Source organism: Nothobranchius furzeri, chromosome 5 (assembly GCF_043380555.1).
Source record: "Nothobranchius furzeri strain GRZ-AD chromosome 5, NfurGRZ-RIMD1, whole genome shotgun sequence".
Taxonomy (NCBI): domain Eukaryota; kingdom Metazoa; phylum Chordata; class Actinopteri; order Cyprinodontiformes; family Nothobranchiidae; genus Nothobranchius; species Nothobranchius furzeri.
This window is the reverse complement of record NC_091745.1, coordinates 9,271,054-9,343,142: the sequence shown is the minus strand read 5'-3', so window position 1 is coordinate 9,343,142 and position 72,089 is coordinate 9,271,054. Positions and strand designations below refer to the sequence as shown.

Sequence of the window (72,089 nt, the reverse complement as noted above, 5' to 3'; positions counted from 1 at the left end):
TTCCAACCTGGTGTCCCAAAGCAAAGGGAACCCCAAGGTGCTGTTTAACACCATCAGCAGCATTGTCTCTCCTGCCTCTCCTACAGCCTCCATCCACTCTGTTGCAGACTGTGAGAACTTTCTGTCTTTCTTTGTGGACAAAGTCAATAAGGTTGGATCTAGCGTCTCTCCTTCAGCCTTATCGCTGCCTCTCCCGACTCCAACCAAGCCCATCATCCTAGATAGCTTTGCTCCTGTTTCTTTGCCTGAGTTAACTAAAGTAGTTAACTCTATGAAGACCTCTGCATGCCCCCTCGACATCTTACCCTCATCTTTTTTAAAAGTGCTTTTCAGTCAACCGGTCCCAGTGTGCTCTCTATAATTAATGCTTCTCTGGTTTCTGGTCAGGTCCCTGCTTACTTTAAGAACGCTGTAATCCACCTGCTTCTTAAAAAACCAAGTGTCGACCCCTCTCTCCATAGCAGCTTCAGACCCATCTCTAAACTTCTGTTCATCTCCTAGATCTTGGAAAAGGTTGTGGCTAAACAACTCACAGCTGCTCTTGATGAATATAACATCTATGATAGCTTCCAGTCTGGTTTTTGTAGAGCTCATTCTACTGAAACAGCTCTTCTTATGGTCTCTAATGACCTTCTGACTCACAGTGATGCAGGGGACTGTTCTGTTCAGGTCCTGCTGGACCTGACTGCAGCCTTTGACACTGTTGACCATCACCTGCTACTGGAGAGGCTGAGAGACTGGGTAGGCTTATCAGTTACTGCTCTGGAGTGGTTTCTCCTCTCATCTTTCTGAGCGCTCCTTTTCTGTGGCTGTCTCCAAGTTTAGGTCCTCCACCACCTCTCTTACCCATGGTGTCCCACAAGGTTCTGTGCTGGGGCCTCTGCTCTTCCTCCTCTATCTGCATCCTCTTCAGCACATCCTGAGCTCCGTCAAAGGAATCTCCTACCATCTTTATGCAGATGACATCCAACTGTACATCTCCTTTAAGCCCCATGAGATGTCTGAGCTTCAGCTGTTGCACACCTACTTAGACTCTTATCAAAACCTGGATGGCTGGGAGCTTTCTACAGCTGAATGAAGGTAAGACTGATATCCTCATCTGTACCTCATCTGTACCCCAGACAAGCTGGTTCCCAAAGTCAGAATCTCTCTTGGTCAGTTTGCTTCTCACACCAAACCTTCCGTCAGGAATCTTGGCTCGACCTCTGACCCAGCTCTCACCCTGGATTCTCATGTCGTTCTCTTGTTCGCTCATCCTTCTTCCATCTCAGGAACATTGCTAAGCTGAGTCACATTCTGTCCCGCTCATAACTTGAGACAGTTATCCACACCTTCATCTCCTCACGCTTAGACTACTGTAACTCTCTTTTCACGTGTCTGAGCAAAACCTCCCTGAACCGTCCACAAGTGGTTCAGAATGCCTGTGCTCGGCGTCTGTTCAAGCCCCCCAAACACACCCACATCACCCCGCTTCTCCTCCAGCTTCATTGGCTGCCAGTCAACTTCAGGGTTTATTTCAAGACCCTGGTTCTGGTCTATAGGGCCTTACATGGACAAGCATCATCTTACATTGGTGATCTTCTTAGTCCCTACACCCCCAGCAGGTCCCTGAGGTCCAGTGATCAAAGCCTACTGGTTGTGCAGCGCACCAGGCTAAATACCAAAGGTGACAGATCATTTGCTGCTGTTGCCCCCAGACTCTGGAACTCTCTCCCCCTGAGCCTGAGATCAGGGGACTCTTTTAAAAAGCAGCTGAAAACTCACCTGTTCAAGCTGGCTTTTGTATGACCTACTTCTCCACTCTCTCTTTATTCTGCTCTCCCCACCTATTCCATCTTCCTCAGGATCCACTGATTTCCCTGTTTCCTATTCACTCTCTCTTTCTTTACATGTTTTTAATCACAATTGTCTATTTTTTTGCTCATTTTAAACATTTCTAACCATTTTCTAATTTCTTTTTTTTTATATTTTTTCAATTTTTTGTTTTTGTGAAGCGCCTCGTGATTTTTATCTTGAGAAGCGCTATAGAAATGATATTTCTTCTTCTTCTTCTTCTTCTTCTTCTTCTTCTTCTTCTTCTTCTTCTTCTTCTTCTAATTTCAGGGCTTTGAATAAGTCCTCATGTAAGTAAACGAAGAACTGCTTTGACTTGAAAGGCCCAACTGTAAACCTAAATGTGTGTGGTGTAACGATTATCCATGCTATAGCTGCAGAGACATGTTCTCCAAAGCCACAAATGTCAGCATCATGATTGGAGGAAATAAATCGTCAATCTGATGTGATTATTCTCCACATCCCATCAGTGTAGATTATAAAATCAGATAATAACTTTAAAAAGTGAAAAGCTGAACATCATCAGTGCTATTGAGTCTCAACAGACCACATGAATAATTTTGGTTTTAATCACGATAATCAAAAATTGAACTTGTTTTTGTGTAGCACTTTGAAATGTTTTGCTGTTAGCTAGAGCTACACAAACAAACTGAAATCATCCAAATTAAGTAGAATGTTTTTTAAACATTTGTTCTCATTGTTTAAAAAGACCTAAATGAAAAAGTTCTATAACAAGTACTAGCAACAGAGGTTATAAACATTCATCTTATCAGTGATAATGGTTTCTATGGCTGAAAACAATCAGTAAAACCTCACTGCTATAAAAGCACGTTTTATTAAATCCAAACAAAGCCCAATAAGCAGCAATAACGTTTGTGTTTACATTTATGAGGAAACTTCACAGCAACAGAAAGTCAAAGCGGGACACGAGTGTCATTTATACTAATCTTGTTTAAAAAAAACTAGGTATGCTCGATATTGGCTTTTTTTACCAATGTCCGATGTATCGATATTGTCTGCATGCTTATAAATTTGATAAATGTTTGTGCAAAATGACAACTCCTTCAATTTAAGTTAGTGACAGGAAAAGTGCCATGTTAATTTTGTCTCCAACAGCATCTGAATCTCATTCCCCTGAGCGTGACAATAAGATGTGTGTTTTAATGTATTTTTATTTTTATTTATTATGCAGCTATGGTGATAAAACACTTATAAAGATCTTAAGATCACAGTTAAAAACTAAGGGTGCAACGAGGTCATGTGACCCGGACCAAGATGGACGCCTAGTGTATAGCTCTGCTCCAGACCACTACTTTTTTTACCGACCCGCTGCATTAATTGTACGAATTTTTCCTCAAACTCGCTCGCCAGAGATGCCGAAAACACAGCGTGACAAGGAATTCCCTATTTTTTCGCCTGCAACCAAGAAGAAACCTGCTCAACAAGCCGCCCATGCTTCTGCTGAAGCCGAGCCCGCTGGCTTGTCGGAGCTAACGCATGCTAGCCAAGACACCGTGAACCAGATCCTCGCTGAACTATGGTCTGTGGCCTCCAAAGTGAATTGCATGGACGAATCTATCTGCGCTCGCTTAACAGTTATGGATGGCACCTTAACTGAGATAAGGGCTTCCATTACCTCGGTGGAGGAGTCTGTGTCGTCTTTGTCCAGCCGGGTGTCCCTCACGGAGACTTGCCTGGGGGAGGCGGAGGGGAGGATCTCCACCACCGAAGATGACTTGGAGTCCCACAGACCTTGCCTGCTTGCACGGGAAAAATGTGTTGACCGCCTTCAGCTTAAACTGGATGACCTGGAAAATCGCAGCTACCGCAACAACCTGAAGATCGTGGGGCTGCCTGAGGGAGCGGAGGGCGACACCTTGCTGGCGGACTTCCTCCGCTCCGCCTTGCCGGCCCTGGTGGGTCTTCCTTCCGACTTCCCTGCGCTGGAGATTGAACGTGCTCACCGAGCCCCGGCTCCCATACCGGAGAGGGGCAAACCACCAAGGAGCGTCCTGGTGTGCTTCCTGAAATTCCCTCAGAGGGAGGCTGTTCTGCTCAGCCTGTTCAAGAGTCTTCATCTCCTGTCCAGCCTGTTCAAGAGTCTTCATCTCCGGTCCAGCCTGTTCAAGAGTCTTCGTCTCCGGTCCAGCCTGTTCAAGAGTCTTCGTCTCCAGTCCAGCCTGTTCAAGAGTCTTTGTCTCCAGTCCAGCCTGTTCAAGAGTCTTTGTCTCCAGTCCAGCCTGTTCAAGAGTCTTTGTCTACAGTCCAGCCTGTTCAAGAATTCCCATCTCCCCCAGTCCCAGAGTCTACGTCCCTGTCTCCAGAGTTCCTGTCTCCAGAGTTCCCGTCTCCCCCAGTCCCAGAGTCTATGTCCCTGTCTCCAGAGTTCCCGTCTCCCCCAGTCCCAGAGTCTACATCCCTGTCTCAAGAGTTCCTGTCTCCAGAGTTCCCGTCTCCCCAGTCCCAGAGTCTATGTCTCTGTCTCCAGAGTTCCTGTCTCCAGAGTTCCCGTCTCCCCCAGTCCCATAGTCTCCATCCCTGTCTCCAGAGTCCCAGAGTCTCCATCCCTGTCTCCAGAGTTCCAGTCTCCATCCCTGTCTCCAGAGTTCCCAGAGTCTCCGTCCCTGTCTCCAGAGTTCCCAGAGTCTCCGTCCCTGTCTCCAGAGTTCCCAGAGTCTACTCCCCTGTCTCCAGAGTTCCCAGAGTCTACATCCCGGTCTCCAGAGTTCCCAGAGTCTACATCCCTGTCTCCAGAGTTCCCAGAGTCTACATCCCTGTCTCCAGAGTTCCCAGAGTCTACGTCCCTGTCTCCAGAGTTCCCATCTCCAGAGTTCCTGTCTCCCCCAGTCTCAGAGTCTCTGTCCCCTCTTAGCCCAGTGTCCCCTCTTAGTCGTAGTCCAGTGTCCCCTGTTAGTCATTGTCCAGTGTTCCCTCTGTCCCCACAGTCTCCAGAGTCCCCTCGTAGTCCAGTGTCTCCTCTTTGTCATAGTCCAGAGTTCCCTCTGTCCCCTCAGTCTCCAGAGTCCCCTCTTAGTCATAGTCCAGAGTTCCCTCTGTCCCCTCAGTTTCCAGTGTCCCCTCTTAGTCGTAGCCCAGAGTCCCCTCTTAGTCTTATTCTTAGTCTTAGTCCAGAGTCCCCTCTTAGTCTTAGTCCAGAGTCCCCTCTTAGTCCTCGTCCTCCAGTGTTCTCTATCCCCCGACTTCCACAGTCCCGGCTCCTGGTTCCCCGTCGCCAGCCCCCCAGACTCCTGCAGTCCCGGCTCCTGGTTCCCCGTCGCCGGCCCCCCAGACACCCGCAGTCCCGCCTCCTGGTTCCCTGTTGCCGGCCCCTCAGACTCCCGCAGCCCCGGCTCCTGGTTCCCCGTTGCCAACCCCCCAGTCTCTTCTGGCCCTCCTTCCTGGTCTCCCTCCTCCCGCCCTGCTCTGGCCCTCCCTCCTGGTCCTCCTCCTCCCGCCCTGCTCTGGTTTCCTGTGGGCGTCTTGAATCCGCCCTTGAGGGGGGAGGTTCTGTCATGACTCCCATCCTTCACCCTCATCTGCCTCTTCATTCAGCTCACCTGGTCCCCTCACCAAGCTCCAGCCAAGCCCTGTTTTCCCTAGAAACCTCAGTCAGCATCACAATCAACTCCATTCATCTCACCTGTTCCTGTAATCAGCTTCATCCACTTCACCTGCTCCTGACTCCTCAGCTCATCACTCACCTGCTCCCCCTGCTTTATATTCTCCAGTCAGCCACCAGTTTTCTGCCAGATTATTGAAAACATTTGCCAGTAAATTCTCCAGCCATCCACCCTGCCTGATCTCTGCCTCCAGACCTCGTTCTTCGCCTGACCCCTGCCTTGTATTCTGCCTGCCATTTCGACCTTCGCCTGTCTCCGACTCTGTCTCCAGCCTCGCCCAACTGTGGTAACTTTGCATCCTAATAAAGACTTTTTATTTTACTCTCATTGTGTTTGGCGTCTTCACGGGTCTTCTGAGTTCTGTTCGTGACAGTGGGTGAAAATCCCAGAATTTTTGTTTTACCTTATTAGCAATGTTGATTGTTTTTTTTCTTTAACTTTTTTTCTATATTTTGTTAACATTGTAAGAAGGATTACTTCCATACCTGACTTTTCTGGTTAACACTGTTGTTGAGGATGCAAGATAAATTTAATTAATCCCTTTTTTGTCTGTGCGAATATGGACTTTTGCCAAATACATTTATTCAGAAAACTGTAGAGAGAAATTTAAATTATTATTTGCACCAGAAAACAGCTGCACCTTTATTGTCTCAGTTTAATAGGCTCTGCCGTAACAAATGAAAGAGAAATGCTTTGTCACAAAACTGGTTTTCAAATGGATTCGCTGCGCTGAGGTGTGCTGTGGGGCAGAACCGTCTCTCTTCTTGCTGTCACACACACACGATGTGATCAGAGGAGGAAACTCCAAGACGGCCCAACAACATGCTGACTTCTCTGTCCTCTTTCTTTTCTCATCAAACATTTCTTGTTTTTATTCATCAAAAACTCTCCAGCTGCTGACTTGTCCTCACAGCGTTTTCACTCACAAACCCTCGGGGGAGTCCATCAGATCCTTTTTCATGTTTCTGCTGGATGTTCGGTATTCATGTGGCATAAAGCTGAAAGCATCACTGCAGCTGAAGCAGGAAAACACAATCTCATTTTAGCTCAAGTTGGTTTTGTTCAGAGGAGTTTGGAGGGCAGGATTTTAATAGTTCCCGGTGTGCTGTGAGATGCAGTTTAATGTGGTGATGAATGTGTCTCTACTATTTATAGTACCCATTAAATACCCTTAAAAAAGTCAAAAGGCTGACGTGATGCTGATGATTAGTGGCAGAACCTGGAGGTGGTTTACTCTTCAGCCTCGATAGGAAATAGGGTTCATGTAGCCTTTCCTATGATGAGAGAAAATCTGTCCGTGTTAATTTTAGAAATGTTTGTAAATAAGATGTTTAATAGTTATTGTTTGTTTTTTGTTCCAACCTAAAAGAAAAAGAGTCACAAACCCATCACACAACAGCCTGTTGGTCTTTGTAACCAGGTGTGTTTTCAGGTGGTTTACAGGTTTGTCAACTGTTGAATTAATTAATCAGATTTGTGCCTAATGCAGCCACACTGATGTACAAGTTTTTTCTGGTAATGGTATATTTGCATTTATAATCTTTGTTTTACATTTCCATGTTTCATTTTTCTGTATAATGATTTAGCTACTTGTGAGTTGAGAGTCAGCTCTTCTAAATCTGAAGCAATGGTTCTCGATCTGAAATTGTTTGGGAGGCTCCCTCTGAATTGGTTGTGAGTCTTTGCCTAAAGAACAGGATTGTAAGTATGTCGGTTTCCTGTCTGCAGATGGAGTGAGAGGTGCGCAAACAGGTCAGGAATACATATTCAGTATTGAGGCTTTTGCATTAATTGATTGTGGTACAGAAGAAGCTGAGCCAAAAGACAAAGCTGTACTGGTCCATATGTTTTCTAACCCTCAGCTACTATCACGAGGTTTCATATATGACTGAAAGAATGAGATCCTATTTATAAGTGACTGGAATGACCATGAACAGAATCAGATAGTGAAAGGGGCTCTCTTATCCACGGGGAGTTTGGAGTCAAGCCACCGCTTCCCTACTGGAGAGGCTGAGAAACTGGATAGGCCTATCAGGATCTGCTCTGGAGTGATTCTCCTCTTATCTTTCTGAGCGTTCCTTTTCTGTGGCCGTCTCCAAGTTTAGGTCCTCCACCACCTCCCTTATCCATGGTGTCCCACAAGGTTCTGTGCTGGGGCCTCTGCTCTTCCTCCTCTATCTGCTTCCTCTTCAGCACATCCTGAGCTCCTTCAAAGGAATCTCCTACCATCTTTATGCATATGACATCCAACTGTACATCTACTTTAAGCACCATGAGATGTCTAACCCCCAAATTCCACTACCTCCGCTCCGGTCCGCCCCCGCCTTCCGCAGCCGCTCGCTTCCGAACTCAATTTACTGGAACCCGCTCTACAACGGCTCCGCTCCGGTGCAGGGACCTGAGGTGGGCAAACAAGCATGCGCGGGATTTTCGAGATCTTGCGATACAGTTCGAGCAATAAACGCAGAAGTTAGATCCAAACACCCGTTGTGTGGGAGAAGCATCGGCATGAACTGTTTAATCTGCTCATCATTTGTGTTGAGAGATCAGCAGTGTTTGGATCAACAAAGTGTGACTACTTTGATAGTGGAAACTGTATTTATGGCTTACTTTTGTGCATTTAAACTTCAGCCGCCATTGATAGTTGTTAAAAGTTGTTAAACCTGTGCATATGGAACAAAAAACGCCTTTTGTTTATCGATTTATTATGAAAAACGGAAATTGTGCTTGCTCCTTTTCCGGTTGGGCGGTTGTGATTTCTGTCCATTTACTGCGGAGGGTCTCCGGCGTCCGGCGAAAATAGGATCAATTCTATTTTTGCCGGACGCCGGAACAGAGGGCGGCGCACGGCGCCGCACTGCCGGAGCACTGCCGCAGTAGTGGAATTGCTCTGATTGACTACAACGGGACCGATTTTGCTCCGGCGTTCGTGTCGGACCGGAGCGGAGCGGAGGTAGTGGAATTTGAGGGTAAGCTGCAGCTGTTATACACCTGCTTAGACTCTATCAAAACCTGGATGGCTGGGAGCTTTCTCCAGCTGAATGAAGATAAGACTGAGATCCTCATCTGTAGCCCAGACAAGCTGGTTCCCAAAGTCAGAGTCTCACTTGATTAGCTTGCTTCTCACACCAAACCTTCCGTCAGGAACCTTGGTGTGACCTTTGACCCAGCTCTCACCCTGGACTCTCATGTCAGACCAAAGGTGACAGATCATTTGCTGCTGTGGCCCCCAGACTCTGGAACTATCTCCCCCTGAGCCTGAGATCAGTGGACTCAGTGGTCTCCTTTAAAAAGCAGCTGAAAACTCACCTGTTCAAGCTGGATTTGGTGTGATCTTCTTCACCACCCTCTCCTTATTCTGCTCTTTCTACCAATTCTTCCTTTCCAGAGATCCACTCATTTCCCTTTTTCCAATACATTTTCTCATTCCCTTTCCTTACATTTTAATCACAATATTTTGCCTATCTCATTTTTATATTTTTAATCCTGTTTTATATATATATATATATATATATATATATATATATTTGAATTTTCAAGTTATAATCAAGTCATCTGTCCAACTTCAATTAAATGACAATGATAATAAATCAATCCCACAAATAAAGCTTCTTAAAGCTTCATTTATTTGTTCAAACAAGCAGGAAGTGCAACTGAAATTGATTATAAACAAAGTGATGCTGCAATCAGCAGTACAAGATCAAACCCAGAACGAAGAATTATTTATGATTTTTGTCGTGCCACTTTTGTGCTAAAGTATCAAATATGCTCATGTCATCATCAAGTCAACAGAAGCAAGTCAATTTAAGTTGCAAGTCACTGGCGTTCAAGTCCGAGTCAAGCTGTAATTTTTATAGATTTTATCAAGTCGAGTCCGAAGTCATTAAAATAATGACTCGAGTCTGACTTGAGTCCAAGTCATGTGACTCGAGTCCACACCTCTGCGGATTTCTGAAAAATCATACATAATTTCTGAAAGGAGAAAACTCCGGAAAAATAATTTAAGCAAAATTAATTTAAACATTAAATCTTATCAGGCTGGCTAGAAAAGTCACTAGTAATCCTGCGTGATCTGTTTTCAATAGTGCGCTGGTTGTTGTAGTCGTAGGCTGCACAAAACGGGCATAGTGGCTCACTCTACATTGACTTTGGAGAGTAAGGAGACCCATCCATTATGGCAGCGACTGTTACATTCACCAGGGTCCAATGGGGTGTCTACGTATTCACCGATCCCATGTATTTTAGACCAGATTTTTATGGATTTATGTTAAGAAGCTGCCAGTATTTTTCAACACTTATCTATTTTCAACAACATTTTGATGGACATTTCCAAAGGTTAAAGGTAAAATCTACACATTGTCTCGTTAAAGGGAAGTGTAAATGTTCCAAGGGCCAGTCAGTATTTTGCCTGTGTGTATTTTCTCAGGACATCGATGCAAATCTTACATTTTTCTAGTGGTGTGAAAAACTATTTGCCCCCTTCCTGATTTCTTTTGCATGTTTGTCACACAAAAAGTTTCTGATCATCAAACACATTTAACCTTTAGTCAAAGATAACACAAGTAAACAAAATGTGCAGTTTTGAAATTATGGTTTTTATTATTTAGGGAGAGAACAAAATCCAAACCTACATTGCCCTGTGTGAAAAAGTAATTGCCCCCTGAACCTAATAACTGGTTGGACCTCCCTTAACAGCAATAACTGCAATCAAGCGTTTGCGATAACTTGCTATGAGTCTTTTACAGCGCTCTGGAGGAATTTTGGACCACTCATCTTTGCAAAATTGTTGTAATTCAGCTTTATTTGAGGGTTTTCTAGCATGAACCGCCTTTTTAAGGTCATGCCATAGCATCTCAATAGGATTCAGGTCAGGACTTTGAGTAGGCCACTCCAGAGTCTTCATTTTGTTGTTCTTCAGCCATTCAGAGGTGGATTTGCTGGTGTGTTTTGGGTCATTGTCCTGCTGCAGCAGCCAAGATGGCTTCAGCTTTAGTTGACGAACAGATGGCCGGACATTCTCCTTCAGGATGTTTTGGTAGACAGAAGAATTCATGGTTCCATTTATCACAGCAAGCCTTCCAGTTCCTGAAGCAGCAAAACAATCCCAGACCATCACACTACCACCACCATATTTTACTGTTGTATGATGTTCTTTGTCTGAAATGCTGTATTACTTCTACGCCAGATGTAACGGGACATTTGCCTTCCAAAATGTTCAGCTTTTGTCTCATCAGTCCACAAGGTATTTTCCCAAGTCTTGGCAATCATTGAGATGTTTCTTAGCAAAATTCAGACGAGGCCTAATGTTCTTTTTGCTTAACAGTGGTTTGCGTCTGGGAAATCTGCCATGCAGGCCATTTTTGCCCAGTCTCTTTCTTATGGTGGAGTCGTGAACACTGACCTTAATTGAGGCAAGTGAGGCCTGCAGTTCTTTAGAAGTTGTCCTGGGGTCTTTTGTGACCTCTCGGATGAGTTGTCTCTGCGCTCTTGGGGTAATTTTGGTCGGCCGCCCACTCCTGGGAAGGTTCACCATTGTTCCATGTTGTTGCCATTTGTGGATGATGGCTCTCACTGTGGTTCGCTGGAGTCCCAAAGCTTTAGAAATGGCTTTATAACCTTTACCAGACTGATAGATCTCAATTACTTTTGTTCTCATTTGTTCTTGAATTTCTTTGGATCTTGGCATGATGTCTAGCTTTTGAGGTGCTTTTGGTCTACTTCCCTTTGTCAGGCAGCTCATATTTAAGTGATTTCTTGATTGAAACAGGTGTGGCAGTAATCAGGCTTGGAGGTGGCTACAGAAATTGAACTCAGGTGTGAAACACCACAGTTGGGTTATTTTTTAACAGGGGGAAGGGGGGGGCAATTACTTTTTCATACAGGGCAATGTAGGTTTGGATTTTGTTCTCTCCCTAAATAATAAAAACCATCATTTCAAAACTGCATTTTGTGTTTACTTGTGTTATCTTTGACTAATGGTTAAATCAGAAACATTTTGTGTGACAAACATGCAAAAGAATAAGAAATCAGGAAGTGGGCAAATAGTTTTTCACACCACTGTAATTAGCTGGATGTAATTATCTAAAGAAGCAACCGGATGTAGTGGTCCTAACGTCAGTGCTTCCTGCCACCTTCAGGAGTGTCACCACTGAGACCAGACCAGTGGGGCTACTGTGTGTTGCTTTTCCTGGAATAATATTGACTTGTTTTCTGTCACCAGGGGCATTTCTTCTTTAAATCATTTATTTCTGTTTGTGCCACAGACCCAGTTTCTGTGCCAATTTCGGCCTTGTTTTCTGTCTAACTGGATATTCTTTCGTATCCAACTAAAAATCTTCTACCAAGCAGAAAGATGAAGGTGTCTGCATCATGCTGCTGGTTACACTTTCAGTTTATCTGATGCTGAAGTTAGAAAAGAAGAAAACAACACAATTTATCCCTTTCTTGATATGAAGCGACGGGCCTGTTATAGATGTGGGCAAACTGAATCCCGTGAGTCACGCAGTCATGTTCTGGTAGACAGCTTTGTTGTCCGCATTAGTTTGCAGCCGTGGAGGAAATCAGCAAACCACATCCATGCATGAGTTGCTGCATGAAACGCTTCGCAGGAGGATGTTTTTAAGGCAAAAATAGAAACAAAACTGCAAGACAAATGAATACAGGAGAAATTGGTTTGTTGAGCAGCTTTTATTCCGAGTAAAACTCTGATCCATTGAACCTGATCTGCATTTTTTTTTCTATTGCAATGAAATTGCACACAGAGGTCTGACTTGCATTTAATTTATGGGTCTGTACAGAACTCTAGATTAATGTAGTGCTGTCCAAAAACCAGGAGAGTCAAATTCCTTCTTGTTTCCAGATGAAACACCACACAATTCCCAAAGTAGCAAGTGCAACATGATAAATCAAGAGCAGTCTGACTGACGAGGGTTTGCTGTAGGGTGTGTTTGACTTATCCACCCAGGTGAGGTGTTACAGGATGAGGGTTTCACAGCTGGCCACAATCACTTCCAAACTATTCCTTTGCATTTCCCACCTCCAGCTCCATCCTTTTGATTTTTGTTTTTCATTATTTGGACTGATGGAAATGGTGCGGTCCCCTCATATGGATGCAGGCATAAGGAAGAGGTCTGGTTTGTGTGCTCATGTGTTAAATGCTGCTGTGCTGAATGGTTTCCTCATGTGCCCTACACATGATACAAAGCTGTTATCCATGGCCTGCAGCCAGCTCTCACACAGACTTCTCACCCTGCAGAGACTTGTAAGAAAACACTGATAATATCACACAGACGAGTGCACAACTAGACCCCTGTTTCTTGATTTGTCTGCAGCAGTATGTGTGCATGATGCATGTAAATGCCAAAAGCACTTGTATGTTTATCTGTCAGGTGTTTTAACACAAAAGAGTCGAGTTCAACCACTCTGAGCTCCTCACACATTGGCTCCACCCTTGACCGACTGGAGAAACAGCAGTCTAAAAGTACCCTGCATCACAATGTCAGCTCACGTCGCTTGCAGATGTTGATTGGTCGACGAAGCCGCTGTCCAAAACATTTTCACAGATGTGTTTTATTGTTTCAGCTTTTTGATTCCACTCCCGACATATCACTGCGTACTGAGGAACTGTCAGGAGAGAGAGTGACATGTTACTGTTTTAAAGGGAAGGTTTCACATAAATTGTGTTTTCCTCCAGGATTGAAATCTTTCCACCTCATCCTTGTTGTCACTTATGTTATAATCTTTGAAAACTGTTTCAAAGAGAAAAAAAAGCAACTATAATCATTCTTACAAACTCTTACTTGCAGGGAAAATCAATCAAGTTAAGATATTTTCAAAACTATTTTAGGAAGTTGCAGTAATTGTTTGGATGAAACGATGGAGTTCAGAGTATTTTCTGATGAATGCTGTCTCAGTAAACGAGAACGTGGTGTGAATTCTCAGCTCGATGTGTAGATTATTTTCATTTCTGTGATACCAGACTGACTGACTGCGTTTATTTGTTTCTTTTTTGTTATGTTTATATTTTTTTTTTGTAAAATGTGTGTACTTCCATCAAAACAGGGTTTAAATGAACTCAGCAAACTTGTTTTGCCTATGTTGGGTATGAGCAGAACTAAAACTTTTCATATTTTTAAATCATTTTCTTGATCCACTATGTGCTAAAATTGCCCTTTACGGGGTCAATGAAGGCCACCCAGCCCCTATCGCCCCCGTGGCCAGAATGTCCCACTTGCAACTTCCGACTGGCGGGCCGCTCTGTTGGACTTTAAATAATGAAGGTGACATACCATGCGCTGCAGTCTGGTTCCAGCACGTTTCAAGTTTTAGATCATGAGCATGGCTGATTTGTTTAACCTAGTGGTGAATCGCTCCTGCAGACACTAAGGAAGGCTGAGGAGACATTTCAGCTGTTAGATTTTGGTGCACAGCGAGGAGATAAGTTTTGACTGAGATCCTCATCTGTGCCCCAGACAAGCTGGTCCCCAAAGTCAGAGACTCTGTTGGTCAGCTTGCTTCTCACACCAAACCCTCTGTCAGGAACCTTGGTGTGACCTTTGACCCAGCTCTCACCCTGGATTGTCATGTCAGTTCTCCTGTTTGCTCTTCCATCTCCACACCTTCATCTCCTCATGCTTAGACTACTGTAACTCTCTTTTCACGTGTCTGAGCAGAACCTTCCTGAACGTCTACAGGTGGTTCAGAATGCCTGTGCTCAGCTTCTGACCAAGACCTCCAAACACACCCACATCACCCCGCTTCTCCTTCAGCTTCACTGGCTGCCAGTCAACTTCAGGGTTCATTTCAAGATCCTGGTTCTGGTTTTTAGGGCCAAATGGACAAGCACCATCATACACTGCTGATGTTCTCAGTCCCTACACCTTCAGCAGGTCCCTGAGGTCCAGGCTAAAGACCAAAGGTGACAGATCATCTGCTGCTGTGGCCCCCAGACTCTGGAACTCTCTCCTCCTGAGCCTGAGATCAGTGGACTCAGAGGTCTCCTTTAAAAGCAGCTGAAACTCACCTGTTCAGGATGGCTTTGGTGTGACTTTCATCACCACCCTCTCCTTGTTCTGCTCTTTTTACCTATTCCTCCTTTCCTGGGATTCACTATACATTTTCTCTCTCCCTTTCCTTAAAATTTTAGTCACAGTTTTTTTTTCTCATTTTAAACATATTATTTAATCTTTTTTATTTTTTTGTATTTTCAATTTTTTGTTTTTGTGAAGCGCCTCGTGATTTTGATCTTGAGAGGTGCTATAGAAAAGACTGTTTTCTTTCGTACTTTCTTTCTTTCTTCTGTGGTTGTGCTGCTGGATATTTGCAGGACCGGGAATACTGTATGTCATCATGTATGCCGATCTCGAGCATCACAAACATGATCAACGGATGACCAGGTGAGTATGCTGGCCATGCAAGATCTGGGGTGTTCTCAGCTTAATTGTGTGCATATCCTTGCAATAAGGGCTGTGCTTTATCCTGCTGCAACATGAGCTGATGGTCGTGGATGATGGCACAATGCTGAACCTCAGGATGTCGTCCAGGTTTCTCTGCATTCAAAATACAACCAATAGAATGCACCTGTGTTTGTTGACCATAAGATACACCTTCCCATATTATAACCCTACCTCCACCATGGTACAGGCCATGCGATCCATGATATTGATGTCAGCAAACCCCTCACCGACACAACAATGTATTCATCCATCTTTCAGAGTGCCAGAGGCCAACACATGTGAACATTTGGCCACTCCAGTCAAAGTGGAAGGGGAAGAAGTGCCCTTAGAGAAATATAGTTTTTTTTTTTACCTGAGATTGTGCCAGATAAATTACCAGAATGCACCTGAGAAAAGTCCTGGTACAGTGAGAAGTAAAACTCAGAAGTACATACCAGTGTGTACCGGCCCACTAACAGCTCTGGCCCACCCAGGTTGGTTTCGATGATGAACTGCAGCCCGATCGACACCTTTGTGCGGATGACGAGCATGCAGATGAGTTTACCTGACATGGTTTCTGACACTTTTTGACATGCTGTTTAGAAATCTTGAAGTAATTAAAGTACTTTAGTTGTTATCTTGTTTTCAGCCACTCCACCTGTCTTGCGTTTTAACTGAAATTTTCATCTTATTTACAGTTTTGGTAATCTCATTTCATGCCAGCTTTGCTTTTGCTCTGTTGAGACATTTTCCTTTCTTGGGAGGACTTTTACCTCTGGAGCCTCTTTACCTGTTTGATTTTCTTCTCCACTTGTCCTATGTGCTTCTGTGTTTCTCAGGCCTGATTATCATAACACAGCATCCTTTAATAACTTCAGCTTATTGATGCATGTGATGCATCATCAGAATGTGCTCAAAAAACAATGGCAGAAAACATCAATTTTGCTGTGGGTGCAATATGTGTTTTAAACAAAGTTTGAGTTTATTTAAATTACTATGGAATGTTTCTATATATGTATTGATAAATAGAAGTTTAGATATTCTTTTTTTAGCTGAAGGAGACTGTTTCTTTATGAACTTTATCCGTAACATGGACATATTTGCATTGTAATGCACTCTTTTAAAATGCCTCTTTCCTTTTATCCTCCCATGGCTTCCATCTGCCACTCACACTCAGAATTAGTCTTGACAGAAGTAAAGCTGTGTTTTGCTTTGTGCCTCTTCCTGCTGATCTTGGTTTGGTTTGCAGAACTGAAGGTCTGTAGAAATCATCCAAGTGGAGGTAAACAAAAACAACAACCTGTGATGAGTTTTTGGTGATTCCACCACGTGGATGTTGGTCAAGCCCCATTTTTTACATTCTTCCTATAAAACTCAGTCGAATTTATGAACAAGGATAAATCTGACACGGGGAAAATCTTCTGGTTCCCAAGATGGTTGAGAGGCGATAAGACTGCAGAGAACCACACTATTAGTCCTGTGAGCAGACATGTGGTTCTGCTTTTAACTGTGGTTTGGCTGCCAGACCATGTTCATTCTTTCTGGTTTTGAAATGTATTTTTTATTTGTTTGGCAAAGTTTTTCACGTAAGCGTTTGGATGTTTTTGGTGAAAATGGGGTGGAAATCCTGCATTTTTTTAGGCCTTTTTTTAGGACAAGTCTGTATACATTAACAATTAAATACTTGAGATTTTGAGGATTGTGTTTGACTTTGGCTTTACCATTTTAGTGGTTTTATTCCACCAAATCAAGAGGGATCCATAAATCCCTAAATAAACTGCTTACTTTTATCCAAATTATGGACATCATTTAGATTCAATTAGCATCCAGATTTTATTTAAATTGACTTTAAGTGTGTTTGTGTTACACCCCTGAAACAGGGGAGAAAGAATCACCAAAGTGATATGTGAGCTGCTGCTCTCATGCAGTCATTTAATGCAAATCAAAAATGAACATACATGTTTTACATTCCAGATTGTCTCACGTCATACTGTGGGAAGGAGCCAATTATTAAACAAAATAGTCAGAATTTACTGAATAAAGTTCTTCAGCACGAGTGGTACCAATGGCATTGCTAGCACTTGCCGTTAGCTAATAGCTATCACCATGTGGTTGGCTGAAACACCCGAATGTGGTCTAACTACGCACAAAACTGACATTAAATAATCTACAAGTCAAAAACACCTACGGTTCATCTATCCAACCGACTTAGAAAGCCTACAGGTTATATAAAGTTCAAGTTTTTATCACATTACCTGAAACGGGAGAAAGTGATTTGTGAGCTGCTTCTCTCATGCAGTCGTTTAATGCAATGAGGAGCGAGCACGCCATTCCCCCCCCTAGTGGAAGGCTAAGTCACTACCAATCGAACTCATATAAGGCTTGTTAGTCGATCGCCGATACACAATTCACTCTTTTTAACTAATTAATCTAACATGAAATATTAGCTTTTAAACAGTGTTAAGCTTTGGTACAGTAAAATGTGCATTTCTTACCGCGCTATTGTACAAATGAAATCAATCCTATAACAAACAACGAACAGTCACTGATAGGGTTGCCAACCATCCCTTGAAAAACGTAATCGTCCCGTATTTAGAAACAAAAGTACACTTCCTGTATTGAGCTCAAAAGGGACGCACTTTGTCCCATAATATAGTGAGGATCAAAATTAGTCTGTAGTCTATTATTGGAATTAACGCGTTGTTCGAAAGCCAGCCCTTTGCCTGCTCTGTGACCAATGAGCTGACCGCACGCTTACACACGAATATGACAGTACAGATTGCCACTTATTTCATTGGTCGAGGAATGGTCGCTTGGGGAGAAGATACCGGAAGAAAACAGACGACAGCAAACAGCATGGCCAACAGGGAAACAAACGTCGATACTGCTGTACAAGTCTCGGATGACAGTACCCCTCTGAGAAAGAAGAAAATAAGGCTTCAAAAATACAGGGAGGAATGGGAAAGGGAAATTCCTGGCTGGAAAAAGTGCGCGATAACACCTATAAAGCGCACTGCACTGTGTGCCAGTGCAGTTTTTCAATGGGCCATGGTGGACTGACTGACCACAAGCTAGTAGTAGCCACATGAAAAACATAAAGGACGTAAAAGCACGGGGAACCCTTCATCAGTTTGTCATCCACAAAGCCATGGCAGAAGCAGATATGGTACGTAAACATTGTTTTTTTTAACCCTCTGGTTAAGGTGAAGGTATTTATATGAGGAAAAAAACACTGTGTTGGGGCTTGTTTATTATTATTTTTATTATTTTTGTTGTCTGTTTCTGTTTTTCGTTTGTTTTTCTTTTTTGTTTATTTTTCAACTTGGGTGTTTAGTTTTGATGTAGCCTAGTCTTGGTTTATGTGTTGTTTGGATAACTTACTGGTAAAACTAAAAGAAAATTAAAATGAATTAAAGCTGCAAGCAGCGTCGTTCGGCCCTCGCAGCTCCGCGCCGCTCCGGCCTAGCCGGCAGCCCGGGGCACCAGGGCACATCTGCGGAACAGAAACGTCGGCCACCCCGACACCAGACACCGCAAACGATCACCTCATCCGCACCTCACCCTGACTCAGCATCACCTCTTATCCCACCATTATATTACACGTCCCACAACTAGGGCATACTCTACCTTTACGACTCTGGTGGTGTGATGACACAGACCAACTGTAATGCTTTTCTGACCACGTTTTTTGAAGTTATTGTAGGTTAAACTTATCTATGGGCGCTGGAAAGCTTTCAGATCATGACAAACATGGGCATTTCACCATAAAACAATAGACTTCCTGTAGTAGGGGGCGGGACTTAGGGGATGTCAGCTGTCCACATTGTCATTGTCTTCAGATGTGGTCAGTGATCACACAGACAAAGTTTGATATAGATCTGATCGTGTACATGGGAGTTATTAGGTCAAGTAATGTTATGGCGACAGGTTAAAGTTTGAGGCTTAGCCACGCCCACACCTTTCTACTTATTTAAAATCCGACGGTTGAATTTTTTCCTCTATGTCTTAAGAGTGTATAGCAGAAGCTTGAAGGTGATTGGTGAAAAGGGCGATGGAGCATCACTCTCCAAACAACGTGTGCGAAAACCACTAAATCGAGTACTTGGACCAAAATGGCCGACTTCCTGTGCGACTTTGCACGTGGCTCCAAGAGACTTTTTTGTAGGGCCTGAGACACCACATTAGTGTACCAAATTTTGTAATCCTCAGTAAAAGCATGGCTTGGGGTTGACAGTTTTAATGGTCCTAGGGGGCGCTATTTCAGAAAGTAGGCCACGCCCACAAACTTAAGCTGATCATTTCTATTGGGGGTGAGACTAGGATCACTCACAACAAATTTCGAGGTGATATCACGATAAATGAAGAAACGAGAGGCAAACGTATTTCCATGGCGTGATGGCGAATTTCGCCATGCTCCCAAAGCCCCGCCTTTTTTCAAAACCTTACAGTACTGGAGACCAAGTGACCTCAACTTGTCTGCTGCTATTTACCAGAGATTCCTGGTGATTGGGTAAAAGGAGTCCAATAGGGAGCTGTGAAAAAAAGAGTGGCGTGGCGAAAGGTCAAAGTTTGAGGCTTAGCCACGCCCACACCTTTATACTTATTTAAAATCCGGCGGTTGAATTTTTTACCCTATGTCTTAAGAGTATATAGCACAAGTTTGAAGGAGATTGGTGAAAAGGGCGACGGAGCATCACTCTCCAAACAACGTGTGCGAAAACCACTAAATCGCGTACTTGGACCAAAATGGCCGACTTCCTGTGCAACTTTGCACGTGGCTCCAAGAGACTTTTTTGTATGTCGTGAGACACCACATTAGTGTACCAAATTTCGTAATCCTCAGTAAAAGCATGGCTTGGGGCTGAGAGTTTTAATGGTCCTAGGGGGCGCTATTTCAGAAAGTAGGCCACGCCCACAAACTTAAGCTGGCTATTTCTATTGGGGGTGAGACTAGGATCACTCACAACAAATTTCGAGGTGATATCACGATAAATGAAGAAATGAGAGGCAAACGTATTTCCATGGCGTGATGGCGAATTTCGCCATGCTCCCAAAGCCCCGCCTTTTTTCAAAACCTTACAGTACTGGAGACCAAGTGACCTCAACTTGTCTGCTGCTATTTACCAGAGATTCCTGGTGATTGGGTAAAAGGAGTCCAATAGGGAGCTGTGAAAAAAAGAGTGGCGTGGCGAAAGGTCAAAGTTTGAGGCTTAGCCACGCCCACACCTTTATACTTATTTAAAATCCGACGGTTGAATTTTTTCCCCTATGTCTTAAGAGTATATAGCACAAGTTTGAAGGAGATTGGTGAAAAGGGCGACGGAGCATCACTCTCTAAACAACGTGTGCGAAAACCACTAAATCGCGTACTTGGACCAAAATGGCCGACTTCCTGTGCGACTTTGCACTTGGCTCCAAGAGACTTTATTGTAGGTCCTGAGACACCACATTAGTGTACCAAATTTCGTAATCCTCAGTCAAAGCATGGCTTGGGGCTGACAGTTTTAATGGTCCTAGGGGGCACTATTTCAGAAAATAGGCCACGCCCACCGGATGTTCACATCAGATCTTTTGGGGGGGCGGACTAGGATCACTCACAAGAAGTTTCGTGGCGATATCTTTAGAAATGACGAAATGGGAGGCAAACGTAAGAACACGGCAGTACGCCTGACTTCGCCGCGCCGCCACAGCCCCGCCCTCTGCCGAAAACTCCCATAAAGTGACGCAAACCAACCCCCACTTGTCTTGAGTTACCAGCTACAAATTTGTGGTGATTGAGTGAAATGGGGCCATTTGGGACCTTTCACAGTAAAACTTGTCCTTTTTTGTCCTGAGGGGGCGGGGCTTGTGTGATGTCATCATCCGACCATTCAATTTACTTTGTGGGTGGATGACGAATGACCACAGAAAGTTTGGCAACTCTATTCCATTCAGTTAAAGCAGTTTAAATTTTTTTGGCGAGTAGTCAAACTTCGAGGCCTGGCCCCACCCCTTCAACATATACGAAAACTCAGAATTTTTGTCTTATTCTGTTCGCCCATCCCTTCTGAGCAATTTTACACCATTTTTGAGACGATCGTGCAATCCATTCAGAAACGGACCCTAAAAACGGCAAAAACGGCTAAAAATCGCCATTTCAACCCAAAATGGCCGACTTCCTGTTTGATATTGACCATGCTTGCAAGAGACATTTCTGTGCGGACTGTTGAGTACAACAAGTGTACCAAATTTCATAACTGTACGATAAACTAAGCTTTATGGAGAGGGGTTTTTTTCACTTTGTAGGGGGCGCTGTTCAGCCATTTTATTTGCGATTTTTTTGGGACCTTTAAAATATAAAATTTTTCACCAGGCCTGACAAGTGTGCAAAATATTGTGAGTTTTGGGGTATGTTAAGGTCCCCAAAAAGCCGTTCAAAGGGGCACCGGAATAATAAATAATAATAAACAGAGCAAAAACAAGAGGCCTTCGCAGCGCTTTCGCTGCTCGGGCCTAATGAGAGGTAAAACTGAGGGGGTAGGCTAAGTGTATACTTCTGCCTACTCCTTTTCAAACAACAAAAAAGTTTAATATGGGCATGTCCAATGAATATCTGTGGCATTTGGCCAGAAGTGTAGCTATACAGCTATATATATATATATATATATATATATATATATATATATATATATATATATATATATATATATATATATATATATATATATATATATATAATTTACAGGTGACTGCTGCAAAGATAGCCCATATCTACCACACTGTAAAGCATGGTTTAAGCTATAACTCCGCTGACTGTGCACTCAAACTGACTGTACGAACGCTGAATGACTCCAGTATTGCCAAGAAGATGTCCTCTGGGAGGACAAAAGCTGAAGCAGTTGTCACAGATGTCCTGTCTCCAAAGGCAATAGAAGAGGTGATCAAACAATTGAAAAGTTGTGCAACTCCACTCCCATTCTCTCTTCATACTGATGCTTCAAATAAGGGAAATCAGAAAATGTTTCCCTTGGCCTTGCAGTTTTTCACACCAGAGACTGGAGTTGTCAACAGGATATTGGATTTTATTGAAAATCCAGATGAGTCCAGATGGATGTTGTAGGGCTGTCATGGTTGACACATCTCTGCAACATTGCGTGGTCATCGGGGGCAGTTCCTGTGGAGTGGCAGACCGGGGTGATGGTCCCCATCTTTAAGAAGGGTGACCGGAGGGTGTGTTCCAACTATAGGGGGATCACACTCCTCAGCCTCCCTGGAAAGGTCTACTCCAAGGTACTGGAGAGGAGGGTCCGATCGATAGTTGAATCTCAGATTGAGGAGGAGCAATGGGGTTTTCATCCTGGTCGTGGAACTGTGGACCAGCTCTATACCCTTGCAAGGGTGATGGAGGGGGCATGGGAGTTTGCCCAACCAATCCACATGTGTTTTGTGGATTTGGAGAAGGCTTATGACCGTGTCCCCAGGGACACGCTGTGGGGGATGCTCCAGGAGTATGGGGTGGGTGGCTTTCTGTTAAGGGCCATTCAGTCCCTTTACCAGAGGAGCGTGAGTTTGGTCCGCATAGCCAGTAGTAAGTCGGACCTGTTCCCGGTGAGAGTTGGACTCCGCCAGGGCTGTCCTTTGTCACCGGTTCTGTTCATATCCGTTATGGACAGAATTTCTAGGCGCAGCCGTGGCGTGGAGAGTGTCGAGTTTGGTGGCAGGAGAATCTTGTCTCTGCTTTTTGCGGATGATGTGGTCCTCCTAGCTTCATCCAGCTCTGACCTTCAGCTCTTGCTGGGTAGGTTCGTGGCCGAGTGTGAAGCGGCTGGGATGAGGATCAGCACCTCCAAATCTGAAACCATGATTCTCGACCGGAAAAGGGTGGCTTGCCAACTCCGTGTCGGGAGAGAGGTCCTACCTCAAGTGGAGGAGTTTAACTATCTCTGGGTCTTGTTCACGAGTGAGGGTAGGAGGGATCGGGAGATCGACAGGTGGATTGGTTCAGCGCCTGCAGTGATGTGGACGCTGAGCCGATCTGTCGTGGTGAAGAGGGAGCTGAGCCAGAAAGCCAGGCTCTCGATTTACCGGTCGATCTACATCCCAATCCTCACCTATGGTCATGAGCTTTGGGTAATGACCGAAAAAACGAGATTGCAAATACAAGCGGCCGAAATGAGTTTCCTCTGTAGGGTGGCCGGGCTTAGCCTTAGAGATAGGGTGAGGAGCTCGGGCATTCGGGAGGGACTCGGAGTAGAACCACTGCTCCTCCGGATCAAAAGGAGTCAGTTGAGGTGGTTTGGGCATCTGGTCAGGATGCCTCCTGGACGCTTCCATAGGGAGGTGTTTTTTCGGGCATGTCCTGCCGGCAGGAGGCCTCCGGGCCGACCCAGGACACGCCGGAGAGGTTACATCTCCAGTCTGGTCCGGGAATGCCTTGGGGTCCTGCCAGAGGAGCTGGTGGAGTTGGCTGGGGAGAGGACGGTCTGGAGCTCCCTAGTTGGGATGCTGCCCCCGCTACCCGGACCCGGATAAGTGGAGGAAGAAGACGACGGCGACAGATGAGTCTGCAGAGGGAATAGTAAAATTAATACAACGCACTCTTGAAAATGTGGGGCTATCCCTAGATCAGGTTTCTGCATTCAGAGCTGACAATGCAAATGTCAATTATGGCATCCACAACTCAGCCTTCACAAAATTGAAAGAGACCAACAAGGAGATCCTTCATGTCAACTGCCAGGCACATATTGCCCATAACACTGTGAAAAAAGCCCTGGACACGCTCTCAGTTAATGTGGAAAATATTGTCCTTAAGATATACAGCTTCTTTTGCACCTCTGCCAAAAGGAGAGAGTCCCTGAAGGAGTTCTGTGAATTTTGTGGTGTTGAATTCCACAGGTTGAATTCCGCGTGCTCTCAGGTCTGAAGATAAGCTCCTCCTAGCTGTTCCGAATGCTCGTTTAAAAAGCCGTGGAGAAAGGGCTTTCTCTGTCTGTGCACCGAAGCTGTGGAACGCATTACCACTGCTAGTGAGGCAAGCACCAACAGCTAGCATTTTTAAATCACGCCTGAAAACTCACTACTTCAACCTAGCTTATACAACATAATTATGGACCTCACTGACATCTGCACTGTTTAAAAATGGACTCCACAATTATCGACTTCCGTATTATTGAGGTTCCTTGTAAAATGTTTTTTCCTATTTTTATTCACCCTGTTTCTTATTGATTTTTAGCTGTTATTTTTGGGAATTTTGTTGTATTTCCTTTTTATCTTTTATCTGTGTTCGACATGTTTGTATAACGCCGGTTTAATTAACCAACATTTTTAGTGTACAGCGCCTTGTTTGGTTGTAATGCCTTGTGAATGCGCTTTATAAATAAAATTGGATTGGATTGGATTGGATATCCTGCACCATGTTGTGACAAGATGGCTGTCACTCAACCCTGCAATCACCCGCCTTCTGCAGAAGTGGGACCCGCTGAAGTTGTATCTCATCAGCATTGGTCAGGAATGTCCAAGGTGCCTGAAGGAATTGCTGAAGTTGACAGAAGATGCTGCTGGAGTTGAGGGAGAGGCAGACATTGTGGAGGTCTACCTCTTCTTCTGTAATAATATCATGTGTCTGTTTGAAGAAGTGGTGAAAAAACTGGAGAAGAATGTTACCACATCTGTTGACCTCTGTTCCATCATGGACTGTTTCCTGAAAAGACTTATTCAGAGAAGAGATGATGGCTTCTACGGGTACCTAACAAGACAGAAACTCCAGCATCTCTCGCCATCTGATACTGAAGTTGCCAGGCAGGAGTTTACAGCCTTCCTAGACACTGCCATCTGCTATGTCAGGAAGTGGGTTGACTTCTCAGAAGAAAACTGGCTCTTCCACCTGCAGCCCTCTATCATCTGGGAAGATCTCGTTTGATGTCATGGAGAAAATCATTGAGCGGCTTCACCTGGTTGGCAGGTAAGAAGGAAACACTTTCTAGAGAAATGATACACCATGTTTTAAAATTAATGATGGTTACAAATAACTAAATAGAATTGATAAGATAACATGTACAACTAAAACTATTATCACTAACTTTCTTTGGAGTATACATATCAGTATATATATATATGTGTGTGTGTGTGTGTGTGTGTGTGTGTGTGTGTGTGTGTGTGTGTGTGTGTGTGTGTGTGTGTGTGTGTGTGTAAGCATGCAATCTTTTATACACTATTTTACAAATTCAAACAGTTCATATACTTAATATAAGGATGGATAAATACATAATAAAGTAGACTATTGTATTGTATAAATGCTATACAATGCAATAAATATACAATAAATGTTTTCCATTTATTTACCACTGTAAATGTTCTATGTGGTGCTTATAACCCAGGTTTACTTCTTATCTCCATTAGCAGGTTAAACATCTCTATGGATGAGCTATATGAGTGTGTCACTGCAACCAGCCTTCTGGAGCACCTTACCAAAGGACATCAGGAGAACGAAAAGTGGGAGTCCAAGGGAACAGCAGAGAAGTGGATGGAAATTCTTCAGGCAGCTGACCTCCCCAACATCCAGCCTGTTGTATCCTTTGGACTCAGCATCCCATCTTCCACTGGGTTTGCAGAGAGGATTTCTCTCTCATGAAGAATAAGTGGACTGATGTGCGGAAGAAATGTTCTACTGAAGTAATTAGATGTGAGCTCATTGTCACTCTAAATTGTGACATGTCTTGCTCAGAGTTTTACTCTGCAGTACTGAAAGACAAACAACTCCTAAATGCAGCAAGATAGCAAAAGTAATGCAAATGGAGAAAATAGTCTGTTTTCACATAATGTAGCACTGAGCTTTTGAGTTCATGAGTTTGAACACTTTTTTTTACTTCAACTGTAGGCTACAGTCAAGGCCTTAAGGCACAAATATGTTTACAGCTTCTCCGCAGACTTTCTGTTTGCACTTTTCTAATTGCACTAAATGTGCACTGTTACAGAGTTGTTCTTTCTGTTGCTTTCTATTAATTTATACAATTTTAAGCTAAGCAGAACAGAGCTGTTTTAAAGAGAGAGTTATTTATATTCTAAAAAGTAAAGCATAACAGGGTTCCGTTTACGAAAGAGACCTGCTTTATTGCATTATTTTATCATTTTGCACAAAAAGTTGAGCATAACAATTTTCTGTTTAAGAAAAATACCTTTGTTACTTACATAATTTTGTCATTTCACACCATAAATAAATGGCTAAATGATCATTTGTTTCCCATGTTTTCATATCACAAAAAAATATGCATCTTCTTAAACCAACTTCAAGTCTAATAGTAAAAAAAAATCCTTTCACACACAAAAAAGAGCAAAAAAAATCACCACGCTGGGAAGGGTGAAAGCAATCGGGGTGGCCGGCCCTGCCCGCGAGGTGTCCCTTATTTATTTTTCAGGGCGTTGGCAGCCCTAGTCACTGGGTCCTCCTTGGAGCTGCATATAGGGGCATCAAAGCAGTCTTTTAGCCTATCACATTTGCGAGTCATTTTTGGCTGACTCGAACTGACTAAATAGTTAATGTGAACTGCTTTAAATGTCAACCATGAAAGCAGACAGCAGTCACATTTCAGCTGGCCTCTCTCGTATTGATCTCCTTCTGTTTTAAACACAGTTAGGCCTTTCCATTTGTTAAAATGTTAAATAATAAAACAAAAAAATTAAATATATGACATTAAATGATTCATGCAAACTTGTGATTTTACAGGTGTAGCATTCTATTTGTTTGTCTAGGAAGAAAAATGCTTCAGCTGATAAATCTTGGTTTATGCTTGATGCATTCACTTTCCGCTTGGTGATGCGGCTCGCGGATGGAACGCGCTTCACAACTTGCAGCGTTTATGGTTCGTGTGGCTTGTCTCTGCGGCGAGCCAATATTCTCCCAAACTGTAGGGGGCAGCATGAAGCTCTACAGCATGCATCCAACACTATTAAAGATGAAGTGGAACCACGCTAGAAACACACAAGCACGCAGGGAGATGGTGCCGCCACAGGGATTGGAAGTCTTGATGAAATCTCCGGCGAAACGCTTTAAAACTGGTGAGGAGAAGAGAGACAGTTCGAAATGGTATGAAGCAGAGAAGCGTGTGCGTAGGTGGAATGATTCTTGGCGGTTTGAAGAAGACGGGAGGCGCAGAGAATGGCCGTGTTCAAGTTGAGCAGCGGCTCGCCTGGAAAACAGACGAGAGCAGACGGAAGCAGCAGGGGGAGTGGCTGAAAGCCGGCGTTTAAGTCGGACAGATTTCCCTACGTGTGTAGCTCCGGGGTGACGTTGGCTGAAGATATCGCGTTAGCGTTCACACTTGTTCAATTTTAATTCTGGTGCCTGTTAGCAGCTGAAACACATCCTCATGTGCTTGTGGATATCATATATTGTATATGAAAACATGACTGTAATAATAAGTAAAGGTTATCAGCTGTAGGTTCAGTGTGCTCATAGGAAACGTGACAAAACACATTTCTCTTTGTGGCCTATATTGTTGTCATCATCAACATAACATGATTTACAGAATACATGTGACCAACTATCATTTCATGTTCTACCACCGGATGTTTGGATCAAAATATGAACCAATCAGATCTTAGATCAGGTGAGAGCCAGGCGTTTCCCGTCATCCCCTAGGTTTAGTAGCCGAGGGAGAGCAACTGCAGCGCCTTGCTCCAAAGTCTGCAGCCGCCTTGATCTCACGAGGTTATCGTTGCCTACGTATGCATGACGTCAGAGCAAGTCGGCGTCAAGTCGGACACAAATCTAACCGGCAAGCACTGCTCGCCGCTCACCGCTGGTCTAATCTGCGCAGAACTGGCTCATCTCGAACACGGCCAATGGCTCGAGTACAGCAAAGCGGAGTTGGTGAAGTACTGCGTTGTATGCCGGAAGTATGCGACGACAAACAGCTTTTAACAGCATCCTTGTCTGTTCCGACAGTGCGAGCTATTTCTCTCCAAGAATTATTAACAACATGTTGATCACGGTGATCTTTGAGAGCTGAATCATACAAATGTCTGTATTTACGAACTCTGCCATACTAGTTCATGCCAGCCCGCCTTGTTTTTCCGTGTTCGACCGTCCGCGTGGTTAGAAAATTTCCTAGGTGCGCGGTGCGGAAAGTTTGGGCCGTGCGGAGGCGCAGTGGAGGGGCGTGGTTGTTAAAATGACGCAATTTTGCCACGCGGAGCCGTGCGAACCTCGCGGACGTGTCAAGCATAAGGCCTCACTGTTCTTGCATACATTCTGCTGAAGAACCATAATGGAACATTTCTGCATTTTACAAAAAATCATTCTTTAGTTAAAGGTGTGGTTCACAGAGAAAAAATGTTTTAATGATTATTTCTGATTATAATCAGTCACTCTGAGTTTTTCATGCAGACTGAAAATGAAAATAGTCTCCTACACCAATCTCCTGCATTAGCTTCCGATAGAAAATAGACGGTGAAACTTGAGGATTTTACAAGCCTGATTGATCTACGTCACACTGTCACTTAACATTCATGGACTCATCCATCTTGACTCAAGTGGGGAAGGATGTTGTTGGTTTAGCATCCAGGAAACAGCAGAGAGCATCTCTGCTAGCAGAAACTATCTATTAGCATTAGCAATTCCACCACATGGCAGAACTCTTGCAGGCTTGTGTTACTTGTGGAGATAAAAAATCAATGTTGCAGAGCAAGCAGAGTCAGTGGTAGAGCTCCGTTTCTGTTAGCCAAGTGAGATGTCCCAATATTAGGAAGCAAGACTCCAGATCATACCGTTTGAAGCTCTCCTCTGATCTGGCAATCTTCTAGATCCTGAAACCGGTGTACCAGGGGTTTTTGTACCCAGAGTCAGACTTACAAGCATTCATTCATAGAGACAACTGCAAATGGATCCCACCTTTAAAGTCAGCACAGTGCAGCATTGTTCAAATCTATAGCACCAAGAATGATCTGCTAATTCCTGTTTAGAAAAAAACGACCAAATAAAATGATATGATGGTATCTCGAAACAGTCCTCTGCGCATGCAGAGCAGGAATGTGGAAGACCTCGTTGATCTCATTACCACACAAATTTGTGATAAGGAAACGTATGATCTGGGAGAATAAACAGAAACACAAAAAAATTCAGATAACTGCGCTAAACTCTGACTTCACTGAGCTGGTGATCTTTAGCAACATAAACGATCTAGACAAATAAGGCCAATAACATGTTTTTTATTGTTTTGTTATTGATGTTCATTTCACTTGCACTCAGTTTCTTTTTTTTTTTTTTTTTACATTTTGCAGCATGGTTTTCTATATTTTTATCAACTCTAAGAAAATCACATTTACACAAAGCTCTTTACATTAGTAGGTAACTACATATGACATTCAGCGTATTTGGGGACCAGGTCCTGATGTAACTCTATCAAGTAATAAAATCACAGATAATCACAGTGAGCCTCCCCATGGACATCACCGTGATGCAGATTACATGTCCGGCTGCCTCTATAATGAACGTACACGGTCAAACGACTGTACATGCAAAATATCTGTACAGTACATCTCAGCTATCAGATAACCTGCGTGAATTTCAGAGTAAAAGTTCTTGTAAGATGTTAATGTTCTCTAAGTGCTACATGATTTTGTAATTACAGTATGTTGGCATACATTATGAGTTCGCCGGCAACCTGTTTGTGATGCAAGTCTCGGTTTTGGTGCAATGTTTTTACAGTTTGCTTGAGTCTCCAAGGCTCATCCGTAGTTGTGACTTCAGTTCAATAAAAGCCTTCATTAGCTCTAAAATAAAAACAAATAAATCACAAATGAAAAAGTTCTAACAAAGTAAAAGAGGAGGGGGAACAGAGTCAAATTTGTAAACTCAAAGACACTGAACACTGTACACAGGCACTTGAACTGTGGTACACTCTTTGAGTGCAATCATATATCTACTAAGTGCTACAAAATAACATCACTTAGAAAAAACACTTGTAGTACTATTCGTAGTATGAACAAACTGGAAACGTAAGGATGAAAACATTTTAAAATAACAGACGTTGGGCAAATATAAACCAATCTTCAAACGTGTCTTGCATATTTTCAGTGTAGACCCAGGCTGTGCATTCTGACACAGACACTCTCACTTCACAAGCTGTTGGAGAAAGAGAATACGTCATCCCGGGGAGCACGGTTGGAGGGCTGGTTGGCCCTCAGGGGAGGATGGTAATGAGGCGTTTGTGGGTTGTTGGGGGTTAATTTTTTCACCTTTACACCGACTCTCTGGTTACCCGTACTGTAGCAAAGTCTGCTTTAATCTCTGAGCCACAGCTAGGATCAGGATGAATCATCCCAGCTAGAAGAGTGAATCACACACTCGTCTTTGTGTGTGTATGTGTGTGCGTGCATGTGTGCGTGGTCACATGTTCACCACAAGGCCGCAGACTACTGCAGGACTCGTTTCTATGTCCATTCATTATGTCTCGGTGATTCATGAACCACGCGTGAGGAGACCAGAGAGCTTAATTGTCTGAAGGTGTTTGTGACCATGTGATCGATCCACAGTACCACACAGCACGTGATGACTCATTTTTTTCTTTGTTTTCCTCTCCCTCTCTGACATTTCCTATCTATCACTAACCCCTACGAGTGCGACTAACAAGCAAAGTTCTCCAAAACTACTGTCGTCTCGCAGCGTCATTATTGCTGAGACGTAGATGACAACTTTTATGACACTTGGTGAGGATAAATATGTGGGGAGGATCCACAGAACTAACACTTGTGTTTTTGAATTTCAATTAAACTAAGAATTAATGCCATTTCAAAGATGATATGAAGTAGATGTATAATCTTTTCTTACACAAAGCCAGTTTAACAGTTTCAGGCTCCACTGGTTTTTACTCTGAACAGACCGGTTTCTGTCATGAGGAAAATCAGATCTCCTCCACATCTTAGTCACTTTCTCCTGCAGTATCAAACCGCGTCTTTAAAATAACACATCCTTTTCATATGGCAACATTATAGAAGTCATGAAGGAGGCATCCTTTCCATACAAGTTGGTTACATAAAATTTTGAAGCATGTTGTCATGTTTTTGTTTGGAAGAGGTCATGAAAGAGCAAGTCAACCCCTACCAGAGTCTAACTCTACTCGCGCTTCATGTTTGAAAAATGCAACACATGCTGTTGCCTGGCAGACCGAGAGGGTGGAGCCGCTAACAAATACACACAGACTCAGGCTCACGACAGCATTGTGACATCATAATGTACCAGTTTACATCATAGCATACTTCTTAGCCAATAGCGGTGGCAGATTTAAATTAAAATACAGTGCAGAGTTTTTACCTGACAACGGCACAACACTGCCAGTTTTAGGCAGAGAATTAACATTTTAACTAAGATGCACTGAAGTGCCAAATTATTGACGACACGTGTCTGCAGCACGATTAGACACTCGTTTATTTAGTTTATCAGCAAAAAAAGTTTATTTGGGGGTGACTTGCTCTTGAAGAAACACGTACTTTGAACTTTATTTAACTTCAGCTCAAGATAATGATTACATTTTTAATTCCTGGTGAAGTTTCTTCATCCTTCTATGTTCAGAATCAATGAGACGGTACTCATTTGCTTCCTTGATGACATTTCTTTTCTCATCATAGCAGCTTTACCGTTTCAAAGTGAAAGATGCAGGGTAAAACAGTTTTAAACTGCACTGATATCTTTGTTAACATGAGCTCATGACACTCTTTGTTCTTTTAGTCCCCGTGCAGAGCGCTTTGATCACATTCTCACATGTGTGGATTACTGTAAAGCCAGGTGGGGACTCAGTTCAGAGAGGATTTCTGGGTTTGAGGTTGCTTTGGATACCGCAGGTGTGTTCATATTTTGGCCACATAAGGTGGGTGATCTTAGAAAACTCTGAGTTTCCAATGATCTGACTCTGATCTTGAAACTCAAACTGCTTCACAGAAATCTCTTCACCAATAGGAATGTGGTCACAACATCTTGCACGTGGTGCAGGACATCAAAACCGTTAATGACCCTCTGGATGGTTTGTGAGTTAAGCCTGGTTTATGCTTCTCCGTCAGCTCCGCAAGGGACAGACACGCACGGATTGACGGAAGCGTTTTGCTTCTCCGTCTCCTGGAGAGCGTTGCAAAGCAATTGCCCGGCAGGACCACAGAGGGCGTAGCGCTGTTCTGTGGTATCCTGTCATGTATCGGTCCAAGATAGTGTGTTTACCGTGAATCCTCTAATACTGGCCCGGGCCTGTATTTGACTCGAGCTCATCAAGGCCCAGGCCTTTATTGGAAGGAGGGTCAGTATTAGAGGCAGGCCTCTATTTCTATTTGAGCAAAATGAACTAATGGTTCGCTGGAGTTTTTGACAATTAAAATTGTGCCCACATTTTCAAAGTTAAACACATTTCTTTTAACAACGGTAGTTTCTGCTTCAGCCCTCTCCCCCCTCCCCCTGCGCAGCGGCCGCAAACTCACTGATGCGCCTGCAGCCTCTCGGAGTTCCTGCTGCTCTAAACATTAAAATAATTATTTCATTTTCTGTTTTTCACTTCTGATTACCTTCAATGGTGTCTGTTTGTTGCAACCACCAGGTACAAAAACTAACTTGTTTTTATTTGGCTATTTTTCTGTCCTGCCTGTTTATTATCTTCCTGCATCTCCTCTCAGTCCTAAAGAGAAACTGCTACCTGGGTTCATATATATTCACCTCATGAGTTACCTTTGAACTGCAGTTCTAAAAGATCTACCGACCGCTAAAACAGCGGAGTGCTCGCTGCTTGGCGGCCGTATCAGTGATCAGTGCGTCGGAGGACAAGGTGATGCGCGCAGCGCCCCGCTCCACAGCATGCAGCGAAATGCATCAGGCGCAAATAAAAGGCAGAAAACATCAAAGGAAATGAACCGACATGAACGATCGCGTGTCAGTACCGACGCTCTGCAGCGCGTTGCCCCCCCCCCCACCCCCCCACCCCCCACCCCACCCCCGAGCGCAGGAGCTTGTCACCTGCTGACAGCAGGCTGCTGTCTTTTCCGAGGGCTGCATCTTGCCGGTCATTATCACGTGACAGCGACTAGTCGACGACAGGCATAAAAAGTCACTATAGTGAAGTCGACTAGTTCATACAACCCCTGTTGCTCCCTAGTGTTCTGCAGCATAATCAGCACGTTCTCTTTGAACTTGATATCAAATTGCCTCCTCTTCGTCTCCGCATGGTTAAACTTACCCTCGCGGTCTATCACTGGCAAATCAAAAGTGAGACGATGACACAACCGCCCCCGTACTTGCTTGTTACCACATTCCACCCGGCCACAATAAGAGACCGGCCATTATTCACCTCCGCCGCCTCCGACACCGACCAAAATTGGAGACCCGGCCTTTAATTGAATACCGACTTGTATTAGAAGATTTACGGTATATTATGTTTTTTGTGTATATAAGAGACTTTTTAACACGGACATATTTGTCTCTCATTCTCCACCTCTTCATGCGCTCCCCACCTCTAAACCCACGTTTCCTGTCATTTCCGTCCACAAATAAAACGCTTGCTGCGCATCTTTTCACTCCTCCAGTCACGGGAGAATTAAACGTTTACATATTTAGTTTTTTCGCGAGGTGTTCTTCAAGCTTCTCCGTGTCTGCCGCTAGTTATCCTCGGCTCTATTTGCAATGGCGGCCCTGTAAACAACAGCGGCGTCCTGACCAATCACAAGCTTGCGTAATCCGTCTCGTTCGACGGATGTTTAAAAAAGTGGGCTCGACTCCGTACGTACTTGCGTGCCTGCCAGAGCCCTACGCAAGGACGGATAATGGCGTTGCGTGTCTCCGCACTGACGCAGACGGAGAAGCATAAATCAGGCTTTAGCTTGCAACAACAGCTGTCATTACAGTTTAACAGCTTGGTATTCTGCATTTCTCAGCAAAGGTTAATAAAGTACCTTAAATACAGTAGTTCACACCAACATGACTCTTCTCAGTATGTATAGTTGTCAATGTGTGCCAGCAAAACCTTTTGTCACTGGTCTGTAAACAATCGAATCAATGAATCTAATAACATCCCAGCTCCGTCTCAATTCCTCTGTTCACTCAAATTCTCTGAAAGTCAACACAATCCCAGTCACACCAGAAGAAAGAAATCCTGAGAATCTATGTGCGCCTGTGAGGAATGAATGCAGCCGTGCTCGGCCACGTGTGTGTTGTTTACAAGGTTCACTTCTACAGCTACCGCCAGCAGCAGGGGGGGGGGGGGACACATGAAAGTGGTCTTCAGTAATGAAAGGTACCACACGGCTTTAGAAGTGAGTCTGGACTAAGTGCTTTATGTCACCAGAGCAGTGTGGTAAATGTCAGCAGCCTCAAACTTGGATAAGAGGTCTATAATATCACACTGACGCTTCAGCAAAAGCCGCGCAGCCTCGACGCCGTCTGCAGCATTAATCTTATGAGAGTGGAACAGAGGCTAAACGAAGCTGAAATCCCTGAGGTAATTACTACCTGCCTGTCAGGACATCTCCTAGATGGGCTTTGTGTTGACATGAACGCCAACGACAAAGCGTTTCTCCCCCAGCGCTGTTTATCGCCCAGCAACACCGATGAGGCTGTATGCACGACTGTAAAGCTGGAGGTGCCTTCATCCTCTGAGGGGTGTCCCAATATCCTGCTCAGAAAACACTATAAATCTCCCATTTGCAGATTAATTAGCAGCGATGACACTGTTACTCCCTTTTTTTACTCCACAGATGGCTTCCCTTTCCCTTTATCTCAGTGAGTCAGCAGAGCTCCACCGTCTAGAGATGTTCCTCTCCTCTCTTGTTGCACATCCAGATCTTTATGGGGTAACGTGGAAGCAGCTTGCTGAATCAGCCGTGTAGCTCGTGTAGAAATGAAAGTGCTGTGCCACTAACATGAGACAAACATTTGGAGTGTGACATTGTCAGCAAGACACTGCTGAAGAACAATCCCAGGAGACACGGTGAGACGGGGAAGCTGTGTGGCTGTAGCCGAGGAAGAAGTAATGACTTTTCGTTTGAAGATGAGTCACTCACGTAATGAAATAGTATAACGAGAGACACGTTGGTAGTTAAATCAAACAAGAAGAATACATTTCAGAAGAAGATGGGGGTGACTCACGGCACTCCTGCTGCTTTTAGTATCGCCAATGACAACGGGTGTCTGACGGAGTGAATCCTGTGGAGAGGGACTGAGGTGTGTGAGAGTGGGACGCTGCAGAGAGAGATATGAGAGGGGAAAATGCCCCGGTCTCTTTGATGCAAGAGACAAAAATACATGCTGATTTACCCTTCAAGCGCAAACGTATCATGGCAGCTGATCGCAAAATTAAAAGACGCTTGGAATATTTCTAAAGAAAAAGGTGTGTTAAACTGGCAGCCGTAAATAATTGTGTCATATATTGTAATGGGTTGTTAAAATGAGATGTTGTATTTATGAGTAACACTGGTTCTTGTGTTTGGTATTGCCATAGATTTTGTGTGCAGGCACACTTTATGACAGAGTCAGTTTCAGGGATGAAGAGTCTCAGACTGTGGCCCAAAGGTGCTGGAAGGTCCGAGTCAGTCTAGTGGTTAATCTGTGGCCACTTCAGCCATGAATCACAGTCTTCTTCTACATGATCTGTGTGGCACCCCCATCCTTTGCTTTGGTCCATGATTAGTTCCAATGCTCTTGTCCCTGTCCTCAGTCCAGATGCCTCCTCTTCCTCCTCAAACTTCAGGTGGAGGTGAGTCAGGATGGGGGCCTCCATCCACACTCACCACTGCAAAGCAAAAGACAATTACTTTACTGGGGGAAATTTTGATTTTCTGCAAATGTAAGTTTCCCAGTCAGGCTTCAAACGCAGACTCTTCCCTGTAGGGAGCCCTGTGGTGTCATACATCCATCTGAGACTGTTATTTTGAAGCCATTAGCTAAATGAAGATGAGAGACAAACGCTCTCTTTTCCTACAAACCTCTCAACCTATTTTCCATTCAGGCAAGCCATGGAAACACCTCGGGAATGCAAAGGCGTTTTTGACAGGATCCCAAAATGTACTGTGTTTCTTGTCTTTTTCAATGCTTCCTTGTGTCAGAGAGCTGCATGACAACAACGTTTAGAGGAAAAGATCTTGCTTTCACATTGCAGCCCCTCCTCTGTCACCACCACAACAAAATAGCTCTGGTCCAAACTTTCAATGTGACTGACGCCTAATTAATCATATCGTTGAAGACCAAGTTCACTTTTTCTTCAATACATTTGCAGGATAAATATAGTGTTGTTGTGAGTTGATCTCTGTGGGGGGGAAGCTCTGGCGCTCTTGTTTCAGGAACCAGAACACAGGTGAGCTTCAGACGGCAGGATTTGATCAGTTTCCTGATATTCAGACATCTCGTTTCTGATTGGCAAACAGCAACACAACTCTACCATTGATTCTGTTGAAGCTGGCCTGGTGCTACATCTGCAGTGATGCAGACTCTGTACCGATCTGTCGTGGTGAAGAAAGAGCTGATCCAGAAGACAAAGCTCTCAATTTGCTGGTCGATCTACGTTCCCACCCTCATCTATCGGTCACGAACTTTGGGTAGTGACCAAAAGAATCAGATGGCGAATACAAGCGGCCAAAATCAGTTTTCTCTGCAGGGTCGCTGGGCTCTCCCTTAGAGATAGGGTGAGAAGCTTGGTCATCCGGGAGGGGCTCGGAGTAGACCCGCTGCTCCTCCACATAGAGACGAGCCAGTTGAGGTGGCTCGGCCATCTGATTAGGATGCCTCCCTGGTGAGGTTTTCCAGGCACAGCCAACCGGGAGGACCTAAAGGAAGACCCGACATGCTGGAGGGACTATGTCGATCGGCTGGCCAGGGAACACCTTAAGATGGTCCCAGAGGAGCTGGCCCAAATGACTGAGAGAGGGAAGTTTAGGCCTCCCTGCGACCCGACCCCGGATAAGCGCCCAAAAATGGATGGCTGGATGGATGAATACCAGCAACATGACTCTACCACTGACTTTGTTTGCTTTGCAATGCTGATGTTTTATCTCCACAAATAACACAAACCTGGAGGAGTTCTGCCATGTTGTGGAGTTGCTAATGCTAATGGTTAGCTTCTCCTTGCTGACAGGGATGGACTGGGACCATAATTCAGCCCCTGGAATATTGAAGCTGTCATGTAAAATGTTTTTGGGGAGGTATCCAAGCAGGAGGAGGTGAACATTGCTGCAGTCTGCTCGATCCTATGATGGGAGGGCTCCTAGTGGTGGGGGCAAGAGGCTGATGAAGGCCACAAAATGGCCCTGGAGCACACCCTTCGTCAACGGGGGCACACCAGCCGTTTTGTTAGCCAAGACCTGCTCTGCTCCCTCCTGGACATTGAAATCAACAACAGTAGCTAGTCAAGATGGGTGAGACCATGAATGATGCTATTCAATGTGACAAGGAACTGCTTGACTTGTCTAATCTGAGCATTCCCCCATCAATTTTCTTTAAGAAGCTCATTTAGATTTAGGAAATAGTGGCAGAAGACTCTTTCACATTTTGCTTGTGTGTTAAACTCATTTAATTTGTTGGATCTCTGAGACATGATCCCGATCTTTTCTCTCCGGTTTTCTATTCATTCGTTCTAGGTGAAGGGGAATAGTTTGTGCTTTCCACATTCAGATTGGGTGTTAAACCCCAAATGATGCTCAGAACTTTTCAAATAGAATAGAGTGTGGCATGTAGCCACATCTTTCTCTTATTTCCATGTTTTCATCCAATGGGAAGGTGCCAAGACCAAGTGGGTGGGACTGAGATTATGTATGGGAAGAATCAGGGCCCTTTTGACTGATGAGCACAGAGATGGCTTCAGGGGGTACAAGGTGAGTTATTTGGTTCCATTTCCTTTGCTGTTTTTATTTAAACCAAGTTAAACTGATCTACTGAATCATGGTCGTTTTTGGAGTGTATCAGGAAAAGAGTTAAAGTGTCACCAGTCTACCTCTCCTGGGAATAAAGAACCAGGAGGATAATCTGACATAAAAGAAGCTTTCTATGCACCTTAAATAGCAACGTCATATTTCAAAAATAACAAGCAAAAATAAAACAACGGTCCCTCTGTGATTTTGGTTTTGCTCTTTAATTCTGATCGATGACGGTCAAAATGTATCTTCCTGTTTAAACTGCAAGAACATGTTCCACAACAGCAAAATGGACAAAAATGTGGGACTTTTTACAAATGTTGGCAGGATTTTACAGGATTTTACATATCTCATAGTTATTCAGGTTCAAAAGTGAAAATCTGTTTGTTGTCAGCACTTAAATTCCCACAGAAAACTCGTGAAAGCATGAATTTTGTCATGTCGTCACACCACTCAATTTATCACGGTGTCTCTAAATCACATTGTGAGACAGGAGAAAGTAAAGCTGTGGATTTATTCTAAACCAGAAACCAGTCATGAGTCCTTCTGTGTTTTACTGAAACTGCATTTGCAATGTGATAAATGACACAGCAGCATCCTAACCTGCAAACGTATAATGTTACACGAGTCTGATGAACGGATTTTTAAGCTTTGGCTTTTACATCAGGCACTTCCACAGAATCCTAAATGTTTAGTGAGGGTTTTAGCTGTAACCCCTTGATAGAGGTTGATTGTACGACTGAAATAAACTTCCTCCTCCTTCAGCAATGCTTCTTTTATCATCACTTCCCTGCGGCTTTTACCTCAAGACAGAGCAGATTTTTCTCCTGATTCTGATGGAAGCCACTCAGCATTATTTATATTTTGGTTAGGAAGTCTGCTGATGTGTGATTTTATTTTAGCCAGTTTGAAAGTTTAAACATTTTATTTTTACCAGGCGTTGCTTTAATCTAGGCTTTACAATTGCCTTTTATTTTGTTATAAATTCACTAGTGGCTTCTCCCCCATCGTCCGAGGGTCAAACATAGGGCGGGAATGCACAGTTGGACGATGTGCGTGAGGGCTTTGAGTCTTGTTTAAATTTTAAACACCATCTATATGCATGATTGCTGGGGAGAGGAAGCAGAAGAGGTTGAGAGGTGCAGGGATGGGGGCAGATAGATGGGTCTTTGATGAGCTGACAGAAATGAGGCCAAGCACTCTTCTGGAAGAATCTCTCGTCCCTCGAGAGTGACTCATACCGGGAATACCCCCTTAGTGACAGCGAGACGCATTTTCTCTGCTCCATCTCTTTTCATGAAAGCTGATTTGACGTCTTATGATTGAAGCAGTTAGCATTACTTTGCCCCCTCTAAAACATGGTTCAATGGAAAAAGGAAACCCCCTGTGATTAGAGTGGATTTATAGTGAATGCACACCCCCATTTCTCTCCCATGTGTGAGGTTGTAAAGGAACCAAGAATCTAGTTTCCGCACTAACAAAATGCTACTCACGCCAATTATCACCTGCTAAACACTGATGCTACATCCGATTTAAAAAGGCTAACAGGCCAGGCCTGGAATCCGTCGTGTAACGCCTGCTAATGAGCCAACAAGTTAACAAGGGAAAGGGTTAAAAGTTAAGTCATTCTTTCAATGAAGCATTCCTCAGCTAGCCTGGCAAGCCAGACTAAATAAATGTATTATTTAGTCTGGCAACGCTCCACTGACGGCTCTCGGTTGTGGGGCGGGTTCTACCATTGTCTTTCAAATGATCTCCGCATGCTACTGGACAAAGAATGTGACATACTCTTGTTTCACTCTGTTGCATCATCCCACCCACCAGGCATTTAGAGTGCCCTGATTGGCCCACAAAGCGGATAAAGCTCTGTGATTTGTTCTCTAAGCAGATAGAGCACTATGATTGGCCCACCATTATGGACCAATCACAGCTCTTTATGTTTTTGAAACCCCTCTAGAGAGCTGTGATTAGCCAGCCAGAATGCTGTTGGGGCTGCAGAGGTTCCAGTGGAGCGTTCCTAGACCAAACTTTGCAAAGCAAGAATTTGGTCTGGTTCACTAGGCTATTCCTCAGCTGCTCCTGCAAAATAAATCATTTTTATGTTGTCTTAAAGGAGGGTGAGTTTTCTCCTAAATGATGCTTTTGTGAAAACTTCTCTGCTTGTGTCTACAGATCTATGACCCAGCCTTTTTAATGGATGTGTAAATGGTACATAAGTTACAGAAATGTTGTACCTGCAAACTCCCTTCACAATAGGAGCGTTTCAGACGTGAAACGGCAGTGGAAGCATTCCAGCTGGTCCCACGTGGCCACAAAATTATAAAAGAATTGTAACACTAAGCACGAATTCAGCAGTTCATGCAAAAACAACCAAGAAGAATGACGGCAGCTTGAGTCCAAAAAGGTCTGAGGTTTATTTTCTGTTCTGTTTACTTCGACTACAGAGGTTTCACAGGAAATGGCGTACTTCTTCTACAAGTTAAGCAACTGGAAATCTGCATGTAACTTTTATTTAGAAATTTTCTGGATGTTTTACACTGTTTTCGTGTTTGACTTCCGGTCTGGCTTCAATTTGTACTGCTAAACTTGACACTTTCTGGAAGCATAGCATGTTAAAAAAGACTCAAAGCGTAAGCAACATGTCCTGCACTTATGGAACGCTTCCAAAAGAAATGCTTCGCAGCTGGTGGAAGCACACCTATCAACTATGACAGCGGCTAATACTGAGTTCCTTGCAAATTACGCTATGCTTAGGCGTCTGGTGGAAAGGCCCAGTAAGAGTGCTGGTTTCAGCTTTATAAAGCTGAGGACACATACCATCACCTTTTCAGTCTTAAAGCTTTTAACTGGAGTACACTCAAATGGGTTTTAGCAGACTTTTGTATAACTGAAAGACTGTTGACGACAGAGTATATGATCTGTTAAAGCAACACGATCTCAAGCTCAAAGGGTAAACAAACAGCAGCGGTTCCCTCTCTCGCTGTTCACCATCTTTGTTTTGGGATTCACGCCGATTCCTTGTCAAATTCTGACACTTTTTCTGTGTCTACCTCTTTATTTATTGGCTGTTGGCAACATGTGTTTCCAGTTGGGTGGGTAATCAGTCCAAACTACCCGCCTGAATCCAGAAATTCGAAAAATGTTTGATTGACTGTGAGCAAGGTCAGGTTAAGTAGTTTTTCCTCACACAGAAACAGATTTATGTGCAGACTGGTGCTGATTTTATCCAGCAGAGAATCCTGGGTAAATCTGTCCTCTGCTTAATGAAAATGTTCATTAAAAGTTAAAGAAAAGAGGGAAAGTTCTTAATCGATAAAAGGTGAGATTTTATATCTGTGGTATTTAACTTTGCTGATGTCTGACAGCCAGGCTCTCGATTTACCGGTCGATCTACGTCCCAATCCTCACCTATGGCCATGAGCTTTGGGTAATGACCAAAAGAACGAGATCGCGGATACAAGCGGCCGAAATGAGTTTCCTCCGTAGGGTGGCCGGGCTCAGCCTTAGAGATAGGGTGAGGGGCTCGGACATTCGGGAGGGACTCAGAGTAGAACCGCTGCTCCTCCGGATCGAAAGGAGCCAGTTGAGGTGGTTTGGGCATCTGGTCAGGATGACTCCTGGACGCCTCCCTGGGGAGGTGTTTCGGGCATGTCCTGCCGGCAGGAGGCCCCCGGGTCGACCCAGGACACGTTGGAGAGGTTACATCTCCAATCTGGTCCGGGAACGCCTTGGGGTCCTGCTGGAGGAGCTGGTGGAGGTGGCCGGGGAGAGGACGGTCTGGAGCTTCCTAGTTGGGATGCTGCCCCCGCGACCCGGACCCAGATAAGCGGAGGAAGACGACGACGACGTCTGCTGTTTAATTATACTTCAGAATTTGGGGCGGATTTTCTTTCAAAGTCCTTGAAGTTTGTAAAACTGGTCAGAGTAAAATTCCATGTACACATTTATCTGTGTGATGCCAGAGTGAGACAACAACAGGCAGAACATCTGCACGATGCACAGCTGGAGACAAAAACTAAACTGGGTTCTTTGCACAGTTAAAATGCATTAATGACAGTCAAATAAACAAATGCACTGAAAACAAGATCTGTGTTTGTCTTTCTTAATGCACTCCACCAGTGCAAGTAAATTAAGCACATGGAAAATTGCTTTATAATAGATCAGTAAAGTGCATAATGTTGGTTCCAAGCCAGACTTCAGTTAGTGAGTTCATCTCGCAAAACCTTTTCGATTGTGTCTGGCTTCATGGCAAATATGCCTCACAGACTACACTCAAAATACTTCCCCAGCCCCAGGAGACGAGTATAAGCCGATTTGTAAGCCTAGTGCAAAAGACATAAATCAAACTCATGCAGCTTCTTACTCGGCGAATGCATTTTAACTAAAGTTTTAACCAGTTTTGATGAATCCGACTTGAGAGAAAAACTTGGTGCATAGTTCCTCAGTTTGATAATCTGAGCATTCTTGATCCCTAGTACCACACATTCCTCATTTATGTGCATGTTGGCAGACGCCTGCTGTTGGGGGATTTAACATTTTTTATTTAAATCCACAAAACTTTATCTTTATTTCAGATTGAAAATGTTGCACAATGCAGAGAAAACGTCTCAGAAGAAAGCCTTGAAGTTCCAGATGATGACTTACTTCACCAGCTTTAACATCTGTGCGTGAGCGGGTAATGTGCTGACTCTGCTGCGGTAAACAACACTTTCTGTGATCAGCCATGTGAACGCGAGGAAGCACCACGACTCTGTCACTTTATGGAATGAACCTAAACAAGTTCAGTTTCTGGAGTCGAGGGTCGGAAAAGTCGGTGTTTCAAACCAGCAAAAAAATAATAATAAAGCTGACGTTTAAACGGCTTGATCTACAGTTACTAGAATTTGGTCCAGATTAAAGTTCTAAAATACTATTTTCTGCAGAAATGATGAAATGAGAAGAAACATTTTTTTATGAGTCTCTCAAGACAAAAACCACAAGGACAAAAGATAAACTGAAAAATGTAATCTCACCTATTTGCTCCTGTGTGTGTGTGCGTGAAGGCTGCGGCTGGACTTCAGCCTGGGCTTGTTGCTGCTGCTCCTGAAGACTCTGAGTGTCCACTGAGATGCCGCTGTCACTGTGCAGCTTCTCACCTTCTGGTGTCACCATCTGGTTGTTTGTGGCAGCACGATTATTAGCTGCCTGCTTGTTCTGCTTGCAGCTATTCCACCTGTGGATACAAAGCACGTGTCTGGAAACAAAACTGTAGCAACTTCTTTAACTTTCAGACAACACGTCTTTACTTTAATAGCCTACTTCTAAAGCAAATTAAACATGATCTTTTTTGGAATATTGTTGTAAACTGTAAGATGTTAAAGAGGTCCTTCACTGTTACTTTGAATACATTGGCAGTGGTCTATAGTAGGAATGAATGCCTTGTAAAGCCTGATTCATGCTTCTGCATCTGCGTCAGTGCGGAGACACGCAACGCCATTATCTGCCCTTGCGGGCCTGCTGGAGAGCCCCGCAAGTACGTACGGAGTCGAGCTCTCTTTTCTAAACATCCATCCATCGAGACGGAGAACGCAAGCTTTTGATTGGTCAGGGCACCGCTGTTGTCTACAGCGCCGCCATTGCGCCCTCAAAAACATAAAGAGAGCCGAGGATAACTAGCGGCAGACACGGAGAAGCTTGAAGAATACCTCGCGAAAAAACTCTAAAAACATGAACGTTTAATTCCCCCGTGACTGGAGGAGTGAAAAGATGCGCAGCAAGCGTTTTATTTGTGCACGGAAATGACAGGAAACGTGGGTTTAGAGGTGGGGAGCGCATGAAGAGGTGGAGGAGGATGAGAGACAAATTTGTCCGTGTTAAAAAGTCTCTTATATACAAAAAACACAATATAAACACACTATCTTGGACCGGATCCATGACAGGATACCCCAGAACAGCGCTACGCCCTCTGCTGTCATGGCAGGGAATTGCTTTGCAACACTTCCCAGGAGACGGAGAAGTATGAGGGTAAATGTCTCCGTCCGTCCGTGCGTGTCTCTCCCTGTTGGAGCTGACGGAGAAGCATGAATCAGGCTTAAGTCATGGGCACAAAAATCTCCGATGTGCCTTTCAGCACAGAGAATTCAGCCAGAGGTGAAAGTAATCTCAGACAACAGGATTTGGAGTCTTACTTCCTGATATGTGGACACCTCACCTCTGACTGGCTAACAGCAGCGCCACTCTACCACAGAATCCATTTACTTTGCATTGTTGATGTTTCATCTCCACAAATAAGAGCCTGAATAAGTTCTGCCATGTGGTGGAGTTGCTAATGCTAACAGTTAGCTTCTACCAGCTGATGTGTTCTCTGCTGTTGCCTGGACACTAAACCAACAACAAACATCCCCGTCGTGAGCCATGATGGGTCAGCCCATGTGACAGTGTGACGTAGATCTGTCAGATTTTTCTAATCCTAGAGTTTCACCGTCTGTTTTCTATCAGAAGCTAATGCAGAAGATAGGTGTAGGAGACTATTTTCATGGTCAGCCTGCATGCAAAACTAAGAATGACTGATTATAATCAGAAATAATCATTAAAAAATAGTTTCTCAGAGAAGAACATATTTAAGTCAGAATTGAACGTTTCTGTTTGCCCACATTTTTTCTCTAAAATGTGTTTTTCGCAAACAATTTCAAGAGCATGAAGAAAATTAGCAGAGCAATCACTAACGAATGACAGATGAGATATTTGTGAGGTTGTGAACGATAGAACCGGTTGAAACATTTACGAATGTCTCATCATATTTTGTTTTTACATGTGTAACAAAAAACATACATATGGAGTGTGTGTACCACTCGGATTTCTCCTGGTCGGCACGTTTCAAACAGTCAATCCTCTAATGAGCTTGTTTACTTGCTCCAAGCGTGTTTATCTGGCGTCTGTATCTGTTGGACTGGTGTCCTCTCTAATGTGTTTGTAGTCTCTGTAAATGCATTAAGTGGTGTAGTTTTCTTTTTTCTTTTCTTTTTTTTTTTTGAAAGAAGTGGGTCAGAGCTGCTCCAGCCACAACCAGACTGAACATTTTTCTCTTCAGCGATTTTTGGTTTTCTGGGGAAACATCTGTGTTAAAGGGATGTTGCCTCGAGCACTTTTCACCCTTTCTGTGCTGGATTATTTTGTTTTTGAGGTGTCAAACTCAATTGTGTATACACATTTAGGACCAAAGTAGGCATTTCTTTATTTATGTCTTTATTTTTCTTTTCTACTGACCTCTTGAACACAATGTATGCCACCAGACCCACCACTACCGCAGCCAGGATGGAGCAGTAGATGGGGATGAGGTTTTCATTGAGGCCATGGCCAAGGAATCGGGGAGAGCCAGCGCTGGATGTGGTTGTCTCTCCATTTGGCAATGGGTTGTCTGAGCCGCCAGGAAAGATGGCATCTGAGTACGTAAGCGGATCAGCGATGGTTGGGTCGTACGTGGGGAGATTCGGATCTGGAAGAGAGATGGTGAAGAGATTCAATTTGTAGGTAAAACGTTTAGCTCTAAGTTTTCCACCGATCTACACAAAATGCTCTGAGCAAAACGTGCCCATGATGATTGCTTTTTTTTAAAAAACATCTAAACTTGAATCCATTTTGAATCACATTTGAATGAAATCCAATCAGAATAAGCAGGAAATTTGCATCTAACTTGTAACGGAATGAAATGACTGTTTTCCACCACAAGACATTTCCCCCTCTCCTCTGACACAGAACTAGTCTGCGTGAGATATGGCCTCAAGGTCTCATGCATTTGTTACAAACTGCTTCTTACCAGCTCAAGAGAAGAATGAAGAATGGACACTCTCCTTTTAACAAATCAAAGAGCTCTATTTTAATAAAGCTAATCAAACAAAGTGTTAGTCAATAATAAAATGTGACCAATCTGTGAAATCAAAATATTAATTAAGTTATTATAATCCTATAGAATATAATAAGTAATATGACTTTAAATGTTTCCACTAGGACTGATCTCACGTAGCGTTAAAAGACACGACACATTGCTTTACTGATCCAATCAGAATCTGCCAGATCCGACGGAGGCGTGGTTTTGGTGGTGCTTGGTAAATCTGTCATCTTTTCATTCGACCATAAACCAAAACATCCGAAGTATAAAACTATGCCCACGCCATCTTTAACGCCAGTTCAAAGCGTTCTAGAGAAGTTGTCGGAATGGCCAATCCGTAACTCTCCTCTTCAGCCAAAAGAACCAACGACAAGCTGGAAAATCTGTTGTTATTCCAGCTGCTGCAACGGTTCCTTTCAGAATAAAAGCTGAATCATCACGACCCAGGTTTGGGTCTCGCTAGACGCCAACAAAACTGTCATGACCCGGGAAGTATCTCAAAGACTGGTCTGGTCGGCAACCGCGGCTGTTTCTACAGGCTTCGGCTCCATAAAGGTCAAGCTGGACCTCTACACCTGATCTAGACGGGGACTTCCGCTAAGGGTACGTAGACCGACAAACGGCGTCGAATGTGTTTATGAATCTCCTAACCAAAGCTTAGTGCCAAGACACCACCTTCTTTCCCATAAGAACTAATCGCTTCTTTCGAATTGCTGGTTCTGAGCAACATTCCACACTACACCATTCTCCGTCTCACTCACCTTAGTTACACCATACACTTACTGTTAAAGTTAGTCTAGTTTAATTTGTTTAGTAATAAATCTTTAAACTTTTAAACTTGACTCTCGCTTCTGTTGTTTCTGAATTAATACGAGGCTGTTATCTAATCCCTGCAATAAAAAGTTCCAATCTTCTGGTTAAACAGTACCCACAAGGTGGATTTCATATTTCCTATGGAATCTCATGTCTTATGGCTTATTAAATAACATGTAAATTTAACTCATATCAAACTTAAACCACAAATGTATACCTTCTGTTTGCATCAAAGTAACAAGCCTTGAGCTATCTCACTTTGCATGTACAAATAAGGATTTAGTGAATTCATTAGCTAGAAGTCTGAATAAGTCTTAACTTACACAATAGGGTCACTGGACCTCATACAGATCTGTTCTGATTTTTATTTAATTCAATGGCTGTGGAAGGAAAGAAATGGCATTATGATGACGATCTATTTGCAGAGAGCTTGTTTACTGGGGTGTGATTAGTCCCCAACCAGATGTCTGATGCTCTGCACACATGCAGCAGCTGCTTTTCATAGACAGATGGGCTCTGGCTTAGTTGCTGAGTGCAGGAAGAAGGATTCTTTCTGAAGGAGGGAAGGCAAATTTATATCATCGACCAGGCCTGGCCTGGTTTGAGCCCTGCACACCAGGCTCCTTCTCATCACATGCTAATCTGTGTAATGGCTGCACATTTCATGACATTAAGGCCATATGGATCTTCGAAAAATGAAGTTCTGGGATTGAGGGAGGTCATCTTTTTGATTGTATACCCTTTGCCGAAGCTAGAGAGGCTGGGAGATCGCCGTGCTACTGCAGAGGTCTGGCTTCTGTCACAGCAAAGCCTGTAAAAAAGACATTTTCATACATTGTCCTGTTTCCGATTTCCCTCTGAGCTTTTTAAGGACAGTGCAATTTCTCATCTTGGAGCAGCAAGACGCCCTCTGTTATGATTCTTGATCTTTGCTCGAGCTGTTTCTTTCAGGTACTCAAAGGTTCAATAAGTAGCCTGCAGATTATTTATTCCCACGGGTCGTGGTGAAGGAGGATAGCACCCGTCCAGCCAAAAGCAAAACTCCTTTGAGCAGAGCCGCCTGTTGGGGATGAAGAATGTGGAGCTTGGTTCAGATCTGAGCCTGTAAGTCCCAGAAGAACCTCAGGCTGCTCTTCATTAGCTTTGTACTGGCCCTCTCCGGATTAACCCTATGGAGACCCCTAAGGCTTCTCTCAAGGCCAAAGACTGGAAGGCATTTATCCAGAAAACTGTCAGGGTTGATCGTCTAAATTCAGATTTTAAGGGCTTCTGACCGAAAGTTCAATAAATGGTTTCAAGCAATAATGAAGACTTTTGATCCGTTGCTGTAACTGGATTCTACCATATCAGCTACTATTTATCAGGCTCAATCTGGTGAACATGGGAGAAACACTCAGTTTTATGTTTGACCTCCGTGCGTCTTTTAGCATCTTAGGAAAACCAGTCAATTGTAACTATTTTTTTTTTCACTTATCCTTCAACCCAGTTTTCCCTCACCGGCACGTCTTTAAAAACAAACAGCAAAGCTTTTCCCATTAACAGATTTTCTCCTCCTAACAGCATCATTTCACCCTTGCACTTTGACAGAAACTGGAATTTCACACTATTGCACTTTAAATATTTTCAAATTTCAAATTGTACCTGCCTTGAAATGAATATAAATCATTATTCTGAATAGTGCCATGGTTTTGTGTCTGCTACGTTGAATTAAAACATGCTTTCTGACTTGTTCACACTATACGAAAATCTGGATAAACGCACCACCTCCTGAGGGTACCAGAGCTCAGGCTGGCTGTAATTTCCTTCTTTTTGTTCATGCTAAATCATAAATAGTACCTTTATTAGGGCATTAATACTTTCTTTAGAGAGATGCGCAGAAGTAGTCTTCTTAAGTCTACAATCTTTAATCAATATTCATGGACAAAAACGTCCATTGATGTAGACCACAAGAATAAAGATGTGCAGCGGACCATCACAGCCACGGTTCGCCTGCTTTAGTTCTTTTTTACTGATGTGGCAGACAGTCAAGCTTCTCCACATTGATTTGATGCATAATTTTCACACAGTTACTACCTTAAATAGTCCAATGGGATCTTAACAGGCAGTTTATGTGGGTGTATTTGAGAAGTTTCTGCTTGTTATTAAGAGTCCACGCTGGTCTGTCCGTCAGTGTGGTGATGACAGAGCAGTTCTAACATGCATGAGCGTGGTCGGTGTACTGGAACATCACACAAGGTAGAAAATCTCAGTGCATGTGCACGCCATACTTAGAAACGTGCAGAATGCCCAGACCTATTTAAAGCCGCTCTATTGATTCTGGTCTATCTAAAAGGAGGGAGTGTTTGGAGGAGTCGAACACAGGAGTCTGTATTACATGCATTTCTTGACCTTTCCTCAGACGTAGTCAGGTTTCCTTTGCCCTGCCATGCATCATCCAGCTAATGGTACCCTGGCTAATGCTATTAGCAATGCAACACGAGCTTGCAAATAAAATAACTTGTGAATGGAAGCTGTGAAAAAAAAAAGTGAAGATGTGCAGACAGCACAACCTTTTAACCAGTTAGTCTACACTTACAGGCTACCTGCACCACTGTAAATGCACGAATGCGTCAGGACTCGTTGTAAATCATTTCATTTTAAGCCAAGAGCACCCTTCCTGACAGCATGTGTCACTTAACACAGACTCAGTAAGAAAGGTTAAAGCACAGGGTGATACATCTTTTCTTGCAACTTCCTGCTTTTTATGTTTGTCGTCTTTCACGACAACACAGCTGGCTGTGGACCAAAAACACAAGCCCGAGGCAGCAGGGGCTGCATACTGCACCACAGCTGGAGTGGAGTAGGAGCCTAAAGGTGGCAGCGGACCTTTAACAATTCCTTTTGGACTTCAGTGAGTTTAAAAACACTCATGAAACAAAAAAAAACTGGGCCCAGGATTTTATGAGTGGGGCTGCATGGGCTCAGAAATGTGTTTATTACTGGGGTGTGGACGCAAGAGGGATGAAGAAAATGATTTAATTTTTATGAGCCACTGAGGTCTTTATGGTGAATTTAACCCCAGGGTCTTTTGCAGGGGTTGAAGTCTTGGCTTCTGCCAGTTCAGGAAGGAGATGAGCAACTATCAGGCCCAGCAAATGTACAAAGAGCTCTTTATCAGCCACCAAACACTCTCTCTCTGTCTTAACTGAGCGTCTATAACAACTACTTGGTGAAAGTGCGTCCATCACACACACACACACACACACACACACACACACACACACACACACACACACACACACACACACACTACAAGTTATTCAAGTGAGCGCTTCGTCTGCTATTGGGGAGTGTTAATAGGAAGAGTGGAGGGGAGGGGAGACAGAAAGCCAGAGTGTTAGGAGAGAGTGAGGAGGGGGTGCAGACGAACAGAGGAGCTGCTGTAAAGTGCTCTGATTAGTGGGGGTGATTATATTGCAGCGATGAAGACACTGAATGCACACTGGACAGCTTCCACCGCTCCGCTCACCCGTCTACTCGAGAGCGTCTGTGGGAAAAGATGGAAGGAAGGGGAGGAGGGAGAGGAGGTGATGGGGTCGGCCAGATGAGAGCCGGGCAATAAAGAGAAAACAAGTCAGCTGTTATCTGTGTTTTTAATCTCTCCCTCTCTCGCTCCTGAGGACAAACACTCACACACATGCTCGACGGTTCAAAACAAACACACTCAACTGAAGGAAGAGGCCAAAATGGACAGAGAGCCTCGCTGACGCAAAAAGTGTTTGCAAATTCAGATCAAAGGCCTTCACCCGTGCAAGCTGTCCGGAGTTTGGTGACAAATGTGGAAGTGTAATCCCTCTTGGAAGAAGGAAGAGCATGCATGTGTCGCGCTGGGCCGCTATCAGCTGTATCAATTCTAGATACTCAGAAAAATCTGTGATTTCAGTGTGTGTGTGTGTGTGTGTGTGTGTGTGTGTGTGTGTGTGTGTGTGTGTGTGTGTGTGTGCGCACGTGTGTGTGTGTGTGTGTGTGCGCACGTGTGTGTGTGTGTGCGCGTGTGTGTGTGTGTGTGTGTGTGCGCGCGCGTGCGTGTGTGTGTGTGTGGCCCGCTCATAGAGGTCACTCAGCGTAACCTGAGCACGAGCAGAAGAAATCCCAGGACTCATATCGACCCTTCGGCATAGAATACCAGCACAGCCCTTATGCTGCAGCTCTGCGTCTGTTTCCATCTCTGTTCCTTTCTCTTTCTCCATCTTGTTGTCACTGCCACGTGTAATCGATACTTGCTGACAGTTGGATATGAGCTGGGGATCTGGGGATTTAAAACTCCCTCAATCACAGCTTCACTAATGCAGACATAAGGCTCTGAAGGGTGGTGTGTATGTAAAATGAAAACACATACAAGATGCAAATCCCACTGAGACGTATTATAGTTTGCCACATAAAAAATCATCTATATGAATCAGAGACCACCATGGAAGTCTGGTAAGATCGCCACAGCACATGTCTGCTGTCATTACCCACCGACCCACCGGCACTGTCTGACAGGGCTTTCCTTTCATGGGGTCACAAACGATACCGTCTGTGATCCCACCATCATGCTGCTATCGTGCCACCAGTCAGGATGAGGCAGGTCAAAGTTGAGCTGCCTGGGTGGGCGCTAAATGGGCAGTATTGTGACCGACGTACATTAGATATCTGGCAAATATCTTGTGGGTAGTGGAGTGTGGAGGGGGTGTTACTATGCATGATGTACTGTATGTAACAAACTGTCAGGGGTGACGGAGAAGTTCCATTATCCGTGGTCCTGTTGATACTCCTGATGGTTCGTGGCACCAGTAAGAAATACTGATCCCTCAACACCTGTTGTTATTCAGATTTTCTCAGGTTTTATCTTTATTTTTGAGTTTTCTCCACTTGTTTCTAGGGATGAGCGAGTACACCACTATCTGTATCTGTACCTGTACTCGGAATGGGCGTGGCATAACCTGGAAGTGGGCGTGATTCAACCGGAAGTGGGTGTGGTTTACATCAATATATTATTTTAAGTCTGAAATTGATATGGATTGATCAGAAGTTGCTGTGTATTGTTTATTTGAAAACTATTTGCAGAGCAATCTAAGAATTGAGATTAAATATTTTTGATCACAATAGTAAAGAAACTATTACAGAACAAGTGTTTCAATAAAATCAGAACATTAATATTTAAGTACATGGATTAATACATCTGAACTCATGCAGTAGGAACTAGGAAATATGAAATGCTAGAACCAGATACAACTATATATATATATATATATATATATATATATATATATATATATATATATATATATATATATATATATATATATATATATATATATATATATATATAATTTTAATTTGATTAAACAGGTTTTTTTCTTAAAGTTCTTGGCATTTTCCCACACAAAGTTAAACAAAATAATGTTGATTGAGGTGTGTGTGTGTCTGAGAGAGATAGAGAAGGTGAGAGGGAGAGAGATGGAGTAAAAAAAAATAAAAAACCCGACCGGAGCGGAGGTGACTGATGCAGCACGTCAGCTCTGTTTTGTCAAATGCACCAGGTAAGTTACAAAAAAAGTAACTTTAAATATTCAACCGAAAAAGAGGCGAGCTGAAGAAAACCTAGGGAAAACTGAAGAAACGTGAGCAACATTGAAGCCATCACAGCGAGATCCGTTACTGTCTGTGTGTGTGCGTGGATGAGCCGGACGGACTGCGATCCCAGCCGGTGTCGGTACAAGATCTGCTCGGGTGCAAGATCGGCTCGGGGTCCGTCGACTGCCGGTGACGTCAAAGTAGTTGATTGGCTGAACATGAACCTTACGGAATGACGTAATCACATTACGTTGTTATCACGTTACATTGGTCCAGATAAATCTTTCTGTTGGAAAGATGGACAACTTTTACAAAGAAATCCATCATTACCTTGAAAATACACTTTTAGCATAGAGCTGCATGTATATTAGGGCTGAACGATTAACTGCATGTGCAACTAAATTGCGATGTGACAAAAGGAGATTTTCTAATCGCAAAGGCTGCAATTTGGCAGCGAGTGGTTAGCGCAATGCTAATATACGTGGAAAAACCCATAGGAATGCTAATGCTAATTTCACCGATTACATTATTACAAATTATGAATTAGAAACGTGCCAAATGATTACATTTGGAGTCTAATAGAAAGTAAAACTACCATCATCAATCAAATAAGTACAGACAGGTATTTTAGTAAAGCCAGAAAACTTTTAACTCCAGAGTTTTGGCTAGCAGCTATGAGTGTAACTGAACTACGCATGGACAAGACGTCAAAAACTCTAAACACAAAATACTTCAATAAATGGGACACGCTTCTTTCCTGCAAATACAATTTCACAGGTGTTGCTAATACCTATGATCCTTCAAGGGATGTGCTCAAAGAGGAGTTCAACATTATGAATAAAATAGTGTTTTATTTTACAAATACCATTATAAACACAAACTTACTTCTTAAGAAACATTATTTTAATAATGAAACTGCTAAATTCTTTCCAACAGTATAGATGTGTAGTGTATTTTGTCCGAGTGGGTTTGCCGTACTTTGACGTCATCGGCAGTCGAAGGACACCGAGCCGATCTTGCACCCGAGCAGATCCTGTACCGACACCGGCTAGAGAGTTTTGTGTGTAGGGAGGGGCGGGCGCTCTATGTGACTGGCCAATCACAGAGCGTGAAGACAGTCAGTTACCCAATGAGGATTTTCCTTCAGCACGATTACAGATGTTTACGAGTTTTACTCGTGTCATGCTCGTACTCGTCAAAAATGCTTTATCCGTACCGGATACTCATCTGAAACGAGTATCCGGCTCATCCCTACTTGTTTCAGTCTCAATACCTTTGATTAGAATTGGAACGTAACCATCCAGTGAAAATAAACAACTAAGTGGGTTTTTTGTGTTCCATATTAATTTACATGATTGGGTGAATAAAATCCCGGACCCTCCAGCGAGTCTGTGTCCAAGAATTTGTCGATTTCAGAAAAAATTCTATTTAATAAATGTTTCTCCATTTTAAATTTAGAAATATTTTATTAATCCACAGCTGGAGTGTCTCAAGATGCAAGAGAAAGAACGTTACTGTAACGATGAATTTGTGGGAAGAGGCTTTTATTGTAGTCTATTGTCTAACGTTACAGTGATTTATCCGCTAGGTCTTCCAGAGACGGATTTTTACCGTAAAAACAAGCGAAATGCCACCTAGGGCAAAGACGAGGAGAATTCCATGCTTCGACCCAAGTGAATTTACAGCTTCCTGAGCAACAAGGCACCTATGCTGCTGGACGCTAAAACCACGGCTCTGCTGGGTGGGTGAGCAGCTTATTGATCATTGTATGTTGACTCTGCAGTAGTCTTTGACCTTTTAATGGTAAAACTTTCAACTCCAGGCTTACCAGAGTTGACCTTTCACCACCAAGGGCCCACAGACACATGAGGAAGTAGCTCCCGGTGGTTTGTTCAAGTGTGACTGTGACTTATATGATTCTGCAGCACCAAGCTCCATTGGCTCAGAGCGAAGGCAGTTTGTGATCTGTAACTTTTTAGGTCTTTTAGCCTCCATGCATAAGTCATGATGTAAAAACAAACTGGTGAATTTGTCTGACTGCGCAGGTTTTATGGCTCCGATCCAGACAAAACAAAATCATCCAACATTATGAGCAAAAACAAAATGCATGACCTCTCAGGGCTCACTGATTAGATTTCTCAAATGATGGAAAAATGAAAAGGGGACATATTATGGGCTTTAGACTAAAGCAGACCTCAATTATTCTGTACATAACAGCAGAGAGTTGATTTTGCAGAGTGCTGTTGCTCAGTCATGGGACTAGGTGTTTATATACGTCTGAGAGCTTTCTAAACTTTCTCAATGTTGTTTTAGTTTTTTAATCCAAAATGTTCAAGCCAACTGTTATCTGATTGAAGCACTATTAGTGGTCAGCTGATGTAAAAACCAGACCAAACAAACTGTGTTGGTGTTCATGATCATGCAGGAAACGTGCTGGAACCAGACTGCAGCGCCAGGTATGTCAGGTATGTCAGCTCCCAACAGAGCGGCCCGCCAGTCTGAAGTTACAAGTGGAAAATTCTGACCACAGGGGGCGATAGGAGCTGGGTGGTCTTTAATTAACCCTTTAACGGGTCATTTTTGCTGGCTCAAGAAAATGATTTAAAAATGTGAATTATCCCTTTAATAAACTATTAACAAACCCCCTGATTAGTTTAAAACATTTTAACTTTTTCAAATTATTCTATTCTGTTTCTTATAAGTATTTATTTTAGTAGTTATTAGTAAATTAGAGCTTCACAAGTATCGTAAAATGAAGTATGTCTCATAACTGGTGCATGTCTAATGGTGATAATGAGCTGCTGTGACCATAAAATTGATCAAAACTGAAAATAAATAGCACACTTGATAAATTTTTACACCTGAACTGTTCGCCAGTCAGTCACACACCGTCGTGGAGGATGGCTGCTTATACTGAGCCAGGATCCTCTGGAGGTTTCTTCCTGTTAAAAGGGTGTTTTCCTCTCCACTGTCACTAAATGCTTGCTTAGTATGAGGATTGCTGTAAAGTCACTGACACTAGTCAGTGACTTGATGCAATTTGCTGGGTTCCTTATATAGGAAACATTTTTTCTGATTGGCTTAATGCATTGACGTGGGCGAGGAGTTAAGTGCTCGCCCCGTAATCGGAAGGTTGCAGGTTCGAGCCCCGCTCAGTCTGTCGCTGTTGTGTGTCCTTGGGCAAGACACTTGACCCACGTTGCCTGCTGGTGGTGGTCGGAGGGACCGGTGGCGCCAGTGCTCGGCAGCCTCGCCTCTGTCAGTGTGCCCCAGGGCAGCTGTGGCTACATTGTAGTTCATCCCCACCAGCGTGTGAATGGGTGTGTGAATGGGTGAATGACTGATTGTGTTGTAAAGGGCCTTGGGGGGTTCCAGGACTCTAGAAGGCGCTATATCAAATACAGGCCATTTACCATTTGACCTGGATTGGAATGTTTATTATGTGAAGTGCCATGAGATGACTCTTGTCGTGATTTGGTGCTATATAAATAAAATTGAACTCAATTGAATTGAATTGAATTGAATTGAACTCAATTGAATTGAATTGAATTGAATTTTAACTTGACAATTCTTGTACTTGCAGGTAGGAAAGTGACAAGTTAGTGACTTACTGTGGCAGACAGAGTCGCTGTTGGGCGTGCACTCAGCAATCAGTGTCTCATCCATTTCTTCATCACAGATGGTGCAGGGTAAGCAGGGCTCAAGGGAGCTTTCCCGGTCTGAGTAGGTCTCATCCACACACTCCTCACACACTGTGTCATGATGATGGTCGCAGTGAGAGTACACGCCTTGCCCTACTGGGCACACAGTGCACAGCTCACACTGTCCAGAGAGCGTATTGTAATAGTAGTTGTAGTTGCAGACACATTTTGCGTCGATGGAGTCGGTGCACGGCGTCTCCATTCTCATCAAGCCGGTACACTGAGTGCAGGGCTTGCACTTCTCCGTGTGACTGTCGTTCTCGGAGAAGGTCTCGCCTGCAGATCAGAGCACAGGACGACGAAGAGAAGAGTAAGGAAGTTTAGGAGAAAAACACGAGAAAATATGAGAAGCGAATAAAAGGAGATAAATGTTGAGTCTAATGACATTAATCATGTTTACTGCAGGCTCATTAGACAGAAGAACACATTCATCCACAGTGTTCTTGGTGATTTGTGCTTCAGGGACAAGAAAGGTGCTCTTGGAGAGCGAGTCAAAAGCTTGCTGCTCATTATGATATCGATCCCGATGTGTTTGTGCTGCGCTGAGCAAACGTTAACAATCTCAGCCATGTGCAGCGTCCGCATAAACATGGTGAACATCTGAAAAGCCCCTGGAGGTTTTTAGTTCTGGAACATTCGTCAAACTAACTAAATGTTAAATCAAATGTTTAAATAATTGCCATGAAATATCACAGAACTGTGAGAATTACATTAATTAATATCGGTCAACTGTTTCTGCTTGAAGTAAGTGTGTTTTAATATATAAGTATAAGTATATATATCGATGGTTTTAAAGCAATTCTTAACGGTTGTTTATTCGGCTTGAATCTGACTGTTTTAAGGGCAAAAAACGTTATACAGAAATCATTCTCAGGCTCTGCTCACATAAAGAAAAACCTATATGGAGAGGCAATCTTAAGATGATCTTGGTTGAGTAGCAGTAGATCAGATGGTTGTGGGATCGACCCTGGTTCTCAGCAGAGAATGCTGCTGTTGTGTCCTTAGGCAAGGCACCTAACCCGCCTTGCCTGCTGGTGGTGGTCGGAGGGACCGGTAGCACCAGCGCTCGGCAGCCTCTCCTCTGTCAGTGTGACCCAGCGCAGCTGTGTGTAGCTCATCACAACCAGGGTGTGAATGTGTGGGTGAGGATCGTGATGTAAAGCACCTTGGGGGGTTCTAGGGCTCCAGAAGGTGCTAGAAATACAGGCCATTAAACGTTTCCTAAAAATGTCCCCAAAGTCAGAGCGGTGTGTGTGTGTGTGTGTGTGTGTGTGTGTGTGTGTGTGTGCGTGCGTGCGTGCGTGCGTGCGTGCGTGCGTGTGTGTGTGTGTGTGTGTGTGTGTGCGTGCGTGCGTGCGTGCGTGCGTGTGTGTGTGTGTGTGTGTGTGTGTGTGTGTGTGTGTGTGTGTGTGTGCGCGCGCGTGCGTGAGTGTGTGTGTGTCTGTGCGTGCTTGTGTGCATGCGTGTGTGTGTGAGCATGCACGTGCATGAGTGCGTGTGTGTGTGCATGTGTGTGTGTGTGTGTGTGTGTATGTAAGTGCGTGTGTGCGTGCGTGTGTGTGATTCAATCCTAATTCAGATTTTCACACGTCAATATTTACCTATAAATATAAGTTTAAAAAAATCTGGGGTTTTTCAGTAAAAATGAAGCTGATTAAAAAATTCAACCATTGACTGTGTTTTTTCTTCTGCTTTGGTTTGGAAATAACAAGCCAAACAACATACGCTGGTAATAAATTACACTCTCCTTATTAATCAGATATATAGTAACTGCAAAAAAATCAACACACCTCCAAGAAATTAGTTCTGAAACACAGCATCATCACATTTCACTGACCTGTGAGAAATAAATCAAGTAGATCATAGCTGAAATGTGTTGAGCAGAATGAGATAGAAGTCGTCAGTCACTAAATGTCTGCTGATTACTTCAAACGATTCAGATTTGCTCTCCAGAAACATTTCAGGTCTGAAGGATTTAGACTTCATCACAGCGGAGGTGTTGACCTCAAATGGTCTTATTCTTACATCAAGAGTTCCTTGGAGCACAGCAGGTTCTATTAATATTGCATGTTCATATAGAATTATTTTCAGATATAATTGGATGGCTCATGAATTATGCATACGGCCAGAAGGAGAGTGTTTGTGTGCCACATGAGTGTGTTTTAGTGGATAAGATGCGAGTAGAGAGCCCAATGGTTGAAAATAATACAAGCTCAGATTCATTACGCAGGCTGCATCCCCGCGCTCAGGTTCCCTGTTTTCCTTTTGGAGACATGCTCAACGTGAGAGCAGTCACTTTGCAAAAGTTCAGAGACAAACATTACAAAATGTGAATGTTGGATCCTTGATGCACAACACTTTGGGATTCGCCAAAGTGCAGCCGGACAGTGGCGGCTCCAGAAATGTTTTTCTGCAGGTGCTGTGAAGGAGCTAGCCTTTTTATTGAGGGTGCTATGAAGGAAGTGGTCATGCGTGCCTATTGTGCTCTAAAACACCTTCAACACTAGCAGATACACATGCGTGCACAACACCTCAACAACACCTGAAACAATCATTAACTCATTCACTGCCATTGACGACTAAAGTCATCATTTGCATTTTTTTACTGTTTGAGCATCGGAATGAGCCCCCGCGCTGAGAGAACAAACATCTCAGCCCTGAAGCCGATCTTCATCCGCATACGTCACACGTCACATGATCAGGAAGCAGGCCATCCATGTATTAGGAGATCGTTTTGGGCCGTTCCTGTAAAAAGAGTGAGGCGCGAACCGGAAAAGCGTCTGCCGATAACAATTCAACAACGGATTATGAAAGAACGGATAACGCTCGAAACACGCGGATTCTTCCTGATGTAAGAGGTGAGTCTCCGCTTTGTTTTGGTTGTTTTGGCATCGACATCATGCTAGCGCACAACGTTCTGTGACTCTTAAAAAAACAGTAAAAACGGTGAGAAACGCTGGCAGCGAAGGCCGTTAGCGATCAGGAAACGGCTGGCAGTGAATGAGTTAATAAACATCATAAACATATGAACAATCGCTGACTTTTCCATGAACTCATAAACACATACAGCCACACAGAAAACCATCTATAGTGTTGCAAGGTTAGCTAACGTTAGCGTTAGCATTTCCAGCGGCAAAACCCTCGACTGCTGCGGTGGTTGAGGGTTGACTCTTCATCCAGATCTGTAGGTTTTTGTGGGTCTGAGATCACTTCCAAAGATTCATTCATTTCTGACTGAACCCGTGGAAATTTGGGCAACAAAAATGATCCATTTTACCACTAGCTTTACCTTTCACTGGTTCACAGGTGCAAAATGAGGTCAAAGGTTAACATCAATTTCCTGTTTTGGTTTACGTTTTTACTATCTATATGATAATTTACTGATTATTTTTGTTTTGTATGTTAAATATTATCACATCCACACGTTAAATTTAAATTAAATTGTAAAAAAAATAATCTAGTATTTACTTGGGGGGTGCTATGACTAATCCAGGGGTAGTTATAGCGCCCCCCCTAGTGCCCCCCCTGGCGCCGCCACTGCAGCTGGAGGTTTAAATCGAAAGCTGCTTTTCAAACTATTTATTTGCACCACCTACTTCAGTGTGATGTTTCAAAATGAGGCCCATATTAGGTTTACACTGCTTTGTTTTAATCCCCTTTGTTTCACAGTGAAATAAATAATCAGGACTTGGTGAAACTAAACAAAACCACATGACTCTATATGGGTTTTTGGAACTTTTGCGCAATTCTTATCTGCCTTCCCACATGTTTGAGAGTGTGTGTGTGTGTGTGTGTGTGTTTTATAAGAACTGCTTTGGGCCTGTCTTGTTGAGCAACTGCAGATTGTCAATGTGAAAATCCCCGCAGCCATGTCCCAGCACTTGCTTTTGCACCGTAAACGGCTCTAGCGAGTAAACATTGGCACCGGCTGAAGTTCTGAACACCTTGTAAACAGCAGCACAGCCAGGCGGGCGATTTGAGCCCCGTTACATTATACAGGCGGGCCTGACTGCGGCAGATGGAGGTAATGATACGGAGGCAGGTAGAGGAGACAGAATGTCGCGTAAGCAGCCGCTAGATTTGCTTGAATGAATCTCGAGGCTGTTTGAAGCAACATAATCGGAAACAGTCTCAGAGGGTGGTCTGGTGCCCCAAGTTCAAAAAACATAATTTAGTCATCAAAGTGTTGAGAAAGTGCTGATGTACGACTGGAAGGGTCAGGAAAACTGAATCAACCCGGGTTGTTTGTGAGATCTGCTTCCTTCTCGGATCCACCATCCAATACAGTAATCTGTTTTTGTTCTTGCATCTGTCCTCACCTCTTGCTCGTATTACTGTCTGGAGGCAGAGTTGGAACGGCACTGACCAAACGATCCAGACCCAGATAAACAGCAGACCTCCAAGGTAAACAATTATTTGAATTAGTGAGCTTGAAAGTCCTGTTTTCTTTGCAGCCAAGCTGAGCCTGTAAAGTTCCTTTACTCATCCATTTCAATTATCGCGCAGCGTGCAGACTGCTTCCTTTCTAATTTTAACTTCCATGCATGAGCCCGCTTGCAGGCCTTGTAAACATTCGTAAACGCGACCATATGCAGAGAGCGCACAACAAGCACAGATGAGATGTATTTAATTTAAGCATCAGCGCTTTTATCTACCGCTAAAGGAAGAAAGTAAAAGGCCATTAAGCAATAGATGGGAAGTGCCTCGTTTAATAAAATATGTGACTCTGTCTAATTGTCCCCAGTCGAGCGATGAACCGAGCAGCTCCGAGTTTTTATGTTTGGCTGATGGGACGGTCGTGGAGGGGGAAGTGGCCGTGAGCGAGGGGTGGGGGGTTTATTTAAAATGTGCCACTTCAGCCCCTCTACCAACACTGGTGTTTTTCTGCTCCCATTAGTGTCATTAATAATGCAGCTGTGGATGGCCTTGGTACTGCTCAGTGGTCTTCTTCCCAATCAGCACTTTTAGGGGAAGATTTTAGTGACGCTGGACATTTCTCTCACCTCACAGACTGACAGAGGCTGTTCCCAAACAACTAAACCTTTTAGGGAATGAAGATGGATCAAACTGGTCTGTTTTCCTGCTTGAATAATTTCTGTGCAATCGTTGCCTTGCTTTACTCACATTTGAAACGTGTTTTTGAATATTCATGGAGTTAGTTGGAAATATTGTTTTATTTTTTAAAGACCAAGTTCGCCCATTTTTTCAACACATTTGCAGTGGTCTGAGGATAAATGAATGCCTTGTCAGTTGATCCCTGTGGGATTAAAGCTCTGGCGCTCCTGTTTCAGGAAGTAGAAGTCGGCCAGATGAGCAGCAGATGGCAGGATGTGGAGTTTTATTTCCTGATTTTTTGGCATCTCGCCTCTGATTGGCTTACAGCAACATGACTCTACCTCCGACTTGCAACGTGGATGTTTTATGTCCACAAATAACACAAGCCTGGGGGAGTTCTGCTGTGTGGTGGAGTTGCTAATGCTATTGTATAGCTTCGACAAGCTAAGATGAGCTCTGCTCTCTTCCGAATGCCAATTCAACAACAGCCTTCCTCGTCACGTGTCCATGAACGTTCTTTTACAGTGTGATGTAGATCTGAGCGGCTTTTCTCATCCGAGCATTTCTCCATCTATTTCCTATCAGCGGCTAAAGGAGGAAATAGGGGTAGAAGACTATTTCTCAGGGATTTTGCTCTTTAAGAGTGAACATTTTTGTTTAATATAGCAGCAATATGTTTTATATTGTATCTTTTGAACATTTATGGAAAAACCATTCTCCACTGCCAGAGACTATTCTTAATTTCCGTTTTCCCAATTCTCCCAGTCCGAATTTAGGAGAGATGCTCCATTTCAGCCCTCGACCAGACGCGTCTGGGATTCCACTTTCCTTCCTTCTTAAATCCCCAGAGTTTTGGCCAACCTCTTAAACTCTACACTGTCTCCTGGAGCTTTTTTTTCCAGACAGTTTTAAGGCTAAGCCTTTCTGAATGGTTTGAGAAGCAATGCAGGTCAGTAGTCTTGTTTCTCCTTAAAGCAAAGAAAAATAGAAGAGACTGATAAATATTTCAGCGCTACTGATGCTGGAATCGGAAGACTAGTGGCTACATGGGGTGGGGGCTTAACCGGCAGGAAGTGGGACATTAAGGGGGGTCGTGGTAAATACAGATTTGCCCATATTTACCATGAAACAGGAAATGGGTTTGTCAGATTTAACCCGTTAATTATTCATTGCAGCTCTTTGGAAAATGTATTGATGGTGCTAGTTTTTGAGGTAAGGTCAGAGTTTTATCCTTTAACCCCAGCGCGCTTCCTGATAGATTTCATCTTCCTTGGTCCTGTGGGTTTTTTTCCGCGTTATGCTTTTATTTGCTGTAAACAATATTCAAATATGTGAAAATCCCGTCACATTGGAAATTAGGTGCGACCTCTTGGGCATTTCAACGTAATTGTTGAGTGTTTATCAGCAGCGAGTACTGTTCCTGCAGACTGAGGAGGGTAATTGTTCACTGTTGAAACTCCAATAGTCTTTTCAATATGGTTTAATTAGCAGGATCAAATGAGTAAAGATGCACTGATGTAACCATATGCATGAGAAATGGGCAGATCATGCCCTGTGGTGCCTGGCTTTTCTAATACCATCTTATCTGCTAATCCAGACGATGAGTCATAGCAAAGAAAGGAGGGGGGGGGGGGCTCATTGAGAAAAGTGAGTACAGCAGGGAAGGATGACAAAAGTTGATGGGATTTGCTCAAAAGGAGAACAGTAGGATGAAGAAGTGAGAAAATATTCTAATCAGTCCTGAAGGCTAATCTGCGTTACGGAAAGATGCAGCTGCTGTTTAGCATCACCTTTCTCTGTTTACATGCAAGACAACCTCTTGATGTCTAGGTGCAGATGATGCCTGTATGCTCTTGAAAAGTGTTTCTTTGCTGTGCAAAAGCAGGACCAGGCTGGTTAATTCTAATCTATAATAAAAGTTGAATATGGAACACAAACCCCAAAGTGACATCTAGTGTGTGAAGGTTGTATAGAGCAAGGTTTCCAGCCGTCGGGTACCAGGTTTGCTGCCCACAAATGAAATGTTTTTATCGGATCCATCTGTTGTCGGCTTCACCTAAACTCATTCCGGTTTTAGACATTTTATGGTCGCCCCTCTTCTGAGAAGGATAATGACATCTTCTGGGCTCAGAGCTAGATCATTCAGTTCTCATGGAGCTGACAGATTTTGTTCCCCTTTTCCCCTCCTGCACTTTTGGGATCTACCACCTCAGACCATGATGTTATTTAGGTTTATGTTAGGTTTGAGTCCTTGCAAGTCAAAATGAAGAAGGGTTGTTCCATATTAGCAAACTTCTGCCCTCCAAGTTTTCCTATGAAGTATCAGGATTAGTGTCTTCATCAAACACCTGTCATAGCATGTCTACTGCCCTCTGGTGGACGGCCTACCAGTGACAAGGACCCACTTTATTTGACTATTACTGTTATGTTGCTATGTAATTACATCATAAAATAAAACTAATTGTATTGTTTCTTAGTATTAGACTGTAAATAGTTAAGTTGAAAAGGCATTTATTAAAAACGATAAATGTCTTATACCTCGTGCATTAAGGGCTTAAATCTGCTTTCCGATGCCTGAGCTGTTGTTTTTTTTTTTGTTTCTTTAGCAGGCATTCCTTCTAAAAAGTAATTAGTTGTAGAACGATAAACAGATTTTCTCAGGGGAATATTTGATCATTGAGAGCCGAGACTCACTTAGGTCCTGATGGTGGTCGAAGGGACTGGTGGCTCCCGTGTTCGGCTGTCCTGATTCCAGCAGTGCATCAGCTCATCATCACCAGCGTGGGAATGTGTGTGTGGATGGGTGAATGCCTGATTGTGTTGTGAAGCACCTTGGGGGGTTGTAGACTTCTTCATGTACCATTTCCCCCATCTGCCATAAAGGGTTTACTGTGTTAACATGTTTTTAACCACCACCAATCTGTGCTCATCAAATCTGCAGATGTAGATTTGCTGATGTCCTACACTGTGAGGTTAGCTTTGCATGGTGAGGAGAACATACAGTATGTTGCCGCCTACTGACGGGGAGTTGATGGTTTCCAGTCTAAGCTGAGCTGTAAGCAAACACATGGACCCCCTTACAAGAATAAAACATGTAAATCCCAGTCTTGTATGTTGTGACATCTAACACAAAAAAAAACTATACACTTAATACTGATAGATAAATTGTGTATTAATCATCTGTTATGACCTAGATACTGTTTTATCTGCACGTGGTTTTGCACAAAAATAACACGGATGATTCACTTCTTTTGTTTTGAATTTGTTCATTATTGTGTAATAACGTTGACGTTTTGTGGTTTTAGTCTTCTAGTGAGTTTCCATGTTGATATTTATTCATGATGTAATAAAAGACTGTGTTATTTGTTCACACTGCTGAAAGTGATTCCTTTATTGCTGCTTTAACATATTTTGATGATTCCAAAACAGCAAACAGCGAAACGTCTTTACTTACTATCCAAACACTGAGCGCAGACGGTCTGAGTGGCGCCGCATTCCTTCACCACTCCCTCTCCAGGTGGACACTCCAAACAGCATTCCCCACCGTCCGTGTAACGGCCGGAGCTGCAGTCGGGAAACAGAGCCCGCTCCGTCTTAGATGTCCTCGCCAACGTCACCTGTCACGCAGGGGGAGCAGTTGAGTAGATGACAAAAACGAATGCAGTCACTGACTCGTAAACTCGGAGCCCCTGTGACCTGAACGTGTGCCGCCAAGTAAATGGATGGTATTACTGCCATGTGCTCAACCTGTTCTTGAAATCTAAGGGCTATCAGAATCTACCGTAAATCACGCTGACTTCATCGATATGGGCCACACTCAGAACAAAGCCATCGTCTAAACTGCTTTAATAGCTCCCCTAAAGGCACATCAGCTCTAATGCTGAACCTAGAACGAGCTGCAGCCGAGGCAGAAACCGTATAATTGTGTGTGCTCAACGTTATACACATGCCCGTCTTAATTACTGTCCAAAGGTGATAGCTGCTGTGAATGTCAGCCTCTGTTTCTGCTCACCACTGGTGCACACAGCTTTACTGCTACGCTTCTGAGGATGCGTTATTGAAAAAGCACATTCCTTCTCCATCACTTCCAATCTTCTCCAACATGTGCATCCCTAAAAAAACCATTTCCCGTCTCATTAAGGGAGGAATGTGCCTAAATATTCCAAACGTGTCCAGAACCAAGAACCAGTCCCAGCATAATAAAACAGATTAGCACGAATGTTTTTTCCCTTGAAAATGTAAAGATAAATGCTAATTTTACGTTATGCGTTTTAAAAGAGTAAAAATAAGCTTTAAGATAACAAGATTCACTGCTTTGATTGCAAATTTGTGAAAAATAAATGCATTTAAAAAAAGCGTCATAATAAAGTGAGTAATTGTTGCTCATTAGCTATGCAAACATGTATTCTAAAAAAACAACTCATGCATGATTTATTTTTAACTTCTCAAAGCAGTTGATTGTGTTTCGTGCTGACTGTCTAGAAAAGAGCTTGCACCTTTGTTCAGCCTCCCTGTTTTGGTTTTCATTTTTCTGTTTTTTGTTTCCATTTTCTTGCCTGTCTGAAATGCCACGCAGCTACTGGCAGGAGAACTGAGGCTCCGTTTTCTGGTGTGCACAAGACAATGTTTAAAACGGGTACAGACGCTCTGGAGCAAAGAAGTGTTACACTCGTTCCCTTTCATGTTCTGCAGCTTTTATTATGTAATAAGCAAAACCTCATTTCCACCCAATTCCCATTTGCTGAGACATCATTTTTGTGTTTTCTGTCTCCCATTTGTCCCCCCGAGCTCCTCCCCTCTCCTCTGTTCCTGCTTTCATTCAGAAACAGATGTACAGAGCAACCAGCAGCTCTCCTCTTCAGATTCCTGCTTCTCTTGCTCAATGTTTCCCCCTTCCTGTCATTTCACTTCATGCTCTAAATGTGCTTTTTTTTTTACTCGTCATACACCTAGCATTTCTGCACAAAGTTTACAAAAATGTCAAGATCACGTTTTGATGCAGTGCGAAACTTAAAAGCACAGATTTTACAGGAAAGGAAGATATTTTAATTATGATTTTTTAATTGACCTTAACTTTGAGTTAGAACCACCTGTTCTCTAGAAAATAAACAATTAAACTATATCTATATCTAGAAATTAGCAGATTTCTATCAAATTCTGCAAAAATGCGGCTTTCCAGCAGCAGGAGCAGGCCCTAAACCTCGACGTGACACAGCTGTGAAACGCTTGGTTTGTATTCCTCTCAATTTCATGGTCAATTTGTGAGTTTATTTCTAAATTTAATTCTACCAAAGTGCACCGACTGCCGCCATCCTTTAGGCCAGCTGTCATAACAGAGTGTCCCCTCACATCCAGGGCTGTTCACATGATGACTGAGCTGTGCAGCCCAATTAGACCAGCTGCTGTGGACATACCAGAGTGCTGCAAGGATGTGCCCTCTGCTCTGTGCTTTATTATCATCTCCCATAATTAACTTTTCCTTGTTGTCAGGAGAGTCTCATGCATTATGCAGAAATCAAGCAAATTAACCAACCTTTTATTTGAATGCAGACTTAATTGACCTATTTACAACCTGCTCCAGCCTCTTAAAGAAGTGAACACAAAACATGTTTGTGTCACAATAAAAATAGACGCCAATACAGTCATTAGGTGAGAGCCTTGATCAAACTTGCTGTTTAGATGTCTGGATGCAGCCCAGGCAAAAATGTTTAATTTCCCCAAAATCCCTGCAGCACTATACCTGGCTGAACACCAACGCAGAGGCATGAGTGTGCATGTGGTGGCTGCAATTTCACCTGGAGCAAAACTCTGTTAATCTCTAACTAAAGGAGACACCCGCGTGTGTGAGAAACACGACAGCAGCAACATGTAGACTTTCTTCAAACTGGCCCAGAACTTTTATTTATTCAGTTCGACTAAAAAACTCCAACATCCCTACTGTAGAGCAAGTGCATCTTATGGATGTTAAGAGCGACATATAGGAAAAATTTTTATTTTCATGCATGAAAAGGTGGGAGGAGAGTGGTTATTGCAGTGATAATACAATTTTAAAAAGAGCCAGACTTACCATTGCGCACAAAATTATCAGCGACAGTTTAGTAGTCATCCTGCTTCTTCTGCTGGAGTCACATAAAACAGCCCTAGAGCGGAGAATGCAGCGCTGTGAGGAGGAGGAGGAGGATGAAGAAGGAGAGGAGAGCCGCTCTGCACGAGAGCTCATTTTAATTCCAGAGGCGCGGATTTTTATCAATGAGTCCGCACCATGCTGCGTCTGTCCGGGACTTCTGCGCTGCGCTAGAGTTGGATGAAACTGTCAGTGCAGCCTCCCTGTTACGCCGCCACTATCACTCTCTCTCTCACACACACACACACACACACACACACATTCACCCGCGCACACACACACACGAATCAGAAGAGGAGAGAGGAGGAGGTGGAGGAGCCCGTCCTGTCCGGAGTGCTGCTAAGCTGCAAGTGCACTGCAGAGGAGCAGAGAGGAGGAGGAGGAGAGGGGCACGTCCACCCTCCGGTTTATTACCCCCATGGTCCTGCAGTAAAGACCTGATCCTCCCCTATACGAGTTTTCTCCTTGTGAGATGGACTTTATAGCAGCCAGTTTACAAAAATAAAGCAATTAATTATCTGACGATTCAATTCAACATTATCATTTTCTTTTTTATGTGTGGATTCTTGTCAAGAGAAGGGGTTTTCTAGAATATTTGAACATTGTCACATAAAAAAGGTGAAAATCCTCTTCTGTTTGAATATAATCATCAGCAGATTAAGCACAGACCCAAAGGTCAAGGGTCAAGGAGCCAGTTAAGCCCTGGGTCCATCCCAGGAATAACAGAAATCATCCCAGAAAAAAAAGCCAGGAAGAGAGAAACTCCCAGAAAAACACTTGATATAAAGAAATATTCTTGGCTCGTAAAACATCAAACATAAAAAATGAGACAAATATGGCCCAGGGTGAGATAAAAAGATACACAAATGCTGCACGAACAAAATGTGCTGCTAAATGATCAAAGGTAAAGAAAAAAAGATCTAAAACGACCACAAATATATGCAAAATGACCACAAAGATGCTGAGAAACTCGAGATGAGATAATAAATGACAGCAGAGGCACAAAATAAACAAGAAACACAAAATGAGGCACAACAGCCACGAGGAGGTGTGGTGAAGTCCTGCTGGGTCATATTATAATAAAGTGTGTTTCTAATGTTTCTGGATGTAAATGAAGGGAGCTTAATATTAAAAACACCTGTTCATTTGGTGTCCGCGGCCTCAAAACCTCCCTGGAATAAAAGTCAACATAAAGTGGCATCCCAGATAAACCAGTGCATGTGTTCTAGATGGCATACGCTCTTCATCTTTTTCCTCAGAATAACACATTTTTTTTCTCATTTAGTAAATTTTATGAATCTGCTACAACTCGTTTTTCCACAAGGGGGCGACCCGGCTGAGCTGTCATTTCACAACTGGTACAAATAATCTCATTTTTCCTTGCAGAACTGGTCCTGCAACCTGAAGCTCTTGTTTGGAAACTGGATGAACTTGTTGAACTTTAGATTAGTTGAGAGCCATCTGCTGCATCCTTTCTTTCCTGTCAAGATGAGACTAAATTTGGTGACACCACTCCAAAACCACAAATGCAAGTTTAAGAAAGTAATTGAGTTTGATGCTCATTGAGGTACTTAGCCTTTACACTTACGGACACCGTGTTGATGGATATTGATCCGAGATATTGAGGCCATGTGTCTGTTACAGTAATAAAAAAACAGGCCGTTTCACCTGCTTCGTTCCAAAAGGATCCCACTGCTGCTGCTTCTACACCAATTATCAGCTGAGGGAACAATGTCCCTGCAGCAGAGGCCACAAGACGATTTAGTTTCACAGTTAAGATCCGAATGCTCTCCAGTATTGATCCCAGGACACATGCATTTTCCCACTTCCTTTAGATTCACCTTTTAAAAAATCATTCTGACAACTTTGGCATCTTCATCAATACCGTTTGTTTCTCTATTTGTGTTTTTAGTGAACTGAATCTACAATTTATTATCTGTAATCACTGCTACATGCTTGTTTTACAGGAGATTTGGATCCTTTATAGTTGCTGTAGTGATAACTGATATGTCAAACAAAAGCTACATGAACATTTGACCTGATCGGGGTAACAGAGATGTTCACCACACAAAGGAAATGTATCCGTCCAATGGCCAAAATTGGAAGTGTGTTACTGATATGTAGATGTGTGCTGACGAAGCTCATGGTTGGAGACAGAGACTTTCTTCTGTGCGTATCACATTCCAGATGATGGGTCAGCAAAAGGAAATGTCACACAACTGGAAAAGGTCTTTAATAAAAGTATTTTAGATCATTTAGATGAAATTGTTGCCCAAGAAAGGATGGGTTTAGGTGGGAAGTCCTCTGAAAATCCTTCTTGGTTTTTTCTCCCCCATCACAGGTACTTGCTGACTGTAGCTCCGCCCACTGAAGAAGTCTTCCTACAGGCTGTTGCTGTCACACCTGCAAGTAATCAGGTTTTTTTACTGACGTAGGCCCAATCCTAGTACTCGCACTGCGAGTACGAAAACTCCCCCCTCAGAAGATATGTGGAATGTGCCGTCGCTACGGCAACTCAACTCTGTCTCCTTCCCCAGCCTGGGGGGACTGCGGGAAGGCCGCTGAAACTTTCCAGGGTCACTGCAACCCTCCAACCCTCAATGCCCCTCCCCCTAGCCACACTGTGGTGACATGCACTGCTTCATCGTGGCTGCAGGAACTGAAGTGGGGATTAGTCCCAAACCACCCCACCTAGTGGACACTTATGTTGTGTTATGTCTGAAGTCTGTTGCATATCTGTCTGAAGTATTTTTTTTGCAGGGCAAAGCTGCCCTCCTGGTGGGAGGGTAACTCTGAAGTGCCTTTTTTTCCCCTCCACCTGAACCGATCCTCATGTAACCCCTCTTATCTCTATTAAGGTAGCGCAACTCAGGGTTGCGAATGACCACAGTCACCAATTCTTGTCATGTGTCTTGCCCGTGTATGTCTGATCTCTGAATTGTGTGTACTGAAACTCTAATTTCCCTCTGGGATTAATAAAGTATCTTTGATTTGACTGAATCGGGACAGCCTACGCGCTCGCACCCCTGGCTGGGAACGCGCAACTGAAGGGTGCAAGTGTGGAAGTACGTGTGTTGGGATTGGGCCACTGAGCAGACATGGCTGACTGAATTAAGATTTTCAAACTACCTTTAAAGGCTTTGTTTACAAAGATTTTCAAAATAATTATTTTCCCATTGACTTCCTTTTCCTCTTATGACTCATTTTGTGCCTCTGTGGCCATTAAACGCTTAATGTTCCCAGAATGATTGAAGATATTATGAATAATAATTATAAAACATATAAATGTTTTTGGGAACAAAATTGTCCCTCAGAGGATTTTTTAAGTTTCATTCTCACCTTTTTTGGCAAGCTTGGGTCTTTCCTCCTCTCCTCTAAAGAAACAACTTTCATAAAAACTCTTTTTCTACCAAATGATAACAAGAGATCTGTTCGTGTTTCATTTACTTGCTTTGAATTGTGTGTTGTTTTGTTTGAAATAGAGGGATGGGTGTACACGATAGGTGCTGATAAAGTCAAGAATCAGCTCTATATGTTTGATCTGAGCTGCAGAAGATCAGTGCACCGTCACAACTAGTTCGCTAAAAACGAACAATGGTCAAAACTGATTATTTATATTGTTTGCTGCCGTTAAATAATCAGTTTTATCTTACAGGAAACAGGTGGAAATGACCTTGATTCTAATCTCTTAGATCAGTATAATCTGATCTATTATATATGTCTTGCCAAAAGTCTTGGTGTAATCTACCAAGCTTCTGTCTTATCTCTAAACTTTCCACTTATCTGCTCTTTCCAGAAATAATGTTCTGCCTTCTTCATCTGGATAAGCCACAGGCCTCAGTGTCGACAGCTCGAATTATCCACAAGAAGTCTTCCTTTTTTTTTTAAATAAGTTTTTTTCATGGGATGTGAGCTCATTCTATGGAACAATCACAGTGTTGAAACATCTTGTCCCAGTTACTGATTAATTATAATACTCAATAATGATGATTTATTCAGTTTTTCTGTAAATAAACGGTTCTGTTTTGGTTTTCATTAAATTTCCTCATTCGCACTAGGCCTCGGTATCCTGAGTTAGGTCGTCATAAACGATCGGAAACTCAAAAACTAAACAGCTTGTTGCTGTGTCCCAGCTGCCCGACCATCACCTGTGTAAACACAGCGTGTGCCCTGCGCCTCCCAGCTTCTGCTTTGCAGGTATGTCCCGTTGGTCTGCAGAGAGGGGTCACCTGTTTTACAGCTCCGGCTGCTGCTCCACATGGAGACAGCGGGGGATCTGCAGGCACATCTGAACGGGAGTGCATTCTGACCACCAGCAACGTTAAAACAGAAACAGGAGACGTTTGGTGTTTTTTCTGATGCGAGTCCCGGAGCGTAGCTGTGCACCTGCTTGATGACACCATTCCCCACATGTTTCTGTCTGGTTTCAGCAGTCATGGAAGGACTTGTGTTTAGTGGCTGTGTGTGCTGGGTCGTTGTAAACACAGTGAACCGACTCCAGAGCAACACGACACTGCTCAGGTGGTTTTCTGCAGCTATGTAGCACGCTGTGGATGCCTGAGAAACCTCCCCCAGGACTTGGGCATCCCGCACATGTCTAACAGGAAGATGTTACTCATAAACGTGCTGAAACAGATAAATAAATGATAATGTAATGGCCACTTACAGCAGTAACTAGTTTGCTTTTAGCGATGCCTCCTGAGAAGCAGCTTCTTACTTAATGCGGCAGAATCTCATTTTCAGCCATAAACGGATATTTTTATTTACTCCAACCATCAGATCCGTTTAAGCTGTGCGTCACAAGATGAAGCGGGGTTGTTATGTTGCATGTGCATATTTTAGATTCAGAAAGCTGGATGGAAATGTTATCCTCCACTCCAAAGCACTCAATAAAAAAGGGACGAGGCTTGTAAAATATTCTCTGATCTGCTGAGGTGTTGCACCTCTTCTTTCCTCTCTCTAAACAAAACAACTAAAGAAGACAAAATCTGTAGATAAAATAGCCTCAGACTCACACTCTCTACGTTAGAGTTGCTGCGAAAGCCTTTAAATAAGCCTTCTCCTTCCTGGTCACAGATTTCATGGACCTGGAGGACTTTCAGGGGTTTTATTGCCATACCAGCCCCTTAGTGACGCCATGATAAAAATAAATAGAGACAGAGAATGGAGATCAAATACACCACTCTCCATGCACCT

At 43.4% G+C, this 72,089-nt stretch overlaps 1 protein-coding gene across 1 annotated transcript; it reads right to left on the bottom strand.

Annotated features, from left to right (window-relative positions):
• Positions 1-35,436: 35,436 nt before the first annotated feature.
• On the bottom strand, positions 35,437-67,141 carry ngfra (nerve growth factor receptor a (TNFR superfamily, member 16)). The gene is made up of 6 exons (XM_015948773.3): positions 66,837-67,141; positions 64,224-64,386; positions 55,625-55,990; positions 44,981-45,209; positions 42,748-42,947; positions 35,437-35,622 (listed from the first exon to the last, which is right to left on the bottom strand). The coding sequence occupies exons 1-6, from the start codon at positions 66,987-66,989 to the stop codon at positions 35,570-35,572; spliced, it is 1,164 nt and encodes a 387-aa protein (XP_015804259.1). The 5' UTR covers positions 66,990-67,141; the 3' UTR covers positions 35,437-35,569.
• Positions 67,142-72,089: the final 4,948 nt, after the last annotated feature.

What these genes read in the sequence shown, in the direction of transcription:
- ngfra (XM_015948773.3), bottom strand. Translation starts at nt 66,989, where the DNA reads ATGAGCTCTCGTGCAGAGCGGCTCTCCTCTCCTTCTTCATCCTCCTCC. An exon ending in CTGCGCTCAGTGTTTGGATA is followed by an intron (nt 55,991 to 64,223) that starts GTAAGTAAAGAC and finishes TCTGATCTGCAG; the next exon opens with GCGAGACCTTCTCCGAGAAC. An exon ending in CAGCGACTCTGTCTGCCACA is followed by an intron (nt 45,210 to 55,624) that starts GTAAGTCACTAA and finishes TCTCTCTTCCAG; the next exon opens with ATCCGAATCTCCCCACGTAC.